This window comes from Pieris napi, chromosome 5, assembly GCF_905475465.1.
Source record: "Pieris napi chromosome 5, ilPieNapi1.2, whole genome shotgun sequence".
In the NCBI taxonomy this organism is placed as follows: domain Eukaryota; kingdom Metazoa; phylum Arthropoda; class Insecta; order Lepidoptera; family Pieridae; genus Pieris; species Pieris napi.
Genome location: NC_062238.1, coordinates 658,723 through 717,296, shown reverse-complemented (window position 1 = coordinate 717,296; position 58,574 = coordinate 658,723). Strand labels below are relative to the sequence as shown.

The following is a 58,574-nucleotide window of genomic DNA, read 5'->3' as shown; positions in this document are numbered from 1 at the left end:
GGTAACGCCGCATGAGTCATGTTTTTTCGTGCATGCAGCCGGCTCCATCGAATTATAAGACGTTGTCACGTCAAAAACAATCCTTGATGCGCTTTATATATCATGCTAAAATTTCAGCTCGATCGGTGCAGAACTTTTTGAGTTTTTGAAGCGTACACAAACCAACATAACATTTTTATATATACCTATAGATATGGGGATTAAATGTATCCGTTGCCTAGTTATAAAACTGTTAATACAATCGTAAAGGACATCTCTGAGTACCACCTACCACCGCAAATATGCATGAGGTTTAAGCTTTTGGTATTTTTCATGTCTTGAACGGTCTGTAGCAACTCATCCGTCGCCAAAATAGTTTATCTTCATATCAATGTAGAATACTGATGTTCGGCTTAAATAGGAAATGGTTTGTGCGCACACGCAGTCTAACCGAGTACGCGCGCAGAATGCCCGTCTAAAAAATTACGTGTGTGTAGACAATTTTTTTTGTGTTAGTGCTAATTTGTGGATTTAAAAGGTAGGAATTGACACATTCATATTATATCTAAATAAATTATTTATTGACTATAACTGAGGTCATCATGTCATATTTTTTTTATAATTTTGATATTTTACTGGAAGTAACGAAAATATTTTTTTTAAATTCGGGTTTAATAAAATTTTGTTTTTAAGAAATACACATAATGTAACAAAAGCGACAATGACTTCAACTATTGAAATTCTCTGTTAATCATTTAAAACCTATAAATGTTTAAACATGTTGATGAATTTTTAATTAAAAATACTTCCTTAGAACGTAAAAATATTTCTCCAATAAACACGGTTCTTAAAAATAAATACGTCCTCCAAACTTAGTACTCGTATAATTATGAAAATATAAGGTTAAGTGCGAGCAATACAATTATTTAATGTTTAAACTTCACAATTAAGGTGAAAAAAAATTATTGGTTCAGATGATTACAACATATTTCTCGGAGTGTTGGCATGATAAACACATAGGTCGTGGATTTAAATCCCAGCTCTGCACCAATGGATCTTTACTCTATGCGCAATTCAAATCAAAATATAATTTATTCATGTTGGTATATTATATGAATCACACAAAACACTTATGAATTAACACATGGTATAGTGAAGGCTGTAAGCAGTGTTGGCCGAGTAGCTTCAGCGTGCGACTCTCATACCTGAGGTCGTAGGTTCGATACCCGGCTGTGCACCAATGGACATTCTTTCTATGTGCGCATTTAACATTTGCTCGATCGGTGAAGGAAAACATCGCGAGGAAACCGACATGTCTTAGACCCAAAACGTCGACGGCGTGTGTCAGGCACTGGAAGCTGATCACCTACTTGCCTATTAGATTTAAAAATGATCATGAAACAGATTCAGAAATCTGAGGCCAAGACCTAAAGAGGTTGTAGCGCCACTGATTTATTTTTATTTTATGGTGAAGGCTGAAAGGTTTAGAAAGACTGCCAGCCACCGGCGATGTGGCTTGCTTTGTCTGTAGGTAAATAAAAAGAATCATATGAACTTGAAACCATGACCCAGAACAAAATTATTATTAGGTATTTATACGACAAAACCACCTTCTATGGTTTAGATTTTTTAATATACGCTCCTAATAGCTACCACCACCACTATGTGGAACCAGCTGTCCACTGAAATATTTCCCAAACAATTTGACTTAGGCTCTTAAAAGAAAAGAGCGTACCAATTTTAAAAGGCCGGCATGCGTTGCATAGCCCTCTGCCATTGAGTGTGTCCATGGGCGGTATCACTTAACATCAGGTATCCTGCCCGTTTGCCCACTGTTCTATATAAAAAATCTACTTCAAAATGTAATAACGAGTTAACTGGTCGGTATAGAAAATAAAAATAAAATATCCTGTATAAACTTCGACATGTGATTGTTTTAAAAAGTCTTATGTTAGCTTCACACTAATTAAATAATGTTAAATAAATAGTCATTATTGAAATGGCAGTCCCATTAGCAAATAGAGCGATAACTATGATAATAACGGAACGAATTATATCGGGTAATCCTACTAGTTCGAACATCAATATTCAACTATAAATTGGCTATTATGAATGAAACTTAACATAATGCTTCTATGAATAAACTGAGGTAGGTACGGTGAAGTGGCAAAACGGCTCTCAAATAAAAGTTTATTAGTCTCCTAATGCCACAACGTTATCTAAAACGCTTGTATACGGTTTACACAAGTAGGCAAGAAACATACTAAACTATTATTAGATAAAGATACATCAATTACAATCTTTTTAAATTAATATTACAATCAGAGATTTGATGGAGTTTTAAACAAGCGTATCAACTATAACGCGGCCATAATAAAATAACTAGTGTACCATACAATATGTAGACGTTACACATAATATAAAAAATATGTTTAATTATCAAAATATCTAAGTGGCATATCTAGATAGATAGAGATTTTATTTATTAAATTCAATTATAGCGTTAGTTTTTTTTATTAAATTCCTTAACGAATTCGGAAAGGATTTTAACGTTACATGAACTATTAATAAAATTAAAAATGTTTTAGCAGATTCTTTGATTGCGTTAGAGATTTTATTGTATAAGTTAACACAATCGTAAAGAATATTTCTTTTTCCGTTTCGAGGTTTACTTAGAACTAGATTTTGTGACTTCTAAGTACTCGTTATTGTATGGCCAATTTATATGCGCGTAGAATATTCACATTTGTTTGACACTCATAACTTTTAAATCTGCGTATAAGTTTTTTTTGTGAGAGTAAAGCGGTCCAGATAAAAGAGTGTTTTTAGGAGTTTATTTTGTGATATTTGAAGTTAAGATTAGTTTTCCCCAGATCAAACAAATATGAGGTCAAATAATAAATGACACATACTTTTAACAAAAATACTTTTATTTGTTTATGTAACAAATAGACTTAAAAAACACTATTAGGCCCAATAACAATTTTATTATTAGGATGCTACATAAGCTATATTTTCTTCTAAATAATTTTGAAAAATTAAAGTCCCGCCGTGCGTAGTGCATGTTCTATTCGGTTACAAAAAATACTCTCCTCTATACTCTCACACTCCCTTCCGGGTCTATTGCCCTTCAGGTTTCTTGCCCACGACAACTCAAGTTTAGCTCCGAGTCTCGCAGGTGACTCCCTTGCGCTAGTCGTTGGAAAAACTACACTACGCTTCCCAAAACAGCCTTTCTAACGAGGCTATATTTATATTATATCGATTTATATATTTATAGAATAAGCCCAACAAAAAGAAGATCTTAAGATACAGACACGATAAGAACACGAATGTGTATAAACCAGGTTTCTAACACAAAATATAACGGCGTATAAAGTAATATAATCAAAATAAAGGATGCACTACACTGTTTTCTTTCTATAATGCCAATCTGAAATGCAAAAGTTCCTTGCTCTGTATTAAAAAATAAAATCTTGCTTTATCGGATATAATAAGAACGTTGACTTACACATTTAATGGGCCATAATTGAGTGTTGGCAGACAATAACAGAATTACCACACCAATCACTTTTTCTGTATAATCAATTTTATCATTATTGAATTTTTAATCGACTTAAGGCAACCAGAATATGAAATATAATTTTATAAATATATTTTGTGTTCCGTGCCTGGACCGTTTATAATTATCAAAGTCAATTTATTTCAATTACGTCTATTGAAAAGGCACTTTTGAAAGTCAAAATTACAAGGTAAAAAAATAACTTTGTTGCCCCTTCCAAAAGGTATCATATGGAGGAGAATAGGCAAGAAACATACTCTTTTAAAATAGTTTTTACTATATTTTGTATACATTGTTTATATGTGAAGACAATGTACCTAGAACAAAAAAACACTACTATACTAAAATAAAAAAGGCGCATGGTGTTATAAAACACAATGCAGCAGATAACTAAATTATACATATAACATGGTGCTCACATATTCACAACTATACATTTTACATTATTCTTTATAAAAAAAAAATATTTACAGTCAAACAGTGAGTGAGTTACGTCAAAGTTGAATATTAAAAAAAAGTAAATTTTAAAAAAGCAAAGGTTTACCTTTAGATTTAGCAACCAGTTGATTTTGTCTAGTTTTAATGTCAAGCAGGACCAGCATTTTCCAATATGCATCAAACAAAATATCTTATTAAGATTATATCTAGTAATATCGTTAAATGACGACAACTTTTGAATGAAAGTCTCCAAACCAAAGCCTTAAAAATTGCGAAAATATGTATTTGTGTTATGTAATATATTCTATTAATCCTGTCTTATCCCCCATTCATTTTGATTAAATTATTAATGTTTGCGCAGACACAGTCCTTATTCGTAAATTTTCCCTTATTTATAAAAATAATCACTTTAATTGTCTTACCAGCAGCTAAAGTGTATCGTATCTTCTGATGTATAGGTTAATTAATTACTAAATATAAACTTCACATACGTCGTATATAATTAATTTATAATAAGTCAATGTTCTCTCTATCTCTTCAAAGGTCAATAATTAATTATTGTTATTTTTGACTACTAGCAAAAATATATATTTATTTTTAACTGTATAATTTTGTGTATTCCTTTCAAAATTTGATGTTATATTTTAAAATGATAATATAAATTTATTATTTAATAAAAAATACTATTAAAACACTTTAAATAATTGAGATTTGGATACATTAATCATTACAATTTTTATTAAAGTCTATAAAGTTAAGCACAAGAAATATATATTTTATTTATTATTACTTATGGCGCCAAAGAGAAAGACCGGAACAAACAAACAAAGGAGTGAAATTAGTTCGAAAGGTATGAGAGCTGACACTACGAATAACAAACCAGAAAGGTCAAGGTCAAGGTAAAAAGCAATTTCAAAAGATAACTTTCAATAATTAGTCAATAAGTCGCGTATTTATAGCGCTTTGCATGCCAGGTAAACAAACTATTTAAAAGTATTTTTTATCATCATCGTTTCTATCTAAAGACACTAATAAATAATAACTTAATGCAGACCCCATGCGCAACCGTCTTAAACTGACTTTGCGAACCCTTCTTTATAAAGTAGTTTTTAATAACTGTTAAAACTCTAGCATGTTATTCAATACAAACTACGTTATGTCGTCGTAATGAATGTGAGGAACTTGTTAGTTTTTTTATATGTAAAGCTCACAGACAGAAAACTCACGTCATACGACCAATGTAAGAACACATTTAAACCAAGGCTGTACATTTTGCTCACTCAGACTTTCTTATTTTTTTTTTTTTTTTTATATAATAGGGGGGCAAACGAGCTTGCGGGACGACCAAAAAGGGCAGTCCACGCAGCCCATAGACACCCATTTTAGTGGGTGCGTTGCCGGCCTTTGAGGGAGGAGTAGGCTCGTTTTTTAAAAATTTGGAGGTCGTATCTCTGAGGGAAGACCCCCCCCCGGGAGCCGATTCCACAGTTCGCTAGTTCGCAAAAGAAAATGCCTTGTGAAGCGGACCGTGGAAGACCTCCAACCATCAAGATGATGCTGGTGAAATTTAGAGGTCGTTCGGCTCGTACGGTGTTGAAAAGAGGCAGGAGGGATCAACCCAAACAATTCTTCCGAACACTCTCCGTAATAAATTTTGTAAAAAACGCAAAGAGACGCAATGTCTCTGCGTAGCGATAGAGAATCAAGCCGATCAGTAAGACATTGAAGATTGACAATTCGACAAGCCCTTCGCTGAATTTGGTCAAAAGGAAGAAGCTGGTATTTGGGAGCACCGGCCCAGAGATGCGAGCAGTATTCCATATGAGGTCGTACTTGAGCTTTGTAGAGCTGCATACGTTGCACCTCAGTGAAATACTGCTTAGCCCTACCCAAAACACCCAGCTTTTTGGAAGCCAGTTTGGCTTTTTCTTCCAGATGACTGCGAAATTGGACTTCTTTCGAAATGCCAACCCCAAGGATACTGAGGCTGTGTGACGAACTAAGGAGAGCGCCTTCAAATTGAGGAGATACGACAAAAGGATCTTTCTTGGCAGAAAACGAACAAACCTGAGTCTTTGTAGGATTAAACTTAACAAGGTTGTTACTACCCCACACAGAAACCTTCTCCAGAATCGACTCAATTTCGAGAACAAGTATGTTGCGACTCTCATCGACTTCAGATCGAGACATGTTCGGATGGCCGGAATATAATGTGTCGATGGTGCTGTCGTCTGCATAGCAATGGATGTTGTCGATATTCAACAGGTCATTGATATGCAGAACGAACAGGGTCGGCGAAAGGACACAACCTTGCGGAACGCCTGCATTGATGGGTCTAGGATTGGAACACGCTCCGTCAACTAGGACTTTAATGCTACGTCCTACAAGAAAATTTGCCAGCCATCGGCATAAGCCATCGGGCAAACCGTATGACGGTAGTTTCGAAAGAAGCGCCCTATGCCAAACCCTATCAAAGGCCTTAGCTATATCCAAGCTAGCGGCCAATGCCTCTCCCTTACTTTCCACAACTTCGGCCCATCTATGAGTTCGATAGGCAAGAAGATCACCAGCCGAGCGGCCACGGCGAAAGCCATACTGACGATCACTAATTAGCTGGTGCTCCTCCAGATATCGCAAGAGCTGCCTATTGATGATAGACTCCATTACCTTTGAAAATAAAGAAGTGATTGCGATAGGTCTGTAGCTGGATGGTTCAGAGCGGTCACCTTTTTTGGGAATGGGATGAACATGCGCAGTCTTCCATGAGCTTGGAACTACGCCCGAGGAGTACGAGAGTCGAAAGAGCCGTGTAAGCACCGGAGTCAGCTCAGAAGCACAGGTCTTAAGAACGATCGAGGGAAGGCCGTCAGGACCACTTGACTTGTGGGTATCAAGGGAGATTAAGGCCCTCCGCACACCAATCTGTTCGAATCGAACTTCAGGCATAGAAAACCCGCAATGCGGAATAGTGGGCGGTAAGGTCCCTGAGTCATTGAGCGTGGAGTTAGATGCAAAGAGAGAGCAAAGGAGCTCTGCTTTCTCTTTCGCCGAGTGAGCCATCGAGTCATCCTCCTTTCGCAAGGATGGTAAAGAGGGCTGACAAAAGTTTCCCTGAGTTGCCTTCGCCAATGACCAAAAGGCTCGAGTTCCAGAGGGCAATTTCGCGAGCTTTTCACCAATTCTGCCAATATGTTCCGATTTTGCTTTAAAAATTTCTCGTTTAAGGGTTCGGGTAGCTGCGTTAAATTTCTTTTTATGGAGAGCTAAATCGGGATCCTTTATGGCCATTGCGTGAGCCCAGATTTTATAGTACTCTAGCTTAAGACGGGAAGCCTCTTTGCAAGAGTGGCCAAACCATGGCCGAGATTTACCACGAATGGGGACCATAGAGTAAGGGATATAGAGTTCCATTGCTTGTAGCACCACATCGGCGACAGATTCAGCGCTGGCGTCAGGATCACTACCCTTGAAGCAGACTTGCAACCATGGATATGCTGCAAAGAAATGACGCATGTCATCCCAATTGGCCGATTTGTAATGCCAGACACGACGGCATTCCGAAAACTGCGGGCGGGTTCGACGCCTAATTGGCACAACGGTTCGCACCAAGCAGTGGTCGGAGGACCCAAGTGGGGCATCCACAGTAACCTCATAGAAGTCTGGGTGAGAAGTCAGCATAAGATCTAATAACGAAGGCTGATGGTCAGCTCGGTCTGGTATTCGCGTAGGCGTTGTGACCAGTTGAGTTAAAGCATATGCAAGAGCGAAATCATGGAAGCCTCTTCCCGAATAGTCGGTCGTACGAGAATTTAACCACTCAGAATGATGGGCATTGAAATCACCCAGTATAACGACTTCAGCAGGCGATAGAGACAGAAGGGAATCGAGTGCAGTTTGGACATGTTCTATAAGTCGATCGACCTCGGTGTTGCCGCTGTGTGACCTGTAAAGGCAGCAGTATATGCGGGGGTGGTCAGCACATTCTACGCGTACCCACAAGGTAGAAAGATCGGATTCTTCCAAATGTAAGAGGCGACGGAAATTTATATCCTCACGAATGTAAACGCATACACCGGCTTGTGGCCTAAAATTATGCTCAAGACAATAGCCTGGATAGTGCAAATGTTGAACAGACGAGGGAACTATCTTGGTCTCCGTTAGAAACAATAAGGCCGGCTTAGCCGTCTCGAGGTGAAAGTGGACGGGATTTAAATTAGATTGAAGCCCCCTAATGTTAGTAAAGTCAGTGTTAAATTGTGTTACCGTGAGTTTATTTCTAGATTTGCCTCTGCAGTTGAGCGGTATTTTGTCCCCCCCAGAATACGCGGGACAGCCTGAGTGAGTACACCCAGGGATGGATTCTCCTGTACTAGAAGTGCAGGTACCCTCCTGGGGTAAAAAAGTTCTATTAAATAACGCTGCCATGATGATTCGGAGAGGAAGGAAATGAGCTTCCGGGAATCCCACAATATAAAACGAAACGCGACACACGTCCTGCGTGGGCCACTTCACGCTTTTTTTCAATGGGAGAGTGGTATTACCCCGGTCGTGTCGGCTCATTCGGCTGCTTACGCAGCATGACACTCCCACTACTTGGACTAACTGACTGCGCTGGTGGAAATAGTTATTGTTCAAATATCCCACCAGCGGGCGATGGGGTCGTCACTGCCCTACGCCTTAAAAATCCCTTAGTCGCCTTTTACGACACCCACGGGTAGAGATGGGGAGGTGCTATTCTATAAGCCGGCACAACACGGCCAAAAAGTTTTATAAGCGTGACGATTACCTAAATTGTCGGAGTTACGCCCCGACAGTATAGCCAGACGTAGGCACTCTCTTCAACTGTTACATTGTATTCATTGGTTTCACAGCAATTATCTAAATCATGGGAGTTACGCCCCGAGAGTATAGCCAGATGTAGGCACAATCTTTAACTGTTACATTGCATTCATTCGTTTCATAGCAATTAACTAAATCATGGAAGTTACGCCCCGAGAGTATAACGTAGGCACTCTCTTCAACTGTTACATTGCATTCATTCGTGAGAGTATAGCCATAATATAGAGTAAAAATAATATCCTCTTTTATATAAAGCACCCCGATGACCCAGGAACCGTACATGTCCTATGCATTGTATGTACTACAAAAATATCTAACTATAACAGATTGCGAGCATTGCTGGTTGTTTAATTTACAAAGCTTGCTTTTTGAATCGGAATCACCCATCAGCTATAACTCAATCGTTAAAGAATCGAGTTACAACCCTAAGACAGTGACTTAGCAACAAATGACTACCGCTTTACAAAACCTCAAGGATATGATAAAAGGTATATAGTTACTATTCTAGGGCTATAAGTGGAATTCACTTATTGCACGGGCTGTTGATGTCACTAGGTGATAGGCAAAAGAAACCTTACAACGTTCAGATGTAGAGCGATGATGATGGAGATACGTGGGTAACACTGAAAATGTTTAGAACTGGCCAGTTAGAAACATTGCTAATGAAAACTTTTTTAAATTTCAATTTTATAACTCTTTGGTAACCTAATGTAGTGTATTGCATTCATTTGTCATTTGTTTTTGTGAATTGGCGGCAAATCTAAAACTCTTGTTACACGTGCACACGCCATGCTATAGAAGAGACCCCTAAGGAAGAATGGGCACACTGCTTTTCTCAGTGGTTCCATCGAATGCGACGATGTGTAGAGATAAACGGAGATTATTTCGAAAAACAATAAAGTATTGGCAACTTTCTCCATTAAGCCGTTTTTCATTTTCTAAACATTTTCAGTGTTACCTAGGTATAAGTGCCAAAATTCAATATTTCATTCTTGGTATTAATCCGTCCTTTCTCAAGTCAAATCGTGAGCCCGTCAGTCATTGTAACTTTTGTGTTAAAAGTTTATCAGTAAAATATTAAACAGCTAAGCCTAAAAGCCAATTTGAACAGCTCAATTTTTTATTCATAAAAATCATCAATTACCTTAAAATATTTGAAAATATAATGCAAATTCCGGGTATTTTGTTTTATCACCACATTAAAGATCGTATAAGGTTGTAAACTGCGTGGGCGATCAACAAATTCAAATTTATGGAGGAACACTTATTGATAAGAACTTATAACATTTCCTTTTTAACTAATAATGTTTCTTAAAAATATTGATGGATATCGGTTTTTTTTATATTATAGATAATAATGTATCTAATTCTTGATTTATTTATACGATAATGTCGAAATAAAATTAAATAAAGTATATAATACTAAATACATAACATACACAATATCGCTACTGTGAACTCGCTCTGCGAACATATAAATATGTCGATAGTGTCGGAGACAGCATTTAGTAAGCGTTTTTTTTTAGTCTTTGTTAATGGGGATCTGTGAAACAGACTGGTTCTGGTATTGAAAACAGCCTTGTCTTTCGCTGTCGCACATATCCCATAGGTACAAAGAAACTGAGTTCTTGGACCCCCCTCGCCCCGCAAGACTTTCAGTATATAGTAGGCCAAATTTAATGTAACCCACTTATATGTACTTATCTTATTAAATGAAAAAAAAAGAGTTGTTAATGCTTTTTCGCTGTTCCTTTGTATCGAATATTGGTTTCCGCACACTTACAGAGACACATTACATTACAGAAAGTGATTTTCACTGCATTGTTTCACTAATTTCGACAACATTTTCCATTCCTCTTTTGCATCGTTCAAGGCTAAAATAAAACAATTTTGTTTTAACAGATATCTACTAAATGTGGATTTAGTTTTACCTATATAGTAAAGTTGAATATTATATAATGTATTTTAATAATACAAATACAGGGGTCTGGGCTCAGAATATGATTTTGTCCCCGCTTTAAGGCTTTTTAAAGAAATTTCAAAAAGGTTAGTCGACATCACAGGAGACCGAAGATCTGGCAGCTACCTCGGACAAAGAATTAGTCTAGCAATTCAAAGGGGGAACGCTGCCAGTATCTTCGGAACCTTGCCTAAAGGGACTCCTTTTAATGATATATTTTAGTTTATGTTAAGTTTAGTTATTTATTTCGATGTATATTATTTTATTATTATTAGTTTATGTTTATAAGTTTAATTTTATTAATATTTTATATTTCCATTATATAATTTATTTAATGTACTATTATATTATTTTTAATATTTGAGTATCATGTTCCATTTAAGTTTCAAGTAAGTAACTATATTTCGAATATGTCTACAAATTCAGAAATTTTTAAGGAAACGAAATGTTTTAATCGTGTATATTTCAAAGGAAACAATATAATATATATTATGTCTGTATTTATAAGTGCTCAACTTGTTTACTTATATTAATACTCTGTTTTTCTGTTTAAGTATATTTTATGGGTACGAAAGAATTCTAGGATATGTTGAAATATTTAATCATAAATAAGTAATAAATTAAGTATTTTTTAAATATCTGATTGCTTCCTTATAAAATAAGGTAGTACACAATCTAAAGCTCTTGCGGAAAAAATATATTGAAAATATGAGAAAATGGAAACACATGAATAATTCATAAATTGGATTATTTTCAAGAAATGTGTTTTGTGCAACAATATAATCAAGCTGGTTTGTTTAGTATTCTTATGATTAATTAAAAATTCATTTAATTACTCAGTCACGAATTAAACATTAATATCAAAAGATAAAAGCAATACACAGGAAAATACAATAAAACAATTATTTAAATTAGAATATTTATACAAACTGAATTCAATAATTATTATAAGTTAATAGTAATTTTACGCAAATGGTTTAGCTGTGTCGCGATTTTATACGAATTCAAAAGGCTAATATACAATATATATTTAAAAAATAAGATTAGTGGCCCTACAACCCTTTTAGGTCTAGGCCTCAGATTTCTGTATCTGTTTCATGATCATTTGTCAATCTAACAGGGAAGTAAGTGATCGAATTTTTGTTGTTACACTTTGTAAAACTTTTACAATGTTATACTTTGTAAAAGTTAGTGAGCCGTAATTATAACACCGCATAACCTCATGACGAAACCCGTTACATTGGTTTCTTTTGTCAAGGATCATGATGCTATTAAGCTATAAGCGATTAGTACGTGGCAGTCTAGAAATTGAAATTATTATTTTATTTGACTAAACTGTAATGTTTTATAACAAACATAGTTTTTATTCCTTACTAGCTGACCTGGCTATCTTCGTTCCGCCCTACAACCTTATAATATCGTTGTTACTTTAATTTAACTTATTTTAGGATTTCATTAATGTTAAGTATTACATTAATACAACTCTTTTGCAAATATAGAAATGTTTTATTGCTTGCCATTGCGAAAGAAGAATGGCAGTTTTACACATTAGGCATCTTCTCTCTAGCGTCAATATGGCGATACTGCATGTTAAGCACTTTCTGATATCCAACATCTTTTGATCAGGATCAAAGCATGGTTATGCATCTCCTCATTCACCTCAAGATCGGAATTTCTTGAACTGACACGAATTCGACGTAAAATGATGCGTAGTTTTGTCAACAGATGGCACCATATGGTTTTTGCATTCGTAAAATTAATTAATTAATTTATTGTTATTCGATAACTTATCCGATATTTTATTGCTTATTCTGCTATTCGGGACGGAAACAAATCCAACAAATCAAAAACCATGGCAATCGGTCCAGCCGTTCTCGAGTTATAAGTGTTGTAACAAACACGACTTTCTTTTATATATATAGATGATGTTGGACTCAGATACCTTAAATATGTAAGAAATTACCTTAAATTTTAAGTAATGTCAGACTTCCGACTGGCGAATGCTACACACTCGATATTTATCGTCATATTTGGATCGTGATCCAAAATTACGATGTGTAGTACATGCGTATCACGATCCGTGATACGGATCGCTGGATTTCTAGAAATCTAAAAATCCACGATCCGTATCAATTATCGTCGATAAATATCGAGCGTCTAGTCTCTGCTCGATATTTATCGCGTCAGTATTTATTCTGCCAGCGATGGAAGAGGACGCGCATATATGGAGGCGGAATAATATAGAGAATTCATACTTGTATTAGAAACATTACCTATAAGTATAGGCTGATTTACACGTATTAAGTTGCCAAGTCTTAACTAAATTTTAAGTAACCGTTTACACGTAAAAATACTAAATAATTAGTTAAACTCATTTATTCGCTCAAGATGGACGACCACAGAACAAAATATTATAGGATTTTCTCTTCCTGATTGGGGATTTACTGTATTGTATGCTCCAATACATGATTGTGAAGGTTCTGGGGACTCAACGTAATACGTATTTGAAGAAGGCGAAGGAGTAAAACGGCTACTATTATTCATTGGGGAAGGGGTTCTACTACTGTTCATTAATTGTTGTATACGCATATCGGACAAATAGTTTTGGATATGTTTTTGAGCTTCCAGCGCCGAAAGCAAAAGCATAGCTTTGCAATGGCTCCGCCAGCTTATGCTTTTCACTTAAATTTAACTAAATTTTGCCTGTCCAAACGTGTCAAGTGATTAGCCACGCCCACCAACTTAACCGAAAAATAGACAAAATTCTATTCTACCTTGTTTAGTTGCAACTAAATTTTAATTTGCAACTTCTTACTAAATTCACTGTTTACACGGGTTAAGTTACTTAAAATTAAGTTAATATTTAGTAAATTTTTAGTCAACTTAATACGAGTAAATCGGCCATATGGGACACCTCAAATGAAAACTAGGCAAACTACAGAAAATAATTTAAAAAATAACAGATTTGAAACGATCTGGTGCTGCAGCGGAAAATGTTTACAATTCAAAGTCTTGGATATTGATGTATATCAGCATATACTGATAATAATAATAATAATAATGGCAACGCAAGCTTTCTTAATATTGTTACTCATATTGTAACACGAAATGTACGAGTGTACTCAATGAAATTTACCGTCGTACTGACGCGATTCGTATCGAGTGTGTAGTATACTAAAAAAATACAAGATAAATATCACGATAAATATCACGATAAATATCGAGCGTGTAGCATTCGCCACTGTCTTTGCATGGTAATTAATTAATGATTAATTGATTTATAAATGTTTGTATTTTTAATCCTACATTTCTTAATCGCTGTACACTGTACAGGCTATCATGTTTTTTATGACCCAAATAATTTTTTTTGCAAAAAATTTCAATCCTTCAAATAACGCTAATTATTTTATATACTCTGTTTAGGGCCGTTATTGGACAAGTCAAATAATAAAGAGACCGTAATTAATTTTTACTTAATTATTAATTATTAATTTATGAAGTAAATATTTTTTTCGTTTGTTAAAATTGTTTTGCCAATATACATGATATGTATTTTAATTATAGTAAGTTAAATCGGTTTCAGGTTGAATGCCTCGTTCTGACATTCATTTTATATTGCGCACCACTGCAATTATATAATCCTGATTATTCAACCTTGCCGGCACCACCACCACCGGCCGGCAACGCACTTGCGAACCCTCAGGCAATGTGAGTGTCTATGAGTCTCCCACCCGTAAGCCCCGCTACATTAAAAATAATCACCACAATTTTGCTCGTAGGAATTAACCTTTAGTGGTTTCTTATCCTATATAAATCCCTCGTCCCAGTTGTTGACTTGTAAGTGATCCAGATTGACCTTGTAAATAATATTTCTGTGTAATAATATTTCAAAGTTGATTAGACCTTAAGACTTCCAAGTTATCACCACTAAGTCATGCAGTGGAGTACCCTTATACATATATACCTTAAATATTCGTAATATCAAGTAATTCGTTGAACTGAGGTTTGTTATGTTGAGGTTAGATTGGTCTAAAATTCGTTATAAAGAGGTAAAAGAATAGTTTTTAGTTAAACTTAGTTACTTAAATCTTTAACAATAGTTAAGTGACGAGCAGAGGTGTTTAGGTACATTACTTTCCATCAAAACAACAATGATTACTTTACGAACAAAAGCGTGTCGAAACATGTCTATCATGAATCACATTATAAGATTAAGAGTTATATTATTGGTGGAAACTTTATATAAAGGTTTTGGGTTGGCAAAATTCGTTAATTAGAGGTATGAATACTTTTTCTTGATAGTTGAAAATTCGTTATAAAGAGGTTGTACGCAAAGAATGTTCGCAATGTAAAGGTATATTTTATATTGACTCTTATGGACAATTCAAGGGGATTACCAAGAATTTGTTAAATCGAGGAAGTCGTTATATTGAGGTACGTTATATTAAGGTTGCACTGTAACTAAAATGTTGGTATTTACATATTATACTTATATATTACATATTTATTTTGAAAAAATAGCCTTTAATGGAGTACTACACTACTATAAGTCCATGTCATTATGTTTTACACTAGTGCTCCTCTGACGGAATGAAAGCCTCCAAATTCTTCCGCGTGTCTCTATTCTTCGCGACAGTTTTCCAATTCTGCCCCGCTATCCGCTTTATTCCATCTGCCCAAGTTTATGGTGGGCATCCTCTGTTTCTTCTTCCCACTGGGCCAGTTCCAGCAAGCATCTTCTTGACCCATCTGCCATCGGTAAAGCGGGCATTACGTTGCTCATAGTAAACCAATGTTATATAAAAGCGAAATTGATTCGCTCTGATGCGCGTTACATATCCAATATTCTGTTTTAATTACTCAATACATTTTACTAATATAATATTTCGCTTAAATTATTTTGAGAATTACAATACTATATAATATAATATACTATATAAATTATTGTATCACCACAATAATTTCATAACGTCAATTATATATTTACAGAAAATTAAATTTTGTTGCCAAAAACGCTTGGTTGATTAGTATTTGAGTAGCATACATAGCAGAGGTACGTGTCATAATATATGTGTCATTGTACTTTGACTTTCAAATGGACACGATAATCTTGGGTCGTATCGGTTCGGTTTTTACAGCCATAACTTTATGGCTTAAAAGTTATTTTAGTCTCGACGTATAAGGACCTGTTATTTTTAACATAGCTATTATAAAAATAAATGAATCCACACAACCTTAATGAGGTTGTAGCGTCATTGATTGATTGGTCTGGGCATCAGTTTTCTGTATCTGTTTCATGATCATTTGTCAATCTAATAGGCTAGTAGGTGATCAGCCTCCTGTGCCTGACACACGCCGTCGACTTTTTGGGTCTAAGGCAAGGCAAAAATATTCTGTATTTTTGTGGTCGTCTTATATTGTCCGATTATAGTATCTTAGGATGTTAATTTAAAGAATATAATGACCCTTAAATATATAATTTGTCTGTCTGTACATACTAAACCGGTCGTTTAACGCCTTGAATGTCAATTGGGCGGTGAATGAGATTATGGAGTAGGAGCTGGCTACTATAATTCCTTATATAATTGTAGAACAATTTTGCTACAACACTGTCTACAAAATACTACACAAAGACAAATTGTTCGCTTTTACAAACTAAGTCTATTGAAACATCAACTAAAGTTATGTTCTTGGGGCTTCCTTAATACTGTTGTTGGGAATACCCGAGTTGAGTTTGTATTGAGATATTAGTGGTGTGTGGAACTGGATGCACTTAAGATCTACTAGCTTTTTAAAAACCAATTTTCCACATGACATCACAAAATAATATGGCTACGTCAAAACATAATTGTGATGAGCGCTTTTTTGTTTCTGCTTATGACATTTTAAACGTTTTAAATATAGCAAGAACTGCGTCAATGACTAGTTATATTATAAAATAGGAAGACATGTATTAACAAGCTCAAATAGTCATAAATTAATAAAAAACTGAAGGCTAAACTATTATTTTTGGGTATCTACTTACATTTTTTTCTAGGAGAGTTGCCAGATGTTTACAAGCTGTCAAGAAATTTAGTAACCTAGTAATGAATATAAAAGCCCTTCGTGGGTGTTATTGGAACTATACAGAACAATACAACTATACAAATTGTATGGAAAAGTTATAATCTATAGGTTCAAAAACTGAAATTCAAGTATTGACATATATCAAAACTTCCTGAAATACCTTTGTCTCCAATACCTGGTCTTCCAAATCGAACTCTTTGGCCGTGTTAACAAAAACATGACCAACACGGGTTCAATTTTTTTTTTGTTATAAACATTGCTAAAATCTATAGGGCTTCAGTCATTCCTTCTTCAGATATTGGTGATAAAACTTGCGTAAAATATGTGAACATAAATGTAGCCGGATAACACTAGAAACGACGTTAAAAGTTATAGTTAGCCTTATCTATATATCTATATCTTTCTTATTTATAATTACATTGTTTTTACGTTCATGTCTACATGTATTTTGAGTTTGTAAACATAGTAAAACTTAATAATGATTTTTGGTACACAGGTTGATGAAACCTACTTTTGAAAAATCCTTTTGTAGGAGATAGGCCATTTATTGAGGAAGGCTATATGCTATGAAACTTCTCAACACAACCGAAGAGTCTCAGCTATCTTAATCAATATCACTCTTCGGTTATCCAAAAATATTTTGTTCTTTGACTTTTTTCATGTTTTCGTCGGTAACAACCTCTTTGGGGCTCTACTGCGTGCATTGTCCTCGGTGGTTTCGCCTCGTTAAAACTTAGCAAACCACTTTTAACGATTTTTCTGGTGCAGAGTCCGAATAATGTTTATCTAGCCAAGACTTGGCTTCAAAAGTATTTTTTTTTTCCAAAAAGCAATGCTTTATCAACACACATTCCTTTTTATCCATTTTTAAATAAACAAAAGGTCATTCACTCAAAATACTATATCTTACAAAGATTGTACAACAGTTGTCTAATTTATACACGTGCTTTTAAAGGTTAGGGCTTACTAAAAATCATATTTATTTAATACTTGTAGCGCCATCTATGATTTAGCCTACGAACTATTTAACCTCCCTAGTTAACGAGAGAAAAGAGACAGGACACTGCTAGAATTATAAAACTGTACCTTCTGGGATTTTATTTGTACTGTTAGATCTCTACTTACTTTTTTAGGTTACAATATTTTAAAACGGTAATAAATCAATACACCAGACATTGTAAACAATTTGATTAACGTCAGTTCAATGTACTGGGCGAAATATATACCACGTGATTCGCCTTTCACTGTGTTACCGTTCAAAAAATTGTACTTGCTCTTAGTCTAGTAAATTTACAAGAATGCAGTCACGTGTTTTATTTGAATGAATCGTTCACGTGTTCCTCTTAAATAGTTCGTGAGTGTAGTAACAAGTTACGAATAGTTTAAACTGTCCTAAGCGTGTGTGGAATACGCGCGTTTTTTCTGTAATTTATGGTTATTGCCGAATGAATTGTTGTTACGATACACAGATTCATAATTCGATTTTGACGGTATAGAAATATATTTAAAACTAGCTGTTTGTCTTCCACGTGTATTCAAATCTTCTTTTGGAAAATATAATCAATATCTAAAAATGATATCTGCGACTTCTATTGTGTCAAATTCATTTTTATTACGCAATATTATATGATACATTTAATTTTACTCATTTATTTATATTCTATTATTACCATAACCCTGCTTGGAAAGGAAAAAAGGCGAAAAAAACGTAACTAATATACCTAAAATAAGTAAATAGCTATAAAGACATTGCCTTTTAAGTTTTAACATACATTCTTTTGCAATATTGACAGCCAGTTAGTCAACAACCAATAATATCCCGGATAATTAGTAAAAAATTAACTTAAAATTAAAGGCTGTTACAACCAGTTTAAATATTTTATAGCTTGACATATGCGGGTAGTGGGCTAAACAATTTAAAAATAGCATTACTTGGTACATAATTCGCATTTTTAAGCAAAAAATATTTAGTAAAACCAAAAAAAAAAATGATTGTTAAATTTATATTCACTGTAATTGTTATGTATTTTAGTACTTATACTTTAATAAATAAATAGGTGTCACAAATAATGCTAAAAATAGTTCTCTTGATAACGTAAGTCACCTAAGAAACACTAGACAGTCTAGCAATCACTACGTAACTTCTTCGTAGAAAGCCTTCATCACCAAGCACTATCGTCTTTCTAAGTTTTACCTTGATAATAAAAATTACGATTTCAGATTCAAAATGGTGTTCGGAGCGAAGAAGGCGCTCCAACAGGTGCCGAGCAGAAGTCGAATATCGCTTATGAAGATACAAAATTTTACTGTTCAGAAAAGGCGTAAGTTATATTTCAATACTTAAAATCTAAACACTTCAAGGCGAGACTTCGGGTGGTTTTGATTGGTCAAAAAAACGAATCTTGTCGCATGTTACGTGCCCCGCATCTTCGCGTTCATTTATTTCTAAATAGCTATAACGTCGGATCCTTTATTTGAAAAAGGCATTATTTTATTTATTTATTTACACTTTGTTGCTTTATGATATAAAAAATTTAACAAAATTACAAGTAAAGGAAAGGCAACTGGCGGCCTTCTCGCTTTCGAGCGATCTCTTCCAGGCAACCACTGTGAGTTTTAGTAAAATAAATAAAACTTCTCAATACATCAATTTAAAATATAAAAATATTACCTAAAATTTTAATTCTCATACACTTGCCTTCCTTTAAAATGCCGGCAACGCACACTCGAGCCCTCTGGCATTGATAGTGCCCATGGGCACTATCACTCAAAATCAGATAAACCTCCTGCCCGTTGCCTATTCTATAAAAAAAATATTATTTTTCTGGTACCTAATCGTTCTTGGGTTTACGTAGTTATTTTACAAGCAAACTCACGAATATATCAAGAACGCAGCCAATTATCTAATATAAATCACAAAAGTATCGTCTCTTCCTTCTTCCGCTTTAAAAAAGATCATTGACCTATGGACGTGTCAATTGCTCTGATTACACTTATCAACCGGGACTATAGACTCAAGAAAACTCAATCGTATGACCTTTTAATTGTATTTGTAGTGTTCACCTAATTGTATCAATAGTAATTACAAGATAAATGTCGTACTTGGTACATGTGTATTATGAATGCCTAGTTGCTAAGAGCCGGTCTCTTAACACTTAGGTCGTGCCTTCGAACCCCGGCTGTGCACTAATAGATATATCCACATGAACACTTAATTTATATAGCAGTTTTAAAAGGATATTATCTATTGCTAATACGGTGAAAAAAATTTTCTTGACGATAGCTATCCTCTGCCTAGTGGCAGAGGATATTTAGGCTAGTGCCTAAGGGTATTTAGAATTGAGATTAGGCACTGACCCCCCATAGGTAAAATATTATTGGATTTTGACATAGTGAAACTTAAGGACAAAACGATGGGCCTATCTTATAAGTAGGTTGTTCAAAGTTTATTTAAAACATCTAATCCCTCGGTTCAATTGTAAAACGAAAAACGTAAAATATATAATCGCTTTAAAATAAACATTAATTTTAATCAGACAGTATATATTTCCTGACATACTCGTATAAGACAATAATAAATCGCGATTTACATTTCAAAATACTCTTTTAATTCAGTCGGCTTTCAATTGGTGTAAGGTGAATTTAAAAAATGTTGTAATTACCGACCAAAAGCTACGGAAAATTTTAAAGAATTTTTACTTGTTTACACAATTTTATTTTGGTCTAAAAATATACGATTGATTTTAATAAGTATTGTTTTTGTACAAATACCTTGTGTATTTTGTTTGTGGTTTGTTTATTGACAATAAGCAAAATCAAATATTATTATTACAATAAATTAAATTATTTTCTTTGTGATGGTAATTTCAAAGTGGGCTGTTTCTTTGTGACATCTAGCGACGGCGTCCGCAGTGTACGAAATCTCTTTGTTGTTTCAATATCAGCTGATGTCGATTAGGGTCGCGCACAAAACCGGACCTTTTCAAGAACGGATAAAAGACACATGAACATGATAAGATGTTAATAGTTAATTTTATTTTAAGATAAAACTTGTAGCTAAAGGTTGAATCTAAAAAGTGCCAGGATTTTTGCTGTCAACCATTTTAATAACTTTTAATTGAATTTTATTCGATTTGTACTTTCAACAATAAAAAGTGTTATAAAATGCTAAGTACTGGTGATTACTGGCATGTTAACATTCATGTGAGTTGAGTGAATTAATTACCTTATATTTATAATCTAATCCTGATTCGATAAAAGTATTTTTTTATTTCTTAAATGCGTTTTTATATAGTCCAGTGACAATAGCGCTAAGCTGAAATTTGTGTTAAAGTTTTGTTTTTTGTGAAACAGGAAGTTTAAACATAAAGACGAAGTAAACAGGAGAGCAGTTCTTCTGATTCTCAACAAAATATGTTTTCTTATTTTGCCATTTCCTTGTATTATAAGAATTTAAAAAATATTATTAATTCGTAATATACTTTACATACAATCTTTTACTTAAACGAAGGACAGACCAGCCAAAAATAATATTGTCTTTATTTCCTTAGAACAGTTGAAATAATACTATAACTTAGGTTCTAACACAAAGAGAGAACAGAATAGATGTGTCAAATAACATTTTGCAATCAATTCGCTTTATATTATAATTTGTACCTTTATTTGAAAACAACTACAGGTTAAAATTGAACAATTAGATCCCATGGCATTAACGGAAAGGGGAAATATTATTTAATAAAATTAAATCATTATTATTTGTGAGGTCAAGAATAAGTTTAATAGCTATTTAATAGTTGAAAGCTGAAATTGTATTATTCTTTTTGTTTCAGAATCTGTGGTAACATTGGTGTATGGCACTCTGATGATTGTACTTGGACTGGTCTCAGTTCTCATTGATCCAATCGCATTATTTACGAATTGGGTAAGATCAAGTTTGAAACACCAATTGAATAACCTCCACCTATCCCGGACGTCCTATTTCAAAAGAATCACATTCTATTCAAAATATTACAATAAATTTATATTATAATAATTGAGACCTAGAGAGAACTATTGTCATACTTTCCGAATAGCAAATAATAAAGCGATTCAAAGCCTTCATTATTGTCGAAAGGTCAATTACTTAATCTAATACTGACCCTGACCTCTGAATTACAATAGTATCTTATTAATATAATCATTATTTCAATCAATTTATTATTAAGAAGTCTTCAACTATAATATTATAAACATATATTACACGGAACAAAACATTTCCTTGTATAAACCAATTTTTTTAATATGAATTCAATTGGATTGTAATTATTTATTTATCATTATAAAGTATAAATAATAATGAGTATAATTTTTAAGATTGTTAAAATTATAAATTATTTATTTATTTTATTTAAGATTTAAAAACATAAATAATAGATAAATAGCTAAAAGATTGAGCCTAAGCCTAAGATTAAAAAATCACGATATTTGTATGTGTGAAAACCCCAAGGAGACTTACCAAACAACATTTGGTTTCTCTAATATTTTACGTCATACGAATAAATATGGTTTCATAGGTTGGACTAAAAATATAAAGTGATTCATTAGGATCTTGGTTATGAACGTCCCGACTCTTTATAAATAAATCAGTGGAGCTACAACCTTTTCAGGTCTGGTCCTCAGATTTCTATGTCTGTTTCATGTATGCGGCCTACCCAAATGTCTTGTCTTTGGACTTGACAGGTCCACTCAATCTGTGTGGTTCTTTCTTCAAAAGACCATTTCAGACTGCAATCTACATGGTCTTCACATAATCTTGTTAGTTATGTCTGGACTTTAAAAGAGACTGTGACCTCTGAGTTTGTTTCGGCGTTTCTTATCAGAGTAGTCAGATAGGAAACGTCGAACTCATCTAGTTAAAAAAAAAATGTTTGACGTGTAAAAGTGTTTGTAAAAACCTACTTACAGAAATAAATCATTTATCATTTATTTATTTATCATTTGTCAATCTAATTGGCAAGTAGGTCAGCCTTCTGTGCCTAACACTCGTCAATTTTTTGGGTCTAAGGCAAGCCGGTTTCATCACATTTCTCGACTCTTTACCGGAGAGCGACCTATTTGGGAAGCATATTGGGGTAGTATACTGTGATTTGAGAGTATACTTGGAGGGGATAAGAGGATATCATTTATTGTCAATTTTGTAAATAACTTATTTGTATTTTATTGTAGTTTTATGTTATTTTTAGTCTGAGTTTGGCCATGCATGGGCTGTAAGTAAATAAATAAATCACGATGTTTTCCATTACGTTCGAGCGAATGTTAAATGCGCACATAGAATTAAAGTCAATTGGCGCACAGCCGAGGATCGAACCTACGACCTCAGGGATGAGAGTCGAACGTGGAAGCCACGACACTGCTCTCGACTGCTTATTATGTAATAATAATTTTAAAATTGTCTAAGCCTCATTGGGGTACAAATGTTTCATAGTACTTCACTACGTTAAAGAATTACTGTAAAACTGTCATTCATGAGTGTCACTCATTGAAATTGAAAGTTCTCCAAATATCTATAGTGATTTCCATACTTTAAATTTACGCAAAGTCACACAAAATGGCATCCGTGATTGCTATCAATTAACACAATCCGAGCGGATTTAGGCTATCACAAACAGTTTTGACTAATTTTGACAGTTCGCTTATCTTGAGCAACATGCCCTAAAACTTAAATGGGGATGGGCAGGGCACGTAGCCCGTTATACAGATGACAGATAGTCTAAAACAGTAACCAAATGGACTGTTCCAAACGGTATAAGGAACAAGGACAGAACAAACGCATCTTAGAGCAGTAAAAAGTGTATTTATATATGTTGTTATTGTATATCAATAAGATGTGGATGAATTAAGGGTTATTATTATTAATATATCTTGTTAACTTAGTTATGTTGGGTTATCCTACATCGCTAAATAAACTTTGTTCATAGTTTATAAATAGACACTGCACTAATCTAACACAACATGGTTATTTTGTTCAACTTAACTCGCGTCATAGCAAATACTGTTAATTGCTAGAATAAATTTTGTTTGCGGCTTTAAGTGTTAGTGATTCCTTGAATAAACTTCCTCATACAAGCAGTATTGGGGTATATCATTGTCAATACAAAGTATATATCTAGAGATTCTTTACGTACACAGACAAAAATTTGCTAGGTGTTTCACCCTTACTAATGTCAAATCAAGTGACGCCAAATTCCTTCAAAGGTCAAAACATGTCAAGACATTTGGGTTGAATTCAAAGATCCGCCTAGTGGCTTCAGCGTGAGACTCTCATCCCTGAGGTCGTAGGTTCGATTCCCTTTCCAATGACTCTCTGTCTATATGCGCATTTAACATTCGCTCGAACGGTTAAGGAAAACAACGAGAGGTAGACTTGCCTTAGACCTAAAAAATCGACGGCGTCAGGCACTGGAGGCTGATCACCTACTTGCCTATTAGATTGACAAATGATCATGAAACATCCAGAAACCTGAGGCTGTAGCAACCCTGGTAATAAATGATTTAACAATATCAAAATTTATTTGTCTCCGAATGTTTGATCATATGTTAGCCTACTTATTGGTTACCTAATAAATATTTGTACGTATTATAGTAATATATAATATAAATATTTATTTAGTGTTTAGGTTTTTAAATCTTTCAGAGGTTTTTTAATTTTTTATGCCATCATCAACGTTTCAATTAAACGAATTTGAAGATTTACCTTCGTGGCTAATGTAACGGAAACAATGGTGGAAGTTCATGGATTACAACCAAGTCCTAGATTCGATTCCCGTCGAGACATTAATTGTTTCCTCGGGTCATGATGGTATGTCGACCGCATTTTCTATGGTATATGTGCAAGAGAGCGCATTCTATCAATTACTAAATTGTACATCATGTTCCGATACATGCATGTTTAATGATTGCTGCCTATGAGCAAGCTTACCTTCTATCTTACTATTTGATAATTTTTGTCACCAGTTTACAGAAGTAAGAGAAGGAAACTTCATTTATAACATGTGGTCGAACCCTACGTATAAAATATATTCGGACGTCTACATCTTCAACTACACAAACATTGACCAGTATCTGAGAGGAGAGGAGAAACTAAAATTGACAGAGTTAGGACCTTACAAGTTTCAGTAAGTTTATAAATATATTATGATATTTATATTTCTTAATATTATATTTGTTGTTTTCCTCCAACGTTCATTTTGTTCCCTTTGGAGTAGAATCTTGGGCCGTGGGGTTCAAATGCACAGGCGCTAATTAAAGATTTAAGTTGGCGCCTGGTAGATAGTACCGGTGACCCCAGAGGTGGTGCTTTCCTCGCTCAACGAATAAGTATCGAAATACAGCGAGTAAATTCTGCCAGCCTTAAAGGTACACTGCCACAGGGACCAAACTTTTTAAATGTGTTAATTTTTCTTTTAAATTTTCTTTTTATTAATTTTTAATTATTTTTATTATTACTATGTAGGTTAAGAAAATTGTAAATACTGTATATTTGATTGTTATGATTACTAATAAACAATATATTTATTTATTTACATTTCGTTACCCTAAACCATACTTAAAAATAACAGGATACACATGTTAGCAGGCAACGGGATTACCTTATTTGGAAAAAGAAAAACATAAAAACCTACTAAGTGTAAAGTAAAATAACATAAATAATAAAAAATACAAGTATTACTACACTTGTACTAACTAAAATATTAATAAAAAAGTTAAAGCTAGTCGTCGGGTTAATGAGTCATAATTAATATATAAAAGTAGCTAATTACCAGGTATATATATATATAAGTAACTGCTATTCTTTGCTTTATACTGGTCCAACTTTGTTACAGTTGAACACTGATTAAAAATTATTTTTATACTCTCTTTAATCGGCAACTCATCTCTGAGCGTCATGGTCAGCTAGGAAGCACCTGGAGCGGACTATCTGTTTCCACCGGTTCCTCTCCAGCACCTCTCTTATGACAGTGTTTAGTTTTAACGACGATGAGTCTTTCACTTGAACGGTCCATCAGGTGAACGGCCACGTGTTCTTTTGCCTACTGTGTTACCAACCACGATCAGTTTCTCCAAGTGCTCACAATTCGCGGTAGACAGGCGAGACCACCCAGACTTATATTTAACTCTGGCTTGGGATTAAGTCTAAAAGGGCACTTTGGTAATATTCCTAATTGACACTTGGCTCCACTAACATACTGTATTTAAAAGTTCATACTTATTTAAACTTTAAAGTAACAAAAGTAAAGAAATATATTTTTACAGAGAGTTGCGAACTAACGAGAATATTACCATAGACAAAGAGCGAGGAGTGATGACAATGAAACCGAAGATTAAACTCAAGTTCCTGTCAGAGGAGTCAGTGGGACAGTATAATGACAGCGTCGTGGTACCTAATATTGCCCTGATTGTAAGTAACATTACGATACATATAGCAACAGTACCAGCTCCATAGAAATAAGCATCAGCGCCTAGGTGAACCATATAAGCGGATTTAGGACGGACTTCTGTCAATGTCGACGATCAGAATTACTTAGGGATAATGTAGCATTCTTACGGTAAAATAATTTTGGTAATTGCTCCAGTAGTTTTGAAGCGAAACATCCTTAGGCGCATGAGGGTAAATTTTTTACGGAACGTCACGAAGATGTGCAGCGTTTTTGTCAAAGAAAGGGGAGGGAGCGATTGAGACTTGAACACCGATGGTGTTTTTGATACATATCAATATCATTATTATTTGATTAAGTAACTAAATTACAGAACAAAGACCTTTTTTGCTAAGACCCACTCGGCTATTTTAGAAAATGTGCACATAAGTTAGCAATTGTAATAATAATAAATTTGTTATATTATTTGGTAATTGTTATCATATTTATGGTGGTATTTCTATATACATAACAACAACTAATTTTAGTTGTGGTTTTTAATTAGCCTTAGTATCTTTCAATAATATAGAAAGACTGGCAAAATTAAATTATGGGATTTGGGCAGCTTAATTACTCAATAATAAGAAGTCACACTTCTGACATGTATACTTTGTAATCACGCACTTTTTTTTTCATTACAAACCTACAAATATTTTCTCGATGTAATATTAGTATTTGCTTCCATTCTTAACGCTTACAAAGTTTATCTAAATCCATTGTTCCATTGCTGTACCAGCCACCACGCTAAGTACATAAAATGATGAGGATCATAGGTGGAAGGCCATGTCACAACGAACGTGTTGTCGCATATTTATTATATATTTAACAATTTTAAACATTACGTAAGTGGGTTTTTTTTTGTCATGCGGTGAACAACAATTGAATCTCGACTTTTGCCGAGTTTTTGTTAAATTGTATCACATATTGATAATTTTATTAAACTCTTATATTGTACGTTTAATTTTAGCGTATTAAAACTTTATACTTATTTTATAAACGAGATGTTTTTTATAAGTTTCGTTGTTTGACTAAATGGGTCAAATTTCCTACATTTTTTGAGACTCGAACTCCCGGACTAAGGTTAGATTGGGAGTACGCGCACACACCTACTAAGCTATCAAAGAGGTTTAGATAAATTCAGATTCGAATTCTATCAGAAACTCTATAAGAAACAAGAATTCCGTAACAGTAATTAGCAAATTATTCAAACGTTATACTTAGTAATCCGATTTCTGTGTAATTCCAATAAAAATTAAATTGTAAATTGAAAACTTTGTCGTATTCAAGTATTTTAATAACAGCCAATGATGTTGTTAATTACTTTGAAGTCAACTCGTGGCTAGATCATGCAATAGATAACTTAATTGAGTTCTATGATATATTCTGATGTTTTTTTTTATATCACCAAAGTAGGAACAGGTATGAATTTTAAGTTATACATTTATTCAACCCCTTACAAAAAAAATTTTAATCGACTTCTAAAAATAACCTTATAGGATTTTTGTAACTTGTTATAAATAAATAAATTAACCCTTTTGATTCTCTGAGTAATACCAGACCAGCCAAGCAGTGGAGAGTATCTTTTATTTTTTAATAATTTATAATGACAATAAAAACAGCTTTAATTTTTAATACATTTTTAGAACTACAGTGTAAACGAATTTCAAGGGAACGAGCATTTTTTCGTTATATGGAGGGAAGAGAAAAAAAACAAATTTAACCAATTACAATAATTTATATAGGTATAAAGAATAAATAATGTATGGGTTTTGTGTTAAACAAAAACAAATTTAACTCATTTTTACGTTATAGAGAGCTTTTCGTTATAACGAATGGCGTTATAGAGTGTACACTGTACTTAATAATAATAATTGATTTGGTAATACATATGGTACAAATAATTATAGAAAATATGGTAATTTATTATGGTGGTACAATCTAAACATAGCACATTCTGCCACACTTAATGGCGTGCAAATTTACATAGTAAAAAGGTAGAATTTTACATAGTAGTTACATATTATTACATAACATTATCATATAATAATATCATCATAGTCAATTCTCATATTAATTTATCACTACTTCATCACATTATTAAAATACAATTTTACATTATCAAGTTAATATTAATTATAATGTTTCACTCAAATAATTATTAATAGAATAATACATTTTTCACAAAATAGCACATTAAGTAGATTTTTTAAAAACTCTAGTAGAAGACCTTTGAATGTTTTTATTAAATTATTATAAACCTTGATATCCATACAAAAGGTGTTTTCCTATAGTCTATACAATGCCAGATTGTCTTCTGGCATAACCAATTTCTCGTTTACTTCGGCAGTTGTCCATTTCCGTTGACTTAAAAATATTTATGTATACGTGAACGAATAAGGACATTTCTAGAACATACATACAGGGACGAGATTTTGTGTTTCTTGAACGTTATATATAAGAGACTAACTAATAAATTCTAATTGTTTCAATACTTGAATTGTTTGAAAATGTTTTTAAACCCCAACGAAAAAAGAGGGGTTTAAAGAAGATGGTTGGTACCCTACAACTTTCTACCTAACCTACACTGATGATGGAGCTCGAAGGGAAATGCGCTAAAAAACAGTTTGAAATGACTGTTAGAGATAACGAGGAAAATTTTATTTAACTTTATAGTATTTATTCAGTCTGTGCTAATACTAATAGTAACTAGTTATTTTAAGTCAAGGCTAGTGTTTAACAATATATTTAAACATATAAAACTATGTAAGAGCTTTGTATGCTTATTAGTTTGGCAAAATATTATCAATTTGTTTTATTTATTTATTTCGTAATCCTACAGCTAACAGAAAAACTGAAAATATAGCCAGAATGGAATACATAATACATTTAACTACAAAAAGTTTCAAAAATGTACAAAAAGAAACAAACAAATAAAAATTATTCAATACATTCAACTAAGTAACACCTAATTTGGATGTATTGTGTGATGGTGTAAAAGTACGTCTCAGGTCAAAGTCTTTATTAGAAATAGCGACTTCGGCACTCATTGCATATTTAAACATGTATCTTTAGTATATAAGTTCTCATTTAAGTGACTATTGTCTGTTATGAGAATAAATGTCTTTAAACCTAACATTTATTCAGCGTATTAAATCTTTAAATATAGAAAAAAATTCAAGAGTCTCTAAAGTATAAAGGATAATTTTGATTTTAGGCTATCAGCACCCTTCTCGCAGACCAGGGTTTGGGATTTATACCCAACACAGCCGCGTATTACACCATGACAGCTCTGGGATCCAAGCTTTTCAAGCCCATGTCAGCGGGTGATTTCCTCTGGGGCTATGATGATCCCCTAGTGAAGGTTGCCAGTAAATTGGTCCCTGGTTGGATCGATTTTGGTAAAATCGGAATTATGGATAGAGTGAGTGAATTTTATTATTTACACAACATTTCGTGTGCTTCAGTAGTAATTATAGGCTAAGAAATACTGCCTCATCATTAAGAGGTAACTATTTGATATTATGATTTCACAATGTTATATTAACGCTATCTGTTGTCGCGAAGTCAGAATTAGCAATTCGATAAAAAGGGTTTATAATATGTTTGTCTTAATGCAATAACTCTTTTTATTTTTTGAAGTTTACTTCTTTTGGGCACGTTATACACACACGTTTTTTTTTCATCATTGCAACTTACTTATGTTAATGTTTTCAGTTTTACGCTCAAAGAAATGATGAAGTAGAGGTGGAGCTGAAGAACATCAGTAGAAGGTACTCCATTAACACATGGAATAATCAGCCTGGCCTTAGAGAACAGGGTTTTTCGTCAATTAACACCAGGTGAGATAATTTTTTTATAGAACACGGAGCAAACGGGCAGGAGGCTCATCTGATGTTAAGTGATAACGCCCATGGACGCGCACATACCCAGAAGGCTCGCAAGTGCGTTGCAGTTAAAAATTGGTGCGTCTTTTTATTGGTACCCTTAGTCGAATTGGTTCCACATAGTAGTGCTTAAAAAGCACTTAGTACATGAAACAAGTAACTTTTAGATAATGGAACACAAATTTTTAACGTGGACTCACTTTCATGTAATGTTTTTTCATTAATAAGATAATTTCTAAAGACAACAATATATGGAAGAAGAAGGTCACTTACCAACCTTCCAACGACATCGAATCGAAAAACAATGCAATAAAATTAAATTTTTGAAGCTTATTGAAAACAAAACGCCTTCCAATATAAACAAGGCAAACGGTGTAAGTCATAACACAATTAACGGATATAAATTATTATGAATGTTTTTAGCATTCCCTGTAACCGGCTACAAGGAACCTACGAAGGTCTGATGATACCACCTGGCTACAACAGCACTGTACTCCCAGTTTTTAGGAAGCAAGCTTGCAGAGTCTTCCCCTTCGTATATAAGGAGGAAGTGCTTGGATCAATGGGAATTCCACTAACTAGGTAATAAATTAAAATATTACAGTGCCAAGTATATGATAGATGTCAAAATAATGAATTTTAATGACAAAATATTCATAAAAGACTTCTGTGCCTTTAGACATTACTTAAGAAATAAATTACAAACAATTAAACACCTATTAGTTAATAAATTAAATCAATGGCGCTACAACTTATTTAGGTCTGGGCCTCAGATTTCTAAATCTGTTTCTTGATCATTTGTCAATCTACTAGGCAAGTATATCAGCTTCCTGTGTCTGGCACACGTCTTCTTTTTGAGTCTAAGTCAAGCCGGTTTCCTCACGATTTTTCTTCAACGTTTAAGCGAATTTTAAATGCGCACATAGAAAGTCGATAGCCGGGGATCGAACCTACCACCTGAGGGATGAAAGTCGCACGCTTAGGCCAACATTTTACTATAGTAGTGTAATTAACTTATTAATCTATAATCTAATATATAAAATTCTGGTGTCACAATGTTCGTTCCCATACTCCACAAAATCCAAAAAATTTTATGTATGTTCAATAAGGCTGAGAATCAGCTACTATCTATATGTCAAACCCGCTAAGTGATAAGGGGTGTCCACCCCAGAAAATGGTTGTTTTTATTTATGGGATAATTTTTTATTATTTTATTATATGGCATTAAAAAAACCATACAACCCTTAATTTTCACGACTCTACGTTCAACCCCATATTTCATATTAAAGTAGTTATTTTTATTGAAGTAAAAAAAAATTCTAGAAATAATATACATACATGGCAAAACAACGTTTGCCTGGTCAGCTAGTAATACATACCTAATAAGACTAAATTGTTTATTTGTGATATACAAAATAAAAATTGTTCTACTGAGGTTTTTTGAAAGCGTTTTATATTTATAAATGTATCTTTGTGATTTAATAACTGTATACTTAGTCTAAGATAATTTTATTAATTCCAGATACAAGATGGATGATTCAGCTTTTAACAAAACGAATCCTTACGATTGTAAATGCAAGACCAACTGTCTGCCTGACGGTTTTGTGGACATTGGCAGTTGCTATTATGGTACGTACAATAACTGAAAAACCAATTCTTTATCTGTCATGATATAGTTTAGCAGTTATAACACAATTTTCATTCGACAAATATTTACGCCTGTCATCCCTATTCAATATAAGGACATAGATGCGAATTTGCTAAAAATATATCGGTGATTTTACTAAAGAGTTTACTAAACTTAAAAATAAAGATTTTTGAGGTGAAACTTCTTTAGGCGATGAGGGTAAGCACGAAGATGTGCAACGTTTTTGTCGAAGAAAAGGGAGATTGAGACCGATTGAGAGAAAGTGAGAAGGGTGAATTACCTTAAAGAAATTCTATTATTAAAATTAAAATTTCGTAAAGAGAATTTATGAAATATTAGTATTTTATATTTTATGCAAGTTAATTTATTGAAATCTCAAATGACGAATTGTACGTTAATCTGCCAAGTGTTTTTATTATCGAAAAAATTAATTAAATTTATTATTTGTATTTATTTTCGACACTTTTATTATTTTAATGACAATTAAATTCCTAACATATTTCCCTCTAAGTCTCGGAAATCTAAAGTTTTAGATTTGTATAAATATGAACAAAAGTTAAAAATTAGTTTGCCAAACAAGATTCACTTCTGACATGTGTACTTTGTACGCACGCACTTTTTTTTAATAATATTAGTATTGTTTTAGGTTTCCCAATAGCATTATCAAAGCCTCATTTCTTGGACACTGATCCTGAGCAGCAAAAACGTTTTGAGGGTATGAAACCAGATCCTCTGCTTCATTCTTCGCATGTAGATTTGGAAACGGTAAATATCTTAAGAAATGTTAATATGAAATCTATATCCTTACAAAAACATAACAACTGATCACTTTCAGAAAATTGGCGTACCAATAGCTTTAAGTACGAAGTTGCAAGTGAATATCGCTGTGAGGATGGCGACTGGAAATCCCATCACCAGACCATTAAAAGATATGGTCGTACCTCTTATGTGGCTGACACTAGTAAGTATGATTGCAAATGATAATTGTATTAGAAATAAGGGAATAATCTGGCGTTTAAGCAAATGAATTCTTAGGATAATATTGATTGCGTGTAGTTCCCACGAGAATGTAAGTGCGTGCTCCGTACCATGCCTCCTGCTGATAGAGGACAAATCTTTGTTTTTTATTTATTTAATTTTTATTAGTTAACTATTAATTAATTACTTAAGATGTCACATGTACACATGGAACATGGTGTAATGATTGCAGCACAAACATTGTGTAAACCAAACAACTTGGTATCTAAAGAGTGGCGGAGAGTTTATTGCCAGTTCTTCTCTTCCATTCTACGCCCTTGATTTGAGAACTGGCAGTAAATGTAAAATTAGAAGCATTTAATATATATAAGTCTTTTTTGACGTTCATAAGTGTACATTGTGTTACCTATATGAATAAATGATTTTGATTGATTGATTGATTAATAATTATTTACAGTACTGCGACGAACCACCTCCAGAAGTAGTGGCTCTGCTTCGAATGCGGTTCCTTTATGCACCACCACTGGTTCTTACTCTTGAAATCCTTCTCATCGTCATCGGAAGTGCTCTGGTCATCCATGGTGTTTATCGGCTCTGGTACCCAAAATACCAACTCATCCAGGCCCAAGATACAAAAAAGGTTGAGAAACGGATCAACCATAGTGTATTGGAAAGACGAAAAAGTAGTCTAACATTAAATATGGCAGACACGTTTAGTGATGATGAAATGGCGAAAGAAGCTGTCTCCTTGTTAGCTATTAAGGAAGAAGATTTGCCGGATCTATTGATGGGCGAAACAATTGATTATGATGACAGGTTTTCTGAATAATGTTTGAGACACTTGTCAACGAATAATTTGTGTAATATATTTTCGTTAAAAGAACCAAGTTACCAGTAGTAGTAATTATCCAATAGGTCGTTTAATATACAACGATTGTTAATAATAGGAGAAATGGATGTAAAACTATCTTATTACTTCTTGGATGAGTAAAAAGATAGCTACATTTTTAAACCTGGTGTAGTTTTAGTCTGTGTTTATTAAAGCTCTATAAAACGTGGACTGAATATAGTATCCTGATTGTTACCATGAATCAAACTATGGCAAACAAACACACTTTAGTCTACGTTTTTGTTGTATGCTTGTATTAAAATTTACACACGCATTATCAAATTATTTACGGTCCATTTCAAAACGTATACGTACCTTAGTAATATCAGTCCATCCTGTGGGCCAGGGTGTTTTTGGTTCAGCATTAGTCTCCATTGGAAGAGCCTTCTGATCTATCGAGTCTTGTATAATTGTATATCCTTTAGTGTGTATTTTCCGTTTTTTACATATTTTAACGATTTCAACCGGCCTTTAATTTATACTTGCCGTAAAGTTTAATCTTGCCTTTTCACCTCTTTTGAAATTTGGAGTAATTAATTATTATACTACATTGAATTGCTCAATTAGTTTAAGACAAATGGTGTTAATACATAGTTCTATTTTTTATATTTTAATTATTTTTAAAGACGGCGCCTTCATAGTTTTTATTAAAATAATAACATACATATTACATATTTAGAGTTACTTTTAATTCAAAACAGTGTTGGCTTTAGCGTGCGACTCTCATCCCTGAAGTCATAGATTCTATCCCCGGCTGTGCACCAATGGCCTTTCTTTCCATGTCATTTATCGCTCGGAGGGTGAAGGAAAACATTGTGAGGAAGCCGGCTTGTGTCAGGCACAGGAGGCTGATCACCTACTTGCCTATTGACAGATGATCATGAAAAATATACAGAAATCTGAGACCCAGATCCAAGAAACAGACTTATTTATTTGGCCCATTGATAAAAATTTCTTTATAGTCAAGTAGGTGTAGCAATGTTTGTGTGTCTAGACAAGCCCATTTTCTCACAATGTAGAAAGCATTTTATTTTAATATGTTAGTGATTAATGTGTATCTAGAAAATATCATTTACGCCGATATAATATTATTTTTGCATTTTTGCAGTCGATTTGTAAGCTAAGTATTCAATATAAATGAAATTATATACATTTCATTAGGCATGTAAATAGCTTTATTATATCAATCAAATGTAATCAATGATTATAAATGACTTGAATTTTGTGTATTTGATTAATCTTATATATTATATATGTTCAGATAACATAAACGTACATTCTGTATATTTTTGTATTTAAAAATTGCAATTTTTTAACACACTTGGCGTTAACATCGCCTGAAACTTAACAGTAGCATACATTTTGACCGAATCCTAAATTAAAAAACGTTAATAAATAATAAAAAAAATGTTATGAAATGCAAAGATACCATCGTGTTTAATATTCTGTATTAATTTTATAACCATACTTAATGTGATATTAATTTTATTATAATTAGATTAAGTTGTACATATAGAGGTTTGTAAGTAATGTGGAATGAAATAATAGTTATTTAAAAATTGTTTTATTTCTTAATAACATTAGAGACTAGATGTAATATTTACATAATGGTAATCAAATAATTTAAGTAACACAGGCATAATGATAATCTATATAAATACACTGGCACACACAGGTAAGATACACACACAAATATCACACATTTACACCCTTGGCAATACAGCCATACCAGCTCTGGTAATATAGAAAATACATATAATAATTATAGCGTGTCAAAGTCATTTTTAAATGACAGTTAATAAGAAGTTATGTGGCATATATATGGCCATAAATCCAGGACACATAGTGTTCAACGTTTGTATATACGTCGGGGACGCCGCGGTGTGCGCAGCCAGAGCCGAAAGATGTGAGACCCCGGAGTTCCCAGCGAGCCCCACTGCCACCACTACGGCACTGAAGGGGGCCTCCACTGTCGCCCTGTTAACAAAAAAAATATTGGTTGTTTGTAAAGTAGGTTTACGATCGAGATGTTTACGTGATAACGTCTTATTGGTGATATAAGTTTTTGGGAAGTAAGGAATTAATGAAGATAACAATTTTTTCAAATTTTAAATTACATCTATCGTTTTATTCACACTTTTGATGATAAATTTCGGGTGTAAAATGACAAGTTTACTTATTCGACTATGATATACATTTTTCTTCAAACATACATTCATACAAATCTCCATTCGTTTGTATGCCGCTAGAGTGAGAGAGACGGGAGATCGGTCCGTCTCTCTCTCGTTATACCTGCGATCGCGCTCGTGAGGTTTTGGTGTGACACAAGTTTCTGAACATGTCACCCGACTAAAACGATTTTAAAGACGTTATCACGTCAAAAGTATTGAAATAAATCCAAGTTAAAAAAATCTATGTTAAAATAGCAAAATGTTAAAATTCTGTCATTATTATTAAATTGAACGGTTTCAGGGAACATTTCATAATTCAGTGTCAGTAACATCACCAGTACCATACAGGCTAATGAGGAATTATATTTAATGATATGAACGTACACACTTTAGACTAATCATTTAATAATTTCAGTTAACAGTGTGTATCTATCAAAGTTTGTATGTATAGTGTTTACTTTAGTTTGTGACCGGAAATAGAAGAATTCAAAAATATTTATTAATGCATAGAACCTGCAACTTTGGCTTTAAACCAACTATGTTACAGAGAAACTACATATACAATATTATAAATTTATTGTTCATTCATAAATTACTTTTTCTTTTATGCCTTTTAAAGCTTGTTTGAATTAGCTCATTGTGAAGTTCAACGCATGCGTCGCTAAAATCGAGTATAAGAAATAGGTGAAAAGATAATACAGTGGATTTCATTTATTAGTACCTTGGTTGTGGCGACCGTTTAGCTATAACGACGTTAAATCTAAGTTTTTTGAATTTAAAGCATACTTTAGTACAAAATTCACATGGCTATTGGATGTAACGCTTGTTTTAATGAATCACAAATTTCTCGAAATACCATGCAGATATTGCGACCGGAGTCAACCGCCAAAGATACAAAGATTTATTTCTTTCACAAACATTTCTTTTGTTGAGACCTTTACCTTTTGTTTATAGATATTAGTTAAGTAGGTAGGTAAGCGTATACATTTCGGAGTTAAATTTACCAACTCAGTCAGTTTAAAAGTGATATTCTGAGTTATTTATAAATGCACCAGTGAATAAATGTGTAAAAATGTTTTCAATAATAAATTAATATAAACTATACACATGTAAGTGTCTTTATCTCAACGAGTGCCTGTAACGACTTCCGGATATAACGACGAAATTAGAGTGGTCCCTTCATCGTCGTTATACGCAAAATCCATTAATATCCGCTAATTTTACACATAGAAAAAAGTAGCGGGAAAAAATAATGGTAAATTTATTTTATTAATTTAAAGTGATTCGTTAATAAAAAGGCAAGCGAATGCATTTAATATAAATCAATAGATCGATATCAAAAGTCGCAATCTCATCAAATAAAACGGTTTGACCTGCGGACAGTGGGTTCGATGATAGATAACGTACTTTGATTTGTTTGTCTTAATTGCATTCCGCTAATAGAAAGTCGATCTGAGCTTTCGTTGTTCGTTGTATATTAAATTAATTTGTGTGTAATTGAATTAATTACGACTTATAATATGAGAGAAATAAATGCATGGCAGATAATTCAAAATGGCAGGACCAATGAATCTCGACTTTCAGGAATATAGGAACTTCGTATCACAGTACAGTTGTGTTAAAACTTATACAGAATTTTTAAAACCGAACAAAGAAATTGCACCAACATACTGTAGCCATGAAATAGACATTTCTGAAGGCATCAATATATTAAAGTATCAAATAGAGTATAGTGACAAAGGACACAAATATTTCCCAGCTAGAAACAGTTTCTATTGGAAGATACAATAGTATTTTCCTTTACTTATTCTTCCACAAATATTTCAAGATCAAAATTAGCCAAATCACTACAGCCATTCTCGAGTATTAGCGAGAAAAACGAACAGCAATTCATTTTTATATACATATATAGATTTTCTTGAATCTTAAATATGATCTTGAAATCATCTCATACATATGTTTACATATTCTCTCACCCACCCTAATTTTATTACACAATATGATAATAAAAACAACATGTTTTTTGTTTTGTAAAATAAATTTCTTTTTGTAAGTTTTAACAGAATTTCAAATTTGTGTATTTATTGTAACGCGATACCCTACATATTACAGTGACGCTATACGAATTAAATAGGTAAACACTTACCACACAAGCACCAGTGCTGCCGTCAGTACTTCCAGCGCAGAGATGGCCATCATTCAACGGCATACTCAACGAATATTTGTCTCGACATTGTTGAAGTGGCAAAACCGGAACTTCCGCCTCCAACAAAACATCTGTTAACGTTCCGTTTGCCTGTTCTCTTCCCCAACCAGTCGTATAACATTCATCTTTGAAGTCAAGCCCATTGTTATCATCAATGAATGGATCTATTTCTTCACCAAACATTAATTTCTTATCACTTCTATTAATACTCTTTTCTGGATTCAAAAGTTCTGTTAAGCTATCAAAATCACTATTCACATCTTCTTGTGCCTTTCCCGTTCTATAATTTGATGACCTATCGTCAATTCTAGATTTAATTAATTTAATAACACTATCCAAATTGGCACTGTCATATATAATATCTCTATTGTTATTATCGACTTTTCTCTCTGATTGCTCATTGGAAACTCTGAGATTGTATTTCGTGTTTTTATGTTTCTTGAATGATCCGAAAATGTTTTTAGTTAAATTATTAAGCTTTTCTAAATATTTTATGGCCGAGTCGGGGCTAGGCTTTGGTTTGGGTTTTCGTCTTGTTTCCGGTTTTGTATAATGTGTGCTACGTTCTGTGTTGTAATTGGTAACTATAGGTTGGTATGGTGGCAGACAAATAGTACGGATCCGACTTCCGGGAGTTACGTCAGCCGCCTTAGTGAGTTTCATTAGAGCTGCAACAAGCATATAGAAATTTTGAAGTAAATTAATGTCTAGAAAGAAACATGTTTAAAATCTTTTATTGAGGATAAAGTGTTTTAAGCAGAAATTTAAATGTTAATAACATACCTATATCATGTTGGTAATTGTGAAAGCGATGATGAAGGACTATCCTTTCCACAGGGACGTAAGCCCCTCGCTGCTCAGCTCGGTCCCATTCCCCTAAAACTGCTGTCCATAAAGCAGGAACCGGTAGATTAAACAGCTCACTAGAAATATTACATTTTATATATCACATACTATTGTGAAAACAAAATTTATAAAAGAGAATGAAATAAATTATGTAATAAAACTGACATTTTAGTGGAATTATTGTATTTAAACAATTCGTAATTCATTGTGGATATTGTAAATAAATTAAAATTTTGTAGATTGTATATTAATAATAAAATTTATATAAAATAATAAATAAATTTGTGTCTCGTGACCCGACGGGACAAATGCTGGAAAAGAAATGTGCATTTTTTTCGTGTACATTTTTAGCTTAAAAAACTTACTTGTGGATACAGTGTGCAGTAGTGAGCAGCCACATTGGATGAATGAGCACTCCACCGCACCAGTGACTGATGAGACCGTAGTTAGGGTGTAACAGTTGTAAGGATACCTGGAGAAACAATTTCTTAATAGGAAGGTTCTGATGTCTTAGATGAAAAACCCAAAATATTATATTTATTTAACCAAATGTTAACATTATTGTCTTTAAATGTCTTAACTTTTATGACATTAATAAAAAAAATATAAGCTGCAACTAATAATGTTTTGCCTCTTTTATTTATTTGCTAAGCATATTTATATACGCAATTAATATAAATTAATTAAAAACAATATGTACTTTTATTATTTTACAATAAGCCACAAAAGTGCTTAGGAAAAAACTATTTGAAATGTATGATATTTACGGGTAATACGTGGGAAGGCTTTGAATGTATTGTATTTTTCGCCATCGTAGTACTTTACGAATATGATACGAGACAAAACATAGTTTATAATTATGAGATCTATGTCATTACCTGCCAAGGCCAAGCCCCTCTTTTAGACTCTCTTCCTTTTATGATCCGAAGCTGTCCTGCTGATCTCTCCCTAGGCTGCCTGGTATGCCTTCGAAGTGGAACACCACATTCTGTAATCAACGTGTAGTTTTTAAAAATTCATTTAATTATGAAATTAATTAGGTGAGGAATTTTAACACAGTAACAATAAATTTCAAGTGCATTTCCTCTCTTTCTCTCAAATTATGTTTACGCTGTGATAAAAAGAGACAGGTAAGTACTTTTGTTAAAATTGTGCAGTTAGATTCGTTTATGAATAAGGGGGTAGTCAATAACCTATAGAAAAAAGTTAAATTATTTATAGCTTAATTGAACGCCTTATTAAGCTAGTTGGCTGCGACATATATACTATAAAAACGGTTATATGCCATTAATGAAGCATTGATGCATTCATGTTCTACCATTATAACACTAGTGTGGAATTTAGGGAATATGTTAGGTTGTATTCAAATAATTTCAAAAAAGATTGCAAAACTGCAAAGTCTCAATATTTAAGTTCAAAAATAAAAAATAGCATGGATAAAGTAAAAGCTACCTGGAAAATAATAAATGAAGAATCAGGTAAAACGTCTGACAAACGAACTGATTATATGTTAAAAGTTAAAGGGAAGTTAATAAAATCTGACCCAGAGGTAGCTTCTTCTTTTGAAGAGTTCTTTACAAATGTACCACTAAATACGACCAAGTCCCTAGATTCTTCACCTGCTGCTGCGATCTCATTGCTAGAAAAATGTGTACCTGAATGTAATATTAAATTTCAGTTTAAACATATAACTTGTAATGATATCGTTAAAACTTTTAAGCTTATTAATTTAAAAAAAAGTAAAGATTTATGGGGTATGTCAACAGTCATTTTAAATTCCGTTATTAATGTAATAAGCTCTGAATTGTCTATAATTTTTAACAGCTGTATCGATTGTGGAGTCTTTCCGGACGAAATGAAATTAAGTAAGATTACACCGTTGTTCAAGGCAGGTAGTGAGTCTGATCCGTCAAACTTCAGACCTGTTTCCGTGCTCCCTGCGTTGAGCAAAGTTTTTGAAAAGATAATGCTAGACCAGCTTTCTTTACATTTTAATAAAAATAAACTCTTACATAATAAACAGTATGGTTTCACTAAGGGTCGCTCCACAATCGATGCCGGTGTGAAGTTGATTTCGGACATATTTAACGCCTGGGAAGAATCATATGATGGAGTCGGCGTCTTTTGTGACCTGTCAAAGGCCTTTGACTGTGTTCATCCTGATATACTCGTTGGAAAGCTTCAACACTATGGCGTTGATGGCAAAGCTTCCAGCCTGATGAATTCATATTTAAAGGGAAGGATCCAAAGAGTTCATGTCAATGGAGTCACCTCTCCGGGTTCGCAGGTATCAATGGGCGTCCCCCAAGGATCGATTCTCGGGCCTTTCTTATTTCTGATTTACATAAATGACCTCCCATTCTTTGTCAACGAAGTTCATGAGATGGTATTGTTTGCTGATGACACTTCACTTCTATTTAAAGTGAATAGGAATAACGTATTATTGGACGATGTAAACAATTCTATCTCTCGTATAGTTAACTGGTTTAATGTAAATAACTTATTGCTTAATGAGAATAAAACAAAATGTATTAGATTTACAACTACTAGCGTAAAGCGAGATATTGGTAACCTGAAAATTAAGGACAGTGAACTAAACTTTGTTGACAAAACTGTTTTTCTAGGCATAACAATAGATAGTAAACTCCAATGGAGCCCACACATAGAGACTCTTTCGAATAGGCTGAGCTCTGCAGCATATGCAGTAAAGAAAATCCGACAGTTTACTGATGAGGACACGGCTAAAATTGTGTATCATAGCTACTTTCATAGCGTTATGTCGTACGGCATTTTATTGTGGGGTGCTGCTGCAGAGGTTCAATCCATATTTGTGCTGCAGAAGCGGGCTGTTCGGGGTATTTGTTGTGTTTCTCCGAGGGAGTCGGTACGGAATAAGTTTAAGGAATTAAATATTATGACACTATCTGGTCAATATATTCTTGAAGCCTTGTTGTATGTCCAAAAAAATATAAACGATTTTAAAACAAATGGTGACTTTCACCAGTATAATACGCGAAATAGAACTAATTTGAGTGTACGACCAACCAGGCTCCAAAAGATAAATCACTCCTTATATGGAAATTGTATTCGTTTTTACAACAAACTCCCAAGCGCAATTAGAGAATTATCACTAAATAAATTCAAAGTCCTCGTTAAACGAAAATTAATCAACAAAGCTTTTTATAAATTTGAGGACTACTTAAATGATCCTAATCCTTGGGATTGAATTGCTCCAGTTCAAACAATTTGTATGACAATACTTGGCGATTAAAAAGAGTGGCGGAAAGTTTCTTGCCAGTTCTTCTTACCCGCTCTACGCCCTTGACTTGCGAACTGGTAGTAAATGTAAATTTACGATTAATTTAACTTGACTATTCAAAAGTGTACTTAGTTACCTACTTGAATAAAGATATTTTGAGTTTGAGTTTGAGTTTGAGTTACCCAATTGAACAATATCAATAATTTATGATTCTAGCAGATCTTAAATCAGTTTTACTTTCATCCTCAATAGATTAAGCAATTAGGAAACGGCATTATCACGCACGATAGTAACACGGAACGTCACGCGTGAAGTGATGATAGTTATCAGCTGTTTCCCGTATTATAAGTACTTCCACGTGCTTTCCGGTAGAGTTTGAATCTTACACAGTTCTTTCCGTTAAACTAACTTTTATTTCATTATTGAATGAAAAAGTACCGACAGAGTAATAAACAGTAACATATTTATTTATTTTGTTACATTAAAATAAAAACTAATACATAACATAAATTATTAGGGATGCAACAGCGATCTCTTCCAGGCTACCCTGGTAAACAGAAATACTAAGGGTAATGTGCAAGAAGTGCATAATCAAACTTAATCTAAAAAAAAAACTATAAGCTTATCTCACGGTTAAGAAGTGTTTATGTAGAAGACTTTTAAAGGCTTTTTTATATGATATATAATATATATATTATATGCTTATATATATGATACATAATATTTAGCAGTAGTATGTTTAACAAAGTGTTATAAAATCAATAAGAAAAAGTTAAGACATATTTCTAGAGTAAATGAAATATATTGACAATTAAATACAATGATATATATTAACCGTAATAGACCCTTAGGGCTTATACGCACTAGCGATTGACCGCCTAGGCGGTTCGTTTGAGCGGTCCAACCGCTTAACGCGGTTTCATCGCGGCTGACCGCTATGGCGGCCAATCGCGAAAAAACCGCGATGATAACGCGTTAAGCGGTTGGACCAGAGCGGCCGGCGTACCTCATAAACAAAATGGACGCCGTCGAGATAGCTTGTGTTATTTATTATTACTCCCGAAAACAACGAAAGAAAAATAAAAAAAGATACTGGATTCATCCTTTACTAGAAACACGTAATGAATTTGGCCAGTTCGCAAGTTGTTCTCACGTACTAACTCATCGGCGGCTCGCCGCAAACTGAAATCGCAAGTGCGTACAAGCAAGATGGCGGCCAGCCGCGGAGCGGGCCGCAGCTCTCCATTCAACCGCCGCGGTTGAAACTTTGCGGCGGTCAAGTGCGTACAATCACAGGCGGTTGCATATTAAACTGGGAAAGCGGCAGACCGCGCGGTTAGCCGCCCCCGCGGTTGACCGCTAGTGCGCAAGGGGCCTTATTCAATCCCCTTTCCTTCCGTTACATGTTACGTAAGACGCTTGCGCAGTCGGCATTGTGGGTCATCTAATTGATATTCCGCACGCCCTTTGCAAATACAGATACAATTTTATTACAGACCTGTCATTGATTTCACTTTCAATATTTGCATTCTACCTATCTTTGGTTAAATAGAACTGTCTATGGTATTTATATTAAAGGGTTTAAACCAATTTCTTCCTACTATAAAATGTTATGGTATCTAAACATTTTAATTGTCTTATAAGTATTAGACATAGACATAACAATTATTACTAACGAAACGCACACACACAAAAACACACAAAATAATAATAACAAAAAAAATAAAAAAGACGATTGAAAAATAACATTTCTTTTTTCTTTTAAAGCACATGGTACGTTTTAAGTGGGTAATGCGTGTGTGTTGTGGTTGTAACTGGCCCTGGAAATTATGCTGAGAAGCAGACTGTTCCACAGCGCTGGTCATTCTGCCAGAGACCTTAACAGCTAATTTGCGATATTAAAAATTAGCAGTCTAAGTAAAGAAGTCTTATGTAAAAATATATAATAAATTTTTTTTAGATTTCATGGGATTATTTTCATGGGAATATTTGATTTTAGTTGAAGATTTTTCCTTTTTTTTATCTATTCATCTAAAATCTGTTTTTTACCTTAGCTTTGTATACTTAGTTGTGTTTTATAATATGGATATGTGTAGCTGTAAGATAACATACATTAATACATATGTTATAAATCCTTTTATTAGATAGACTAACATAACGTATGTCAGTCTATCTAACAAAAGGATTAAACAAAATAAAACTAGGTAATTACCTGCGTGACGAGGGGACACATTAACTTGTACGACGGGAAGCGAGTTTGTTAAACAATGTAAAGATTGTCATTACAAATCACTACTTCCGCATGTTACGATAGTAATCATCACTACATTACACATTTGTTACCACTTTATTGACATGCGTTTGCTTAGCGTGTCAACACTTTGAAGTGTAATAATAGTTTTAGCGCTAATTGCGCAACGGTAATTATGACATTACAAGTCAATTTTATAGACTATAGGCAACCGGCCAGTAGGCTCATCTTATGTTAAGTGCTACCGCCATCCGATACTCTTTTCTTGAAGGACTCTAAGTCCAATTGGTTCGGAAATACTTTAGTGGGCAGCTGGTTCCACATAGTGGTGGTGCGCGATAGAAACTGCTTATAAAACTCTTAGTTGAGGAACGATGCATGTCCAGGTAATCCGGGTGGATATTTCATATTCTACCTCGACGTCCGTTGATGACTCAGAGGCAGGTATTAATCCGAACAACTCCTCTGATCACCGCACGTTGAAAATGCAATAAGAGATGCAGAATGACCCTACATATGCAACGCCAAGGGATCGAGCCGCTCGGAATTGGAATTGTATTAACAATTCAGACACAAACATATATTTAAAGTTAGTTTATTTATACAAGACTGTAAAGTTAATTTACGGAAGTCGGCGTACCAATGTTTACATGTGTATTTTTTTTGGTTTTACAATTTTCAAAGCATTACTGAAATAGTAACTACATCCGGTTGTACTAAATTAAACTGTACTTTGTGTAATTGTACTGTATTTAACTAAACTGTTATCGCAGCTCGAAACTGTCATGATGCATGCAAAAACATTCAATAGTTCAATATTTAAAGAAAAAACTTTTTAACCGGATTAAAGTTATGTATTATTATAAATTTACAATTATTTAACATAATTTTAAATTTATCCGACGTTTCGCGTGCTTTACAATAGCATTAGCAATTTATAATAATACATAAATTTAATCCGGTTAAAAAGTTTTTTCTTTAAATGTGTAAAGGTTATGTCAATCAAAGACAATACTATAGTTCAATATTACTCGTAAAATATTGCAATAAAATGACCGTGGCATTGTTTATTCAGACAAAAAATATATTCTATTGAGTCGTATCCACGGATGCGGTGTAAATGAAATTACGTTAAATTTTTAAAGCAAATCTAAAAGTTTAAGGAAACAATTTAAAGTTTTTGTGACTATGTGTATTACGTCGGGCTTTCGTAACTGGCTTTCTTCAGCACAAAAACTATTACGTGAGGGAATTGTCCGTGGTCAGCCGTATTGACCACTCGTTCAAATTGAACATTCAATTAGAAATAAAATCTCTGAGAAGAAGTTGATACCCGTGACTGTAGTGCCTGTATCTATGATATCCCGTCTACTTTTTGTAGTGTGATATATAATATAAAAATCTCACGACCTAAAAGCTTATATAACCCACCTTAGATGGAAAATTTTATGACAGGCAAAATACATATAAATTAATGTTCTTTGTATCAGCTTAGAATTAGACACATACATTCTTATACTTTTTTCGAAATACACAGAGGAAATGCTGCCAGCGTTAAAGGTACACTGTCACAGGGACCAAACTTTTTATTCTTCTTTTTATCAATTTATAATTATTACCTAAACCTAACCTACATAAGGTTAAGAATATTGTAAATACTGTATTTTTGTGAGTTGGAAATAAATTATTATAAAATAAAGTTTTTAATTTTGTATATTGTTATTTTTATAAATATTATATTATTATTTCAAAACAACGAGATACGCAATATTTTTATACATGTTCTTTGTTTCCTCCAAAATACTTTCACGAACATCTAATAAGTAACCTATTATAATAATTTTCCAAATTTTCTTTTGAAAAACACAATTGGGACGAAAAACTGGCGATGAATACTTCATCATCTACAGTTATGCTATAGGTACGTCTATTTTAAGTTAGGATAAATCATATTATATTCAAATTGCTTTAAGCTTTATGGGAACGAAATAAAAGAAACAGAGATATAGACAAAACAATGTGAACTTAATCTCCCAAAGCCGCAAAAGCTCGCCTAAATCACATCAAAAGTAAAACATGACACACTTTATTAATGTCTAACGCAACACTGGCCAAGATTATGGGCAATGAAGTTACGTGAACACAACCGCAAATTGTTATAGGCAGACGCGTAATGTTCACAAATTTCGCATTCGGATTGCATAAGAATTGTAAATTAGATTTTTATTGTATTTCGACCGAAAGCTCGGACCGGAGACGGAGAGCTTTAAATCGTTTTAGTTTGTTTAAATATGAATTTGATTAGTGTTTGGTTTACGTGAGTACTAAGCATTTAAAAGTTAACATCGTTGAGTTATGTAACTCGAGTATATAACTAGAACTTTTTAAAATAGTTTTGGAAATTTTCAAAAGCAACTGTAAAACAAGGATTAGATTTAGTTAGATTTTATCTTTAATTAATCAAAACATTTATAATTATGAATTACCATTTTTTTATATCCGAGGTGTAAATGCATTTGGCCCCGAAAGTTGCATGGGTATTTGGGACTCAATCCACACCAGATTCTCTGCTACTCAGAGACTGGATAAGCAATACCCACTAAACCTTCGAGTAGTACCTACGAGGCCTTATTAGAGAGGCTCCGGGGTCACTCTCGTATTCTACCAGGGTGTCATCGGAATACATGTTACACTCAAAATCTTTGCTGCAGTACACACTACATAGAAGGTAGGAGATGGGCATATCTTCTCCTATTTACTCCGGGTCTTAGAGTGCTCTCTGTCTCTCGTTCTGTTGCCTCCTTCTGTAGAGTTATTAATTACCTACCTCACCTATTATATAGGTATTTATCAATCATGATGTTTGACTTTCTTGCCTTCAATGTGGTGCAATAGTTGCAGCTCCTAACAAGTATCTTGTACAGAAAACATGGAGAATACAAAAAGTGGCGGAAAATTAAATGTTAATTTAGAATCACTTAATTTTAAATAATATTATGCATATTTGCTATAACGACTTCTTATTTAATAAAAGTGCTACCAGATAAACAGGAAACATTATTGGCGCATATAAACCTATATGATTAAATCTCCAATTTTGCACAACAGAATTATCTTTAAGTGGTGAGTTAAATTATTTATTCTTCTGCAGCAATTTTAATATAACTTAATTTTAATATTTATTTAAACCTTAAAAATACATATAAAAAAATATGCTAGTGTCGACATATGACTTTGTTAAATTAAATGTATTAAGTTAATGATTAAAGGTATGTTGTTACCAAGATATTTTTTTAAATATCTAAAACATCTTAAATAATATACGCGATACAGACTTTTGTAAAGGGCAAATTTGACGAAAACAAGGCGTCTTTCACTATTCACATAAAACTATATAGAAATGACTTCCTTGTGTGGTTGTGTTAGTTAGTAGTAAGTCGCAGTTTACACGTGGTTGGCGGTCTCAAACCTCATCAAGATCACATCAGGCAAGATTTCGCTTTCACTGAGGTATTGTATACTTAAATACTATTTTATTCCTTCCGTAATTACGCGCTTAAGAAGGAAAGCCTCGCTGACTCTGCAAATGTTTGATTGCATCATTAGATTCGATCGTAGATAGATCAATTCAGTAGGACTGTACGAAGAGCAACGTTCGATTCCGGGCAAAATTAAATAAATGTTTAGGCTTGAGAAAGGTCTTATGGGTCGTAAAATGTGATAAATGAACCTGTACATGCAAATCTCTTGTCTCATCACCCGTTACAAGGCTAATATATGTTCTTTTCTATAGAATATATCTTTTAATGGTACATTTTAACCTAAACACCCTTACTCCATCATTTCATTAACGTCATGTAGACTTTAGAATTATATACAGTAAACTCCCTTATAACACGGTACTCTTAACACGCATTTTCATATTACGCGATTTCAGTCCTTCGGGTATTCCCCGATCTAACAGGGATTTCACACATTATATTTCTGTACTGTGACATTAATAATGATTTGTACGCATTTATTTCTTTCATAAGATAGTTTTTTCTTAATATTCGATTTAAATCCCTTTTATCCCAATACATAACGCATGTGGTCATACAAGCATATTATGCGAGAATACTCCTACAACGCGTTTCGTATAACGCGGAACCAATCTACCGTGTTATAGGATATTTACAATTAATTTTCTGCCTTTGTACGCTTTGTGCTCTTACTAACATTTGTACGTATACTTTAAGAACTGAGAATAAAGAAGGTTTCTTTGCTTTGAAGCAAGTAGGTGATCAGCCTACACGTCGTGGATTTTCGGTTTACACATGTTCGGTTTAGACATGTAAATAAGGATGTTTTCTTCACTTTAGCAAATAAATAAATCGTTTATTTACAAAGAAACTTAATACATTTAGATCGATTAATTTAAAAAATTCGCGAAATAGCCATATAAAAATAGGCATGCAAATGTCATATTAATTTTCATAAGTTCATAATAAGTTATCTATAATAATTGTTCTCAAACTTATAGTCTAAATACTTGCCCACGCTATAAAGGCACCTTGGCTTTAAAAATTTAATCATCTTCCCCTTGAAAGCATTACACGGCAGTGATCTATAACTTCTAGGAAGGTGATTAAATAGTTTGATAGCCATAGCGTAACATTTTTTTGAATACATCGTGGTGCTACATGCAGGCACCCACAGCCGTGTTGGATCCCTCGGTAGATACAGGCAAGTTTCATTAAATGTTTGAATGAAACAAAAGCCATTGATTGAGTTTTGAGTTGAGAGACAATAGACAAGAAACACTGCCAAGACTCAAAAAAAAGAAGAAAAATTATTAAGAATAACAGAAGAATAAATGTCTTCTAGTCGAGCATTTCTTGAGATGGCATAAAAAACTAATTGAGCATGACGTACACGACCGAGCTGTAACGCAAACGGCTCTGTACATCGAGAGCAAACAACGTCTATAGCAAGAGAACGTTGAGGTATCTATTTGCTGCTAATAAATGGTACTACCCGGTCTGTTATTAGATAGCCTAACGTTAACCATCATAAAAAGTAAATTGAAAAACTATTTTTATATGCATTTGTCGCGCTCCTAACAATACTGCTGTTACGTAATTACAAACAGTGGTTTTCAAATGAAATTTACATGATTTAGAATATATTATTCTGTAAAAAAAAACAGCATTATTTCACTACAACATTGAAAAGTTTCAGTTTGAACGACCAATATTTTATCCTTATAATGAAACTTACACTTATATTTTTTGCATTAATAACAATACGTTTAATACTTTATCGTAAAGTAATAAAAGTTTCACTTTCATATCCGCATCGGGTACCGATAATATCGCAATAATGACAGCAATTAGCCGCCAGCTTCTGTACTAGATTACATCTTTTTTAATTGTGCCATCTTTCAATACCATTATCAAGTGGAGGATCTTTGCTATTCGCTATAGAAGTTTAGAAGCGGTATGGCCCGGAGTTCAAAAAATCATTTGTATTAGGTACTGATGTACATAATTGAAAAAACTCTACACAATATATATATTCTAACTGTTTACATTAGTTTTAGATATATAGTAATAGACCGGGAGATAGTGACACAAAATATTGGGTGATTTTCGGCGGTATGGCTGCCATTGAACCGAGAGAAAAGTATGGCATGGTGATTTTCGTAAATGGCTGCGACGATGATTAACTGTGCAAAAATTAGCCTGGTACAAATGGTAGATTTTTTTTAATTAACGCATTCGCGTCGGTATGGTGGGCTGTAAGACACACCGGAGAAATATGGCATGACACTGCCGCCTCTTATTTTTTATGGACTAACTAGAATTTTTGTGGAATAAATCGTTTGACACTCGTAATTAATCGACACGAGTTCGACTAACGCCCTGTAACGTATCTGTTTCGTGATAATCATGCTGATATTAGTAGGTGAACAGCCTCCTGTGCCTGACAAACACCGTTGACTTTTTGTGTCTAAGGGGTGCCCGGTTTCCTCACGAAGTTTTCCTTCACCGTTCGAGCGAATGTAAAATGCGCACATAGACAGAAAGTCCGTTGGAAAGATGATCAAACCGACGACTCCAATGATGAGAGTCACACGTTCAAACCAATAGGCCAACACCACACTGGTCGAATACGACACATTATTTCTCCGAGTGTATGTTTAAAGTGATTGTGACAAACACATTCCCTTTTACCAGTGACAGCTTCACTTTCAGCGATGACAAATGGTTGATGACGTCACGCCATTACTTATCCATTAATCCCAATTACCATAGAGTAATGAATGAATGCACGTGCCAAGGAAAGTACATTAAAAAGTAATTATGACGAGTGAATGACATGGGAATGGAAATGAGCCTCGATTGGAAAACTTCCCGTTCTTCCGATCACTTATTACGGTCAGCAATATAAGAGTAATAAACTCATTTTCAAAGCTCTAAACGAAGGCTTTTAAATTATGTTAGTGGATTGTATATTAATAAGTATATTATACAAAAATTATTTATTTTACAATGTAAACTCCTTTTTTATAGAAAAGGGTCCTGAAACATCAGGTCCATGAATACTCGCATTGCCGGAAGGCTCGCAAGTGCGTTGGCCTTTAAATAATTGGTACGCTCTTTTCTAGAAGGACCCTAAGTCGAATTAGATCGGAAATACTTCAGTGCGCTACTTGCAATAAAGTCACCGTGTACTTCTTTAGCATGTGTTTATTTTCTTTATTTATTTAAAATGTCAAACTTAAACTCAAAATAACTTTATTCATATAGGCAACCAAGTAAACTTATGAACGTCAACAGAAGAAAATGTTAAATTGATATTGATCGTAGAGCAGACAAGAAGAACTGGCAAGAAACTCCGCCACTCTTTTTAATTGCTAAGTTTTCAGTCATACAATTTTGTGTGAACTGGAGAAAATCAATCCCAAACAACGTTAAGTATTAAGGAGTCTTTAAAAGGCCGGCTACGCACTCGCGAGCTCTCTGGCATTGAGTGTCCATGGCGGTATAACTTAGCATCAGGTGAGCCTCCTGCCCGTTTGCCCCCTGTTCTATAAAAATAATATAACGGCTGATATGTGAACATCACTTTTGTTAAGAGACGAATAACCTCAGACCCTAATCATAACTCAATCAATGACCCTTCAATTTTGTATATTACATCACATCTTTCACCATAATGCACTTATAAACTTATTGCTTAACAAATCAAGATGAACCAACATGACGCAATACTATAACAGCTCTGATGAAATAGGTTTTAGAAAGATAATTAGTTTTATTGGCGTTTAATTAAGTTATGATTTAAGTGAACAAAAGCTATCTTTTTCGATTTATATAATATTAAATATGGATTTTATTTGTAGGTTAAGCAAACGAAAGAGAGTAAGACATAATAGAAGGTGGATAGACCAAATTAGAGAGCAGGTGGTTCATGGCAGAGAGTGGCACAATGCAGTGAGGAATGGCAGGATTTGAAGGAGGCCTTTGCCAAAAAAGGGAACAGGGCCTAATAGAAGATTGAAATAGAAACGTGTTTAAAGGTAAACGTATATGAATTAAAATGCTATAATTATAATTATGTATTTTATTCCTACAACGTTCAACTAAATCAAATGAGGCTGTATATCGAAAATGAAAAGATCGTTTGTCATATTGAAATAAATATCATTGCATGAGAAAGAAGTCCTTGTCTACGGGAAACAATAAATGCCATCAAAAACATAACTTAAAAAGCAAGTCACGCATCGCAGTTCTACGGTAAAAAGCTGTGATATCTATGTAATACCAAGTCGTATAGTTCTTGAGGGACCTTCTTTCTTAAGTTATTACGTAATTATCTAACTTAACAACATCTTTTTCCGATTATTTTGACTTCAGATTGACTTAGCAATCGCACAAAACAAATTAAACATGTATTACAAGTGTGAAATACTTTGTGTTCTGCCAAGTCAATGTTTTTTTATATTTATACAATATACACTTTACACTAATTGTATGTATAAACTTGCATCAAAATGCTTTTCACCTCCTAGAAGTTTTGATGATCGGTCAGTTAGTGAGAGACAAAATTAAGAAATTTGACTAGGTATAATTATTAAAGTACAGGCACAAATTGAATGAAATTTGAAATATCCCGAATTTATATAATCCCTTATTGGTAACGGCTTTGAGAGAAGGATGATACAGCCATGCCGCTTTTTTGCTTGACTTGGCGGGCAAATTGCAATGTCCCCAAATGTCTTAGCCTACATCTACATGTAGACAAAAGATTGTCTTCCTTTGTCTATTGTAGAGGCACAGACTAAACTCGAATCTATCGGATAATAATTCGAAATTCAAACAACGCATTCAATTTCTGCATAGTTAACCTTCTTAACAAATTGATTTAACAAGAAGCAAATAGTAAATTAGCCGCATGGTCTGTCAGCCGTCGAACCCGTGACCCTTGAGAGTGAAAGCCGAGAAACTGCTATTGGATTACTTCGTAATAAAATCAATATTTCCGCGGTACTGATCACTCGTTATTTAATAATTTCTAACACCTAAGTCCGCTACTTCCGCGGGTGATTACGAAAGCGCTAAGTACTTATGAAGTTTCTACTACGTACTTTAAATACATTGAATTGAATACATTGATGAATTTAAGGGTAATTGCAGATTGTTTTATATATTACTAGCTTTATGTTTTAAACAAAAATTTTATTGATGAAAAATCGTATCAAAGTCTGATTTCAAAAGATTTCAATTTCAAACATTCAAGTCTAAAGACATGAAGGTCGCTCACTTTCTGTAGAACCATAAATCAAACATTTGTATCATATTATTTATATATATATATATATATTTATATATATATATATATATATATGTATATATATAAGCTCAGATACGATGACTTGCATCGAATATAATCATTGTTTTCCCTAATATTATGAATGAAGTCTCGTACTGGCATATTTCTTGATAATGCTTAAAAATATACACCTATGGTATGGACAACAATATGGATAAAAAGAAAGAGTAGTTGGTACACAGCTGGGGTTTGAACTTATGACCGCAGGGTTAGCACTACAAAGTTGATTTCTAAATTATAATTGTATTATTTTAAATCTAAGTCTAAGTGCTAGATTTAATTTGAGTAAAAACGTGGTAAATTCATTTGTATTTTAATTAAAATTACGGAACATTAATCGATATTTTTGAATTACAAGTTCTTGGAAATATGTAATTCTTAATTATTCGAATTCGTTAAAAGGGACATTTTATTTATTTCTCACAGAATTTTTCTACATTTAGTTTTTGACAATGCGAAAGATGGTCTTTAGCAAAAAAAAAGCATGTTAAAAATCAAAAGACCGGACAGAGTAAGACTAACAAAAATAAGAAACAGGATGAAGATAGAAAATATAGAATACAGTGTGAAACAATTAAAATGGCGATGGGCAGGACATACGATAAGAGATAATACCTACAGGTAAATAGACTAAAGATGTTGTACAATGGTATCCAAGACAAGGTGAAAGAAACCGAGGAAGACCATTTATCCGATGGAAAGACGATCTTAAAAAGTAGCACCACAAACAGGCTATGGTGAAGGACAGATCACAGTGGAAAATTCCGGAGGATGCCTATGTCGGAAGACTAGCAAACACCGAGGAAGATTGAGTAGATTAATTACAATATTAAATATCAAAATATGTAAATTCATAAGATTAGTTATTACGTGTAAGAACTTGGTTGTTTGAAATAAAGGCTTCATACATTCAGTAATAAGTATCTCAATACAGCGAGGAAGTGCTGCTAGCGTTAAAGGTACACTGCCACAGGAACCAATCTTTTAATTTTTTTTATTATTACTTATTAAAATACTGTATATGTGATTGTTATGATTACTAGAAGAATATCAAACATTAAAGAACTCAGATTTAAATGAAAATTCAAAACCAAGTCGCTTGTCACACAGCGTAAATATAAATTGGCAGAAAGAGACGAAAGAGTTAGACTTCTTAAGGCCGATTTACATTATCTTAGTGTTTAGGAGAGTGCTTTAGTACAACTTGAAAGGCAAGTTCTTTAGCGTAGCGTTTACTAAAGCAAGTAGCGTTTACATGTTTCAACTAAAGTACTATCCTAAAGCACTCTCCTAAACACTAAGATAATGTAAATCGGCCTTTAGAGACAGAGGGAGTTGATTGATTTTTACGAATAAGGTTAGTTACTCAATTAATTCGTGTACATACGAACAGTTTCATATCATGAATGTAAAAACAGATACTGTATGTTTAACATAAATGGCTCTCAGATAAAACAATATCGATGCAAGAAACACTATGCGATAGATTACTTCCTCGCTAAGTGTTAGCGTGAAAGTGCATCTAATTCGATTTTACAATCGTCACAATCTTAGAAACTCGATAAATATCTGAAAATCGATAGAGTGCTGAGCAGACCTGCCGATTGAAGGTTTACCTCCGCTTGGGTCGGGCGATACAATTACTAAGGGTTTTGTTATTTATTTACTTGGTTAACTGATATATTGTATAACGTTGAATTGTCTGAGATATTTATATAGACTTTTGTAATTGTTGTCTACATTGTTCTCTGTATTTTTTTTTGATTTAATAAGTTTGCACTTAAGTATTTATTTTTCCTTACTATGGTTGCCTGAATGATAGTTGTTGGCGATAAGGCCGCCCGTTGCCTCCTTAATTTATGTTATGTAAATATATGTATCTAATATGTAATGCAACAAAGTGTTAATGAAACAAATGTCAGAACTAGATTTAGCGTACAGACACAAGATCAAAGTTTTTATAAATGAGACGGTACTTTGGATATACCACAGTATATATACATATATAAGTTAAAAATCATTTATTAATGTAGGTAACACAATGTACACTTATGAACGTCAAAAAAGAAAAATATACATTAAATGCTTCTAATTTTACATTTACTGCCAGTTCTCAAATCAAGGGCGTAGAACGGAAGAGAAGAACTGGCAATAAACTCTCCGCCACTCTTTTTAATCGCCAAGTTTTTGGTTTTACACAACGTTTGTAAGGAGCTGCAACCATTACTATATGTTAATAATAATAAAATAAATTTAAAAAATAATCTATTATAATGGATATTTTTATTTTAAACAGAAATATAATACACATAATAAATTTACGTTGTCAATAAATGAATCATTTAAATGATAGAATAATGTTAAATGAGATTGTATTCGGCCCAAAGTGGAAGTAACCGGAACGAGAAATTCATCAATACCACCATTGTGTTGTCACGTGCTATTGTGATGGCGATAATTTCTTGCGTTTCGTAACTTACTGTAACTAAATAATTAAATAAAATGTTATGTGCTGTATGATTACGTAATACATATGTACTAGAGTCCACTTTTTGATTTTATATTATATTTCCGGAATTTGTTGGTCGTTCCTCTAGGACGTGCGATGACGTGGTTGCGTAAGCAAGGGAACTTTGGAAGGGTTTGGAGGAGGCCTATGAAGAGTTTGTGACATAATTATATAATTAGAAATAAATAAATATTTTTTTTAGAAATAAAACGCTTTATTATTCTCTAGGACTATTCATTACGAGTAGCGACCCCAGAGATCTAAATAACGCGGAACTACTCGAGGTGGTGGTTTTAGTGGGTATTGCTCACCCAGTCTGAATCAGAAATTCTGGTGTGGGTCGAGCCCACATACCCACATACCCTTGAAACTTTCGGGGACATGGGATGCGCAAATGCATTTCCACCTCGGATACAAAAAAAGGACTATTCATAAGAAGCCGCGCGGTTTAAATTGTAGATTTGGTATTTAAATAAACGTTTATATTAGTTTTACCTAATACTACTGTTATTTGTATTTGATGTCGGCGTGAATAAATTTGCGAATATGTATGTATATACTAAAGTATGTGTGTGTGTGTTTAGTAATAAAATCATGAACAGTATCTTTGTTACAATGGTTACGAATTCTTTTATATATTTAAAAATACTCATACGCACTCTTAATGCCAGAGGGCTCAAGTGCGTTGCTAGCCTTTTAAGAATTGGTACGCTCTTTTCTTGAACGTTACCGTTTGGCGCTTAACAAGAGACGAGAGAGAACTTTAGTTAAAAAGAAAAATAGTTTTTTTTATGTGGATATGAAGATATACCCTTCATCCCAGCTCCATTATAATCGCTCTACCTACTGTATTCTGCTAAGGTATTACTAATTATAGCTTTTTTTTAGAACGCAGAGCTAGCAGAGACACTATAGGTCACCGAAGTTAGTGAATTTGATATACATTTGCAATTCAAATTAATAAGGAAATATTCATTTACATTTCTGTGTCAATGTTTTAAATGATCGCTTTTGTGTTATCTTATTAATTAAGATAATTATATGAAACTTATTCAGATGAGCAGTTCGCGAGATAATATATTTCCGTTTTAATTGAAATTATTTGCGATAAAGGGTCTTATTTAAAAGTGAGAGTTGGAAGCGGATTTAAATGGCCCTGTAATCTTAGGTAATAATAATTTGATAAAGTCTAAATATTATAAAGAAATGCTGTCTTGAACACGATATTTTAACCCATTTATCGAATATATCGCGGTAACAAAACTATGGCATTTGGTGATAGAAAATCCGTTATATGTTGACACACAATATATTATATAATCGATAGATCGAATACCAAGCAATTAATAATTTATTAAGTAATTAATAAACAGAATGTATTAAAAGTTTGATCGTGACCGACATTTTAGAAATTTTGTATTAAAAATATTCAAAACTGCGTATAAAATTAAATTTTACGATACATATTTATTTTGTTTTGTAAGAGACGCATCGTGTTACAGTTAAATAACTGAATTTAATAAATACCATTTTTTTATGTTATTTAACGGATTTTTAAAAGATATTTTGTTTAAGTATTAGGTCATTAAAACAATAAGTTTATTGAGTCACATTTCGAATTTGTTATTTTGTTAACGTGATTAAAATCCATTCCGTTATGATTAATTATAGTAGGAAGATAAGGAACATATTAAATAACAAGCTTTAATTCGCTTTCGAGTCGGTACAGCCTACAGTCGAAATTTTCTATCAAACGGACGCAGAAATGTGTCTGGCTCGTAGGTTATAGGAACTCGAAATAAAACAGCATATAATCACGAGCAATGGCAGCTTAATCATTCAATTGTTAGAAGATAATGTCTATGCCCAGAGCTATGGGGTGAAACCCCATTATTTCGTTTGACTCGTTACCTTGTTCTAGTCTGTATTAGATTTAAAGATTACGATAATTTAGGTACGATTTCTCATTGGTGTTCGTGTTTTAATACGAATTTCTCAATCTAGAAAATAAACTTTATCTACAATTTTTAAATATATTTACTGTTTAATGTTATTTTAAGTATTTTGTTTCAGATTCATCCATCCATTATAGGTTAATTTACAATTTATTTGTATACTTAATAAAATAGCTATAAGTATTATAACCTAAATAAATAAGTATTTAAACTTACCCCGTGGGCTGTATCCATTACATTTATCCAAGATATTTACAAAAATATAAAATAATATCACAGTACAAAATACACTTTTATAACATATCACTGCCATAATTACTCTACAAGTTCGTCATCACAATAAAAAAGGAATTAATTCACAAACAAATTGACAATCTAATTCGCGCGGTAAAAGTGACATTGACGTTTTAAAATAAATGTCAATAAAAAGTAACAACTGCGTTACCGACCGTGGTTGACGATATTCGAATTAGAAATGATCGGAAAAAAGGTGTGCGCGCATTTGTTATTATTGACTAAGTAGAGTATTTTTACGTTTTTTCCGTAGTGCCCCGGCGCTTATCCCCACTGGGGAAATGTTGTGGTCGCGCTTAACAATACGCAGGCTGTCAACGTTTGGTTCAAATCTTCTTGCTTGACAGTAACACTGTACTATAGGAAAAAAATTCTGTATTTGTGAAGGAAAATTATTTTTGATGAGTTTGGTGAAACAGTTCGATCATAAAACATAGAAAACCTGCATGAATTCTACTTAAAGGTTATTTTCTTAAATATAATAAAATAATAAACACATATAAGCTAAACA

General features: G+C 33.4%; 2 protein-coding genes across 2 annotated transcripts; one reads left to right on the top strand and one right to left on the bottom strand.

Moving 5' to 3' along the window:
- The first annotated feature begins 385 nt into the window (after positions 1 to 385).
- LOC125049458 (scavenger receptor class B member 1-like) lies at positions 386 to 33,813 on the top strand. The gene is made up of 12 exons (XM_047648768.1): positions 386 to 517; positions 19,065 to 19,165; positions 21,674 to 21,765; positions 24,837 to 24,997; positions 26,136 to 26,280; positions 29,511 to 29,717; positions 30,011 to 30,135; positions 30,604 to 30,762; positions 31,703 to 31,809; positions 32,475 to 32,593; positions 32,664 to 32,789; positions 33,264 to 33,813. Exons 2-12 carry the CDS (start codon positions 19,072 to 19,074, stop codon positions 33,633 to 33,635), a joined length of 1,707 nt encoding a protein of 568 aa, XP_047504724.1. The 5' UTR covers positions 386 to 517; positions 19,065 to 19,071; the 3' UTR covers positions 33,636 to 33,813.
- A 1,434-nt stretch (positions 33,814 to 35,247) lies between these two features.
- LOC125049459 (tissue-type plasminogen activator-like) lies at positions 35,248 to 58,270 on the bottom strand. The gene is made up of 6 exons (XM_047648769.1): positions 57,986 to 58,270; positions 39,797 to 39,906; positions 39,284 to 39,390; positions 38,856 to 38,995; positions 38,013 to 38,740; positions 35,248 to 35,672 (listed from the first exon to the last, which is right to left on the bottom strand). The coding sequence occupies exons 1-6, from the start codon at positions 58,080 to 58,082 to the stop codon at positions 35,502 to 35,504; spliced, it is 1,353 nt and encodes a 450-aa protein (XP_047504725.1). The 5' UTR covers positions 58,083 to 58,270; the 3' UTR covers positions 35,248 to 35,501.
- Positions 58,271 to 58,574: the final 304 nt, after the last annotated feature.

Bases quoted from the DNA above. Each gene is read 5' to 3' on its own strand.
- LOC125049459 (XM_047648769.1), bottom strand. From the start codon at position 58,082: ATGGCAGTGATATGTTATAAAAGTGTATTTTGTACTGTGATATTATTT. The intron at 38,996-39,283 runs GTAAGTTTTTTA...TAATATTTCTAG, and splicing joins ACTGCACACTGTATCCACAA to TGAGCTGTTTAATCTACCGG. The intron at 35,673-38,012 runs GTAAGTGTTTAC...TTTTGTTAACAG, and splicing joins GCAGCACTGGTGCTTGTGTG to GGCGACAGTGGAGGCCCCCT.
- LOC125049458 (XM_047648768.1), top strand. From the start codon at position 19,072: ATGGTGTTCGGAGCGAAGAAGGCGCTCCAACAGGTGCCGAGCAGAAGT. The intron at 26,281-29,510 runs GTAAGTAACATT...TTTTGATTTTAG, and splicing joins TACCTAATATTGCCCTGATT to GCTATCAGCACCCTTCTCGC. The intron at 30,763-31,702 runs GTAATAAATTAA...TATTAATTCCAG, and splicing joins ATGGGAATTCCACTAACTAG to ATACAAGATGGATGATTCAG.